Source organism: Macadamia integrifolia, chromosome 1 (assembly GCF_013358625.1).
Source record: "Macadamia integrifolia cultivar HAES 741 chromosome 1, SCU_Mint_v3, whole genome shotgun sequence".
Lineage (NCBI taxonomy): Eukaryota > Viridiplantae > Streptophyta > Magnoliopsida > Proteales > Proteaceae > Macadamia > Macadamia integrifolia.
The window spans coordinates 30,631,793-30,703,881 of NC_056557.1; the positions used below are offsets into that span (position 1 = coordinate 30,631,793).

The 72,089-nt window shown below is 41.3% G+C and overlaps 1 protein-coding gene and 2 long non-coding RNA genes across 3 annotated transcripts; 2 read left to right on the forward strand and 1 right to left on the reverse strand.

Annotated features, from left to right (window-relative positions):
- Positions 1-16,100: 16,100 nt before the first annotated feature.
- On the forward strand, positions 16,101-19,206 carry LOC122083991. The gene is made up of 2 exons (XR_006141791.1): positions 16,101-16,401; positions 18,958-19,206. It is a non-coding gene; the product is annotated as an uncharacterized LOC122083991 (long non-coding RNA).
- Positions 19,207-23,160: 3,954 nt separating this feature from the next.
- Positions 23,161-24,290, forward strand: LOC122077218. The gene is made up of 2 exons (XR_006139744.1): positions 23,161-23,292; positions 24,068-24,290. It is a non-coding gene; the product is annotated as an uncharacterized LOC122077218 (long non-coding RNA).
- A 1,328-nt stretch (positions 24,291-25,618) lies between these two features.
- On the reverse strand, positions 25,619-59,811 carry LOC122083826 (protein farnesyltransferase/geranylgeranyltransferase type-1 subunit alpha). Its single transcript, XM_042651738.1, has 5 exons — positions 59,447-59,811; positions 58,650-58,759; positions 53,329-53,452; positions 26,937-27,032; positions 25,619-26,281 (listed from the first exon to the last, which is right to left on the reverse strand). Exons 1-5 carry the CDS (start codon positions 59,675-59,677, stop codon positions 25,844-25,846), a joined length of 999 nt encoding a protein of 332 aa, XP_042507672.1. The 5' UTR covers positions 59,678-59,811; the 3' UTR covers positions 25,619-25,843.
- Between the last annotated feature and the right edge of the window lie 12,278 nt (positions 59,812-72,089).

A 72,089-nucleotide genomic window follows, 5' to 3' on the forward strand; every position in this document is an offset into this window, starting at 1 on the left:
CGGTATTCTCTAAGGTGGGGAGTGATCCTCTAGAACCGGATCAATGGATCCAAGAATTGGAAAAGATATTTGAGGTGCTTGAGTGCACAGATGCCCAGAAGCTCATTTGTGCTGGGTTACAACTCAAGAAAGAGGCAAATTCTTGGTGGCAAGCTTCCAAGCCTATATTGATGGCTGCTCATCCAGAACCTACTTGGGAGCAGTTTAAGGAATTGTTCTTGGATAACCATTATCCGCGCAGTTTCAGAGATCGGAAGGAGACTGAATTCATGGCCTTAACTCAAGGAGGTAAGACTGTCCTTGAGTATCAGCAACAGTTCAAAAGTTTATTCCATTTTGCCCCAAGGCATATGCGAACAGCTGAAGAGAAGGCAGCAAGGTTCCTAAAAGGCCTAAAAGCATCTATTGGGTCGGTGCTGAAAGTCTTGGATTTGACCGAATATGGCCAGATTGTACAGAAGGCCAAAACAATGGAAGATAAGCAAAAGGGTGAACAGTCCCTCACTCCTGGACTGTGGAAGAGATCAAATCCATTCCCAGATGTGGGAAATTCCTCCAAGGCATACCGTGGATCATATAGTTCGGGGCCTATGTATAGGCAGCCCTATAGGCCATCTGGCTACCCTTCTAGGCCAGTTGGTGGTTCGGGTTCTACTTCCTTTCGCCCGAACACTAGTGTGGCACCTACAGCTTCAAGGCCACCTCGACCTCCATTGGCAACGGGTCAAGTGCAGAGGGGCCCCGCTCCAGTTACGACGTCTCAGATTCGTTGTTTCAACTGCCATTCCTATGGGCATTATGCGAAAGATTGTCGGGCCCGACTAGCCTTGCCCTCCAGTCAGCCCTCTGCGTATCGACCTCCCTTACCTCGAGGCAGTCAACCGCAGGGAAGGATGTATGCCCTATCAGCCGAGGAAGCTGAGGCTAGTACAGAAGTTGTAGCAGGTACATTTTAAATTAAGAAGTTCATTATGATTTATATTGATGACCTGCTGAAATTAGTATACATTGTTATACTAGGTATCCTACCCATATCGGGCATTCCAGCCTATGTCTTATTTGATTCAGGAGCTACTCATTCGTTCGCATCTAAGAGATTTGTAGGGAAACTTGGGATGTCACCCAGGATCCTAAACCATGGAATGATTGTTAGTATGCCTACTGGTAAAATTGCACAGTTGAAGGAAGTGTATGGGCCGTGCCCAGTGGAGATTAGTGGGAAGAACTTTGATGCAGAACTCATTAAATTCAATATACAGAATTTTGATGTTATATTGGGTATGGATTGGTTGTCGGCTCATCGAGCTAATGTGATCTGTGCGGAAAGGCTGATTAAGGTAACAGATGTCGAAGGGAAAGAGTGGGTATACCGAGCAGATACAATGAAAAGGGCGAGGAAGGTTCTTGTCTCCACCCTCCAAGCGGTAAAGTTGCTAGAAAGTGGATGTCAAGGTTTCATAGCCTCGGTACTCGATGTTGATGCAAGAGTTACACCTCTAGAAGAAGTAAAGGTGGTTAAAGAGTTTCCCGATGTTTTCCCAGATGATCTGATGCATTTACCACCTGATAGGGAGTTGGAGTTTGCCATAGACTTGACTCCTGGAGCAGCTCCAGTATCAAAGGCTCCATATAGGATGGCACCAGCTGAATTGAAGGAGTTGCAGATGCAGTTGCAGGAACTATTAAAAAAGGGGTTTATTCGCCCAAGTGTTTCACCTTGGGGTGCCCCGGTGTTGTTTGTCAAGAAGAAGGATGGTAGTTTGCGTATGTGCATAGATTACCGGGAGTTGAATAAGCTGACCATTAAGAACCGGTATCCATTGCCACGCATTGAGGATTTATTTGATCAGTTGCAGGGAGCCAGAGTATTTTCAAAGATAGACCTTCGGTCCGGCTATTATCAGCTCAAGATAAAGAGTAGTGATATACCCAAAACAGCATTTAGGACTCGATACGGCCATTATGAGTTCCTAGTGTTGTCCTTCGGGTTAACCAATGCACCGGCAGCATTTATGGATCTAATGAATCGAGTATTCCAGGATGTGCTCGACAAATGGGTAATTGTTTTTATTGACGATATCTTGATCTACTCCAAGACCGAAGAGGAGCACACTCAACACTTGAGAATGGTGTTACAGAGGTTGAGAGATCAACAGTTGTTTGCCAAGTACAGCAAGTGTGAATTCTGGCTTGAACAAGTTGGATTCCTGGGGCACGTAGTGTCTAAAGCTGGAATCGAAGTAGATCCTGCTAAGGTAAAAGCAGTAGTGGAATGGGAAAGTCCCAAGAATGTTACTGAAATTAGAAGTTCCTGGGTTTGGCTGGATATTACCGGCGTTTCATCGAAAATTTTGCTCCGATCTCTGCACCAATGACCAAGTTGACTAAAAAGGGTGTGAAATTTGACTGGGCGGAGGAATGTGAGAAGAGCTTCCAGGAATTGAAAGAAAAGTTGGTGACTGCCCCTGTGCTGACTATTCCTGAAGGCACAGGTGGGATGACGGTCTATACCGATGCTTCCAAAGTTGGGTTGGGTTGTGTTCTCATGCAACGTGGGAAGGTAATAGCATATGCATCTCGACAACTAAGGGAATATGAGAAGAATTACCCCACTCATGACTTGGAACTAGCGGCAGTCATTTTTGCCCTTAAGATTTGGCGACACTATTTGTATGGAGAGAGGTGTGAGATATACAGCGACCACAAGAGCCTGAAATACTTCTTCACCCAGAAGGATTTGAATATGAGACAGAGAAGATGGCTTGAACTCATGAAGGATTATGACTGCGATATTCAGTATCATCCCGGCAAGGCTAATGTGGTGGCAGATGCATTGAGTCGGAAGACACAGACTGTGTCGCTTTCATGCTTAGCAGTAAGCTCACCACTTGTGCAAGAGGCGATGCAAATGGAAGAGACCCTCTTGTATGAAGGGGCAACCCTAGAGCTTGAACCTCAACCAGAAAGCCTTAAATGGTTGACGGTATCTTTATCGGCTCTACAAGTGCAACCGGCAATTAGGCAAGAGGTGATAATGAAGCAACCTTTGGATCCTGAATTGCAGCGGATCAGAGTTAAGGTTCAAGACCAAACAATGAACGACCCAGATTTTACTTTAGCCAGTGATGGGGCATTGATGTTTCGAGACAGATTGTGTGTACCCGATGATTTGGATATACAGGATAAATCGTGAGAGAAGCACACAGCTCCGAGTACTCACTTCATCCAGGAAGTACCAAAATGTACAAAGACCTCAAACAGAGTTACTGGTGGCCAAGCATGAAAGTCACCATAGCCTTGTATGTGGCGACTTGTCTTACCTGCCAGAAGGTGAAAGCTGAGAGGCATCGACCTTATGGTACCCTTCAGCCACTCCCGGTACCAGAATGGAAGTGGGAAAGGATTACAATGGACTTCGTCACCGGACTACCAGGTACACCTAAGGGAATGGATGCGATATGGGTGATTGTGGATCGGCTTACCAAGACTGCTCATTTCATTCCTATCAAGACCACGTTCTCCATGGCCAAATTAGCACAACTTTACATGGACAACATAGTGCGTCTACATGGAGTGCCAGTGAGCATTGTTTCAGATAGGGACCCAAGGTTCACTTCCAGATTTTGGAAAAGCTTACAGCGTGCCTTGGGATCACAGCTGAATTTGAGTACAGCTTTTCACCCACAGACGGACGGTCAGTCGGAGCGAACCATACAGATATTAGAAGACATGCTCAGGGCATGTGCAATGGAGATGAGTGGCAGCTGGGAAGAATATATACCTCTTATGGAGTTTGCATATAATAATAGTTACCAAGCTACAATTGGGATGGCTCCATATAAGGCGTTATATGGCAGAAAATGCAGAACTCCTTTGTATTGGGATGAGGTAGGTGAACGTCGAATGTTAGGACCTGAGATGATCCAAATGACTTGTGACAAGGTCGACGTTATTAGAGAACGGATTAAAGCAGCTCAGTCCCGTCAAAAGAGCTATGCGNACAGCGTGCCTTGGGATCGCAACTGAACTTGAGTACAGCTTTTCACCCACAGACGGACGGTCAGTCGGAGCGAACCATACAGATATTAGAGGACATGCTCAGGGCATGTGCAATGGAGATGAGTGGCAGCTGGGAAGAATATATACCTCTTATGGAGTTTGCATATAATAATAGTTACCAAGCTACAATTGGGATGGCTCCATATGAGGCGTTATATGGCAGAAAATGCAGAACTCCTTTGTATTGGGATGAGGTAGGTGAACGTCGAATGTTAGGACCTGAGATGATCCAAATGACTTGTGACAAGGTCGACGTTATTAGAGAACGGATTAAAGCAGCTCAGTCCCGTCAAAAGAGCTATGCGGACACCCGCAGGAAGGGGGTTGAATTTCAGCCAGGAGAAAAGGTATTTCTCAAGATCTCTCCTACTAAAGGTTTGCAAAGGTTTCACAGAAAGGGGAAGTTGAGCCCAAGATACATGGGACCATTTGAGATCTTGTCCCGGGTTGGCTCAGTAGCCTACATGCTTGCCCTGCCACCTTCACTTGGAAATGTTCACAATGTATTCCATGTATCCATGCTGAAGAAGTACGTGCATGATCCATCTCATGTACTACCCGTGGAACCAGGGTACCTGGAAGCTGATATGACCTACACAGAGCAGCCAGCTGAAATTTTGGACCGGAAGGTGAAAACCCTTCGCAACCGCTCCATTTCCTATGTAAAGGTGCGATGGGCTGGTCATTCACTTGAAGAAGCATCTTGGGAGGTAGAAGAAGAAATGCGAGCCAAGTACCCTCATCTTTTTGATCATCCAGGTACGCAATTTCGAGGACGAAATTTTTCAGAAGGGGGGGGTAATGTAATATCCCGCTTCTTAAACCCGGTCTGATTTCGCGGTTGAACCGGTTTAACCATGCAGGAACCGAGCCAGAGGATGTTAGAGCGGGTTCCTTATGGGTTATGATGGCACGGGTGACCTTAAACACCGGCTGGCCTGACAAGTCCGAGCCAGTGCCAGAAGAGACGGGAGTGCCCAAACCGTGTACGTGCACCTACCATAAGGCTATGTACGGATAAAACAGGTATTATATCTATATTTTAAGCTATATACGTTGGCTACAATGTATGCCTGGGGTGGGGTTTGAGCCGAGGTCCGAGCCCGGTCAAAATCCCAAGTTTTGACTCTCGGGTGGGTATGACAGGTGGGTACCCCACCCACCTGAGTGACCCATCCATCACTATTCACTTAAGTAGGAATAGTATATAAAGCTTTATGACTTCTTTTCTTCCATTTATTACCCCCGTACGTTTGGTGAGAAAAGTAAAGAGAAAGAGAAAAAGGAAAGGGAAGAAGAAAGGAAGAGGAAGAAAGGGAGGATTTCAGTGGCGCCGAAGCTCGATCTTGCCATTCCGGTGCCGGGAGAGTAATCTTCAACTCGAGATCTACAGTTGGAGGTAAGAAAAGTTGGGTTTTATGAACATTCACCATACCCACGCTTTAAACCCTTGATTGGAGTATGGTTTCTCAAGATCTTGTAAACACCCTTTGAAATGATGAATCTAAGGTTTAATAGATGATTTATGTGTTGATCTTGAAGGATTTGAAGAGATATTGACAAGGTAGAAGGAGCATTGTGAGTTGGAAGTGATTTGGAGGGTTTGAAGTCATTCTTGAGCAAAGAAGGTAAGATGGTTTCCCTCACTTGAATCTAACTTAAATCTAAGCTAGAACCATCCTATAGGACTCTAAAGGTGTGAATAATGGGTTGAGAAAAGCCCTATTTGGGTCTCCAAGGAATGGAGGAAGTTGAGAAAAAAACTGGGGTTTTCCGCCAAAACCGGCGGGTAGGACCGGTGGGTAGACCACCCACCTGAGACACCCACCTGAGAGGACCAGAAGGGTTCTGGCCAAACTGGCGGGTAGGACCGGCGGGTCCTACCGGCGGGTCCATACCCGCCGGTCCCAAACCGGCGGGTAGGACCGGTGGGTAGACACCCACCTGAGTGACCCACCCGAGTGGCCAGAATGTGATTTTTAGGTCCGATCGAGCCCAAATCGGACGTGGGACCTTCTTTCGACGTTCTAAACACGATTTTGACGTCGGATTTCATTAATTTTGATTCTAAAATGGTGAAGTACTAACCCCGCTCAATTTTGTTAGGTTCACCAAATCATTCCCGATTCGCTCCGGATCTCGCCCGTACCGAACGGGAATCCTTGTACGCTACAGGTAAGTGGAGAGAGGACGTGTGGCCTTGTTTCAAGGCATTTGTTTGGCATTCATATAACTATATCTAATTTAGTCATGTCATCATTAATGCGCTATATAGATTAGTCATTTCACTCATTGATGTGCATATATGCTATGTTTACTTTTCAAATGCAATTTGAATGTGATGTTATATGTTGAATGTGTACATCATGTTGCATAATGCCTTGATAGACTAGATGCCGTGGTCGGCTTGGAAACGAATGCATTGGTGGCCCGTGGTATGGGACACGGAGGCACTATGCAGTCGTACTGCATATAGGAGCATGCGGTATTAGGATTCTCACCATCCCGTGCTACGACCCTTCCCAACAGGGGTTGAGGTGTTGGGTTGCCATTTGGGGGGAAGCAGGGGTCGCGGTTGTCGGACACTGTGGCGGTTAGGCATTACGCCCGGCGAGTCGTGTAGGACAGCTGGCAACCCCGGTGGTATTTCAAGAGGGCCAATCGTACTGCTTTTAAATTGCTGGAGTCAGCACTGTCATTTAATTTATTTACATTTCTGTTGAGAGCCGGTGGATGGCATTGTCTTTATTTTTCCGAGTACTCACGGTGGGCCTTCTCCAACAGCCCTATGGGCGTATCGCGGGAGGGAGTTCGCGGCTCGTACCCGGAGTATACGCGCACTGTGGTTGTAGTAGCACTAAAACCAAAGACTTAGTAATGATGATTAGGTGTATGTGATTTAAAATGACTTGCATGGCATGTAGTGCATATGATGTGTTGTGATGTGTGGACTGTTGTGTGTGGTCCACCTCTCTACTTGCTGAGCTAGTGAGCTCATTCCACGTGTGCACCCTTTTTCTTTAGATGATTTTGCAGGTCATTCATCTGAGGAGCATGGGGTGGGTCCCACAGTCGAGTTTCCTGAGGAGGACTGGTGGACCCCTGAGGAGTTTGAGCACGGCGTAGACTGCGCGTGTGAGAGCTGTGTTGCGGGGCAGCGGTTCTGAGGCCGAGCTGAGCTCCAGCCTTGATACCGATGCCGGGCTGCGTACTCTGATGTTTTTGATAATTTCCTGTATATAATTGATATTCAAACTTTATTCTTTTTGTGTATATATATCATGCCTTCGGGCCCAAATGTATATAATTATGGTATCGCCATTTGGGTATCAGGTATATGGGAATTATTACAGGTAAAACTTAGTCTTCCGCTGATTTGATGAGTTGATGTTAGTGTGTGTATGCTGTGGTGGAATACAGTGTCTGATGATCCTGGCAGGTTTAGGTTAACCGGTGTTAACTCGGTCACCGCTCCGGTTCAGTGCGAACGGGGTGTGACACATTGTGACCAGCCAGATCACCTAGCCCAAACATGCCCCCACCAAAGGCCGGGTGATGTACCTTATACCCTACCACCTAGGCCCTAGCAGGCTTACGTAGCCAATCGATTGGTCCAATCATCACAAGGCCAGAGACCGCAAGGAAGGGTATTTTCTATGACCATAGAGGATGTAGAAGCTACATTGGGAGTGGTGATAGGTACATTATTAATATCATTTTTACCTGCACATGTGTTATTTGACTCAGGAGCATCCCATTCATTTATGTCACTGACATTTGCAAAGAAGATGGGAATTCCACCCAAAAGCTTGACCCAGTGCATGGTAGTGAGTACACCCACAGGGAGTGTGGTGGGTTTGAACTACGTGTATGAGTTATGTCCGATGACCATAAATGGACATGACTTGAATGCACACTTGATCGAGTTGGATATAACCAATTTTGATGTGATTCTAAAATGGACTGGTTGTCCGTTTACAGAGCTAGTGTGCTATGTGTAGAAAAGGTGATAATTTTCAGACCCTATGATGAGGGAGAATTTACTTTTATGGGAGAAAATCTAAAGAAACACAAAAAGATCATTGTGTCAGCACTTCAGATGAAGAAGTTATTGGATCATGGGTGTCAAGGCTACTTGGCATCAATGATAGATACTGAGGTAGAGGTCAGACCATTGACTGAACTGGATGTCGTAAGGGAATTTCCTGACGTATTTCTGGATGATTTGATAGGATTGTCCCCGAACCGAGAGACAGAGTTTGTTATAGACCTACTCCCCAGCTAGGCACCAGTGTTAAATGCTCCTTACCACATGGCCCCCACAGAATTAAATGAATTATATGTGCAACTTCAAGACCTTCTGAAGAAAGGATTCATTAGACCTAGTGTGTCTCCTTGGGAGGCACCGGTACTATTCATCAAGAAGGAGGATGGAAGTATGAGGTCATGTATTGATTATCGGGAGCTTAACAAGCTTACCATCGAGAACTAGTACCCCTTGCCAAGGATTGATGATTTGTTCGATCAGCTACCAGGTGCTAAGGTATTATCCAAGATTGACCTTAGATCAGGCTACAACCAGCTGAGAATCAAGAATAGTGATGTCAGCAAAACAGCTTTTAGATCTCGATATGGACATTACTAGTTCTTGGTGATGACATTTGGACTGACCAATGCACTAGCTGCTTTCATGGACTTGATGAACCGAGTATTTCAAGATGTCTTAGACAAGTTTGTGATTGTGTTCATTAATGACATTTTGGTATACTCCAAGAGTGCAGAGGAACATGTTGTTCCCCCGAGGCTAGTGCTACAACATCTGAGAGAAAAGCAACTCTACGCCAAATTCAGCAAGTGTGAGTTTTGGTTTTCACAAGTGGCATTCCTAGGCCACATTATCTTAGATAAGGGTATAGAGGTTGACCCAAGTAAGGTGAAGGCAGTTCTAGAGTGGGACACCCCCAAGAATGTAGTAGACATTCGTAGTTTTCTGGGATTGGCTGAATACTATAGGAGGTTTATTAAGAACTTCTCCTACATTTTTGCACCAATGACCCGACTCATACGTAATGGTGTGAAATTTGAGTGGTCCGATACTTGTGAGAAGTGCTTCAAGGAGCTAAGGAAAAGGTTGGTATTAGCTCCAGTTTTGACTATTCCAATCGGTATAGGTGTTATGGTTGTGTATAGTGATGCCTCCAAGCTAGGGTTGGGTTGTGTGTTGATGCAGCATGGGAAGGTCATTGCCTATGCATCCTGCTAGTTGAAGGACTATGAGAAGAACTACCCCACCCATGACTTGGAATTGGAAGCAGTAATTTTTTCCTTGAAAATCTGGAGGCTTTACTTGTATGGTGAGAAGAGTGAGATATATAATGACCACAAGAGCCTCAAGTACTTCTTCACCTAAAAGGAGCTCAACATGAGATAGAGGTGTTGGTTGGAATTGATGAAGGATTATAACTGTACTATCCACTACTACCTAGGGATGGCCAATATGGTAGCCAATGCACTTAGCCAAAAATCTCAGTCACTAATTCTTGCATCCTTGACTACTAATGAGCATCTCCTAGAAGAGGCCAGGAAACTAGATTTGGAGCTATTGGTGGAAGGTGTCACCTTGTCATTCAGCATTGGTGGTACAGCCTAGTCTAGTGGATAGAATTACTGCAGCTCAGGGTACTGATGCAGAGTTACAGAAATTGATAGCTGACTGCAAGGAGGGAAACTAGAAGGACCTAGATTTCTCCATGACTGAAGGGGGGATCCTTAAATTCAAAGAAAGGTTGTGTGTGCCAAGTGATGGTGACTTAAGAGATATTATTTTAAAGGAGGCACACAGCTCCCCATACTTTATTCACCCCGGTAGCACTAAGATGTATAAGGACCTAAAGGCTTCCTACTGGTGGAAGGGATGAAGAATGATGTAGCCACACACGTTGCAAGGTGCCTCACATGCCAGCAAGTCAAGGCTGAAAGACAAAGGCCCCATGGTTTACTATAACCATTACCTATTCTGAAGAGGAAATGGGAGAATATTACCATAGACTTTGTCACAGGATTACCTCGCAACAGCAAGGGTATGGATGCCATTTGGATAGTTATGGACCGCTTGACCAAGGCAGCTTACTTTTTTTCAATTAAGTTCACTTTCTCCATTGACAAGGTGGCCAAGTTGTACATTAACAACATCATTCGGTTGCATAGTGTACCTGTCAGCATCATCTCCGATCAAGATCATAGATTCACTTCCAAGTTCTAGAGATGTGTACAGAAGGCTATGGGCACACAATTGGTTTGGTTTGATTGTACAGGGTATGAATTAGCTAGGGTTGATGCGGGTGCTCTATGGTATATGACAGCAAGGGTGACTTCAAATACGGGTGGTCAGACAAATTTGAACTAGTGCCCGATGTGGTTTGCACACCTAAGCCATGTCCTTGCACGTATCATTAGGCTATGTACGAGTAGGGAAGGTATGTTTTCATATTTGATGATGAGAACTTGGTTCACGACAAGTGGCAGGAGTGAAATACACGTTGAAAACCGATTCCCACCAAAATCTAGCAAGGTTGGCCATGTTTTGGCCAACAGGTGGGTGGTTACTGGTGGGTGTGGCCCTCCAGTACGACCCACCTGTAGGAAAAATGTGGGCCCCAGCAATCCCAATTGGGTGATCACTCGTGTTTTGGGTTCCCCATCATAGTGAAGTCATATATGCCTGGTATTACTAGCTACTTCACTTGGTATCGCAGTTTAATGCAATTCGGGCCATAGAGTTTCAAAACCAAATGCACCCTAGTAGATATTTATGATCGAAATTATAAATAGAATTTACTCCTCTCCCATTTATTATTTCAGTAAGGGTTGGTGGAGAGGAGTAAAGAAGAGGGAGAAGAAGAAGGAAGAGAAGGGAAGAAATTGTGGGGGAAAGTGCTTCTTCCTTGTTGTTGAAGTCATACCTTGCCACTTCACCCTTCAGAAAAGTGATTGGCTCCTTGAGTTCTACAATTTGAGGTAGGTAAGTGCCTTAATCCCTTGAATTTGATGAAACCCTCTTGTGTGGTCAAATCAAAGAGTTAAGAGGGACTCTAAGTTATTTCTTTGAAGGTTTTAAAGGAGGAGCAACCAAGATCTAAAAGCATTTTGGTGATATTTTGAGTTGAGGGAAGGATCCTAGGTTTGGGATTTTCTTGAGCTAAAGGTATGATTTGTTCCCAAAATTTTGATTTGAAATTAGATCTATGTTGTGTTCATGTGGATGAAGTCTTAAATGTGTGGAAAATGTGATGGAAACAACCCCCTTGGGTTCGCAAAAGGTGGGGTGAAGAAGGAAAGTAGGACAACAGAACCCGTTGGACACTATTGGGTAGCACCGGCGGGTAACCAGACCCACCAATGTGACCCCCTAGCCTTACCTGGGCTTTGGAGCTTACCGATGGGTAGGACCGGTGGGAATGTAGCACCCATCAGTCTTGATTAAGCCCCAGGGTCCTACCGAAGGGTAGGACTGTCAAGTACCCAGACCCGCTGGTAGCACCCGTCGGTATGGTCTGGGTGCTGTCTGTATGGGTAGCTTTCACAGGTGGGTCCTCTTACCCACCTGTATAACCCACCTATGGTCCAATGGACTCCGTTCGAGCTAGAACTCATTGACAGCCTCCTTTGTGTTATTAAACACGTTGTGACCATGTCTTTCATCGCTTTTATGCTCTTGAAATGGACGTATTCTAAGCTTCCTTTCTGTGCTAGGTTTTTGTGATCCTCGTCTTCACACTTAGGATCTCACTCGTACTGTGTATGCATGTTCTTGAACGTGAATAGGTAAGTGGGGAGAGGACATTGATTTTATTTTGGAGTGTTTATCACATCATTTTCATTTATAAATCATCTTGCCATTTATTAATGCCATCTTCATGCATATTCCTTGTCTACTGCAGGATGCATTTATGAATCGTTATGTTGTATCTTTGAATTTCTAAATACTCAATACTTACTTTGAATTATAAGCATGGATTATTTCAATTATTGGATATTGATGATTGTTGGATAAATGATGAACTGCTAGATTAGATGCCGTAGTTTGCTTGGAAACGAATGCATTAGTGCATCGTGGAATGGGACATGGAAGCACTATGTAGTCATAATATCTCATATAGATGCATTGGGTTTAAGTTGACATTCCCTCATGCTACAATCCTTCCCAATAGGGGTTTAAGTGTTGGATAATCACTGAGGGGAAGCGTCAATCAGGGACCACCATGGTGGTTAGAGGGCCGAGGGTATTGGATTTATTGTCTACTATGATTTGGCCACGATTTACTTTTATCCTGTGGTTCGACCATGATTTACTTTTCTACTGTGATTCGGCTATGAATTACGTTTTCAAGTACTCATGGTCGGCCCTCACCGACAACCCTATGAGTGTATCGCAGGATGGAGAATGTGACTCGTACTCGGGGCATACATGCACTGTGATTGTGAGTAGCACGTAACCTATGACTTAGCATTGTTGCCTAGGTGAATAGGCCTAAAATTAATTACATGCATATAGGAACATTTGAAATGTGACTGCTTGTTTGTATCTTTCTTTTCATTTACTGAGCTAGTGAGCTCACCCCTTGTGTACACACCTTTTTGGATGATTTTGTAGGTTTCTCTTTAGCAGAGCAATAGCCGGGGCCCACTGACAAGTTTCTAGTAGGATATTGGTGGGTTTCGGAGGGTTTTAGGCACAGTGCTGGGTGCACGTGCGAGGGCTGCATTGCGGGTTAACAGCAGCGATTTCAATCATCACCTTCTTAATTCTTTTGATGCATTCCCATTTTTGTGCTCTAGATAGTTAAATTTTTATTTCTTGTGTAATTATCATGCCTGCGGGCCCACATGTATATATACTATGTAAAACAATTTGGGTATCAAGAGTAAGTGGAGAATTTACAAGTATATGTGACAAGTTTTTTACTGAATTATTTAATTATATTTTCATGTCTAGTGTTGCATGTTGTGTTGTGGTTTACTATATCAGATGATCCTGGTGAGTCTTGGGTTACCCGAAGGTAACCCGGTCACCAGTCCGGTTCCATGGGAACGAGCCATAACACTAGGACCCAACCAAACAGGCCCTATTAAGAACTTACTATATAAGTGGAAATAAGGACTCATTTCCTCATTTCTCACTTGTACAAACGTGGGAGAGGGAAAGCAGAGGAGAAAAAGGAAGAGGAAGGAAGAAGAAGAAGAGGAAGAGGGAGTTTGGAGCTCACCTTGGTGCTGGTTGCCCACCTAGTTGCCGGAATCTCTCTCTCTTCATTTTGACCTAGGTTAGGGTGTTTATGGATGTGAGCCTTGACCTCCACACACCCTAAGCTTGGGGAGTGCTTGTTTCACCTCCCCGGTGCGATTGTCGAGCCCAAAGCAAGTCCGGTGAGCTCCGACAAAACTTGTGACCAAATGACCATTTAGGGTTTCGATCATTCGAGTGATGTATCTCCCAAATGGCCCGATGGAATCAGTATTTCTTTAGCTTAAAATGATGCTAGGAAGACCCCCTACAAACTCCACAGAGCAAACTCCAGTGATCGGACCTGAGCCGAAAAGCCCTAATTGATATGGGCACTTACTGTATTTCCACCAAAAACAGCCCCAGGTGTTTCCGGTGGGTTGTTTCCAATGAACAGGAGGCACTTATGAGCTCTCTATTTCCTCCACCGGATTCATCATCAGATTCACATTTAATGAATCCGGTGACCTATACTGTCCAGGTTGGACAGTGTCAGACTCCTCGAGGGGTAAACCCTATGGTTTCTCCCCGATGTTCCCGACATGCAATAACACCCAATTGCCTTTGTGTCTAGGACAGAGATGCGCTATCTCGAGGTCAGAATTGAATTGAACACTCGGTGGCCATACTTGGAACCCGATCCGTTTGAACTTAAACAAGGTGAGGGATGGTTGACTTATATTTTGGGATTGTTTAATCATTATAGAATTGCTCGCATGTGTAGGATTTTCACATGATTATTAAAAATTGCTTAAATATTGAAAATGTTCTATAACATATTATATTTTGATGGAGATGATATGAAATGTATGTTATGAGACGGAATCCGGTGAGGCTGAGGTGGTTCCGATACCGTGATTGTCGTATGTTTGTTGCATTCATGCATTGATTATGTGCATTAGATTAGATGTAGTCACAGAATACACTTTGTGGCCGATGTGTTCCCAGTATCGTGTACTCCGGGACTGCACTTGAAAATGGAGACGCTTCATGGCCGATGGGAATCCCGGTGTTGCGTAGTCCATAGTCAATTGCTTTGTATGCTAGAATAGGTATATAATTGTGGGTTATACCTTATGGCTGATGGTATCCCATTATCGTGTACCCCAGGACTATACTTACAAATGGACCCACTTCGTGGTCGATGGTGATCCCTGTGTTGTATGGTCCATACTAATTGTATCATTATAAAAGGCATGTAGAATATTGCGGTTAGGTGACATTCCCCATGCTACATCCCCTTGCTGACATGGGGTAAGGTGTTGGACAACCCAATGGTGGTATATTCAATGAACCTTCCTGGAATGCCACACCCACGGTACGATACGATTGTTGCTAGAGGCGAAAACTAGTCCGGTGTGCCCGATGGTGATCTTAGTGCCGTGACTACCAGGAAAGGCTTATCAGGGATTTACTGGGTGGCCGACGGATGCATCCCAGGCCCGATAGGCTCCTAATCATGGCTAGGGTTTGTATCACTGTGTAGTCGATGGCGGTTCCGAGACCAGGGATACAACCTAATGTGTTGTAGTAGCATTATCTGACTTAGTTGTATTATTAGGTGGTTTAATAATCAAATGAACTGCATCATTCGCATCATGGACTATGTATTTAATTTTTACATTCATGTCATCATGGAATATTATATATTTGAATGCTTGTACATGATTGTGCATGAACCCCACCCCTCACTGAGCAAATTGGAAGTTCACCCCACGTATATACCCTCTTTTTAGATGATGTAGGTATAGTCATGCCTATGGCTTGTGACTCTCTATCCTCCGACCCAAGTAAGGAGTGAGCGACTGGTGGATGTCGGAAGGAGGGGAGCATGACCAGTATTGTGCTTGCGACTATTATGCATACGCAGCACCATGAGATGCCTGGCGTATTTTTGGATATTCTGATACTGAATTATGAATGGTATATTTGGGGCTTATTATTTATAAGTCATGGATAATTATAATAGAATAACTTGGCTATTTATATGATATCACTAGATATTCCCCATCTTAAAGTTATGATTCCGCTATTATCCTTTGATTCCGCTGCTATTGGTTGGTTTTTATTGTGAGATTGTTTATGTCAAGATACTGCTATCAAAGATCCTAGTAGGTTTATAAGATGGGTACGCATCTTACTCACACCACTGGTATTCCTAATGGTAAGTTAGGTTTATTGGAAGTGGGGTGTGACAATGTTGGTGGACTTCACTTTTGTTATTTCAGTTAATCCTTTCGAAGTAAATCTTTATGAAAAGTGTAGTAAGTAATAATGTAACCTATGGTTGTTTTTAGACATGGAAATTGTATAATGTAATTATCATTTTAGTACATCACCAGCGATATTTGTATGATTTATTAGTATACTCTGATTTTAGTTGTGGTCTTGATGGCATGTGTGAAATTAAGATATTGCATCTGTGATCCTGGGTATAGTAGGCTGATTGGGTTTGGAATTCAGTGCCGTGTACCTTGGCCTAAATTAAGGCAGGTTGTGACAGGTTGGGCTGGCAGAATGTAGGAAAATTTGGGTTTTCTATGTGGGGCCCACATCCCTACACCCTTGAGCTTCACAATTACCCAATGTGTAAGGGTCCTAATACTGACAAAACCCAACCTAATAGGTCAGTATTTGGTGGAGTACATTTATGGGAAATAAATTTTAAATAGTTTTATATTTAGAAATTAGTTTTAAGAATCGATTTGATAAATTAGGTAGTTCAGCCAAATTGTCTAGGTATATATGTATTTAGGGCGGCTGTTTGAACAGAAAAGGAAATAAGAAGGGGAAAAGAAGAAAGAAAGAAAGAGGAAGAGGAGGAGAAGCAGAGTGGAAGGAGAAGAGAAGGAGCTGCTGTCCCTGCTCCTACGGCCCTGCTCCTACTGCATGCGGCTATTGATGTTGCTAACCCTGTTGTAGCTACTGTCCAAGGGTTTAGTGACTACGAGTGCAGCTGATCAAGGCCGAGGATGGTGCACTGAATAACAGGTTGCTGTACATGGTGCTAAAAAAGGGGGCTGCTGCTACATACTTGCTGCTATACCTGCAAAATTAAGGTTAGAAATTTTTCTCTAATGGCTGAATAGTAGATAAATTGCAAATTAGAAGTGTTTTCAGCCATATTCCCAAGCATGCAGCCACCCAAAACTGGGAAACCTTGGGCTGCATGCCTGGAAACTAGACTAATTCAGCTGCAGAGATGGAATTGATGCTATATACTTGATGTACATGTAATTTCAGTAGTGTACATACCCTTAATTGTCTCTACAGCCTCCCAGAAATTGGGTTCAGACCTTGCATGCAGGGGAGTTTTATCCCAGAATGGAACTCAGTAACCTAAATTTGGTTCCTGCTAATGGGGTAAGCATAGGGTATATGTAAATATTCTGTAGAATTTATCTTTGCTTGAATTGTGTAATGGGTAGTGTTCAGACCTATAGCTCATTTTTTCAGTCACCCACAATCTAGATTTAAGCTCTGCATGTTGGGAAACTAGTTCCCAGAGCTAGGACCACCATCCCAGAGAAGAAATTGGAGAAATAAAGTGTGTTCAGGGACCTAAACCCATCTTTGACCCATCTCTGGGAACCCTAAAAATTGGGGATTTTGGTATGCATTCTTAGAATTATGTAATTGAAGTTGAGGTGGGTGAATGCATGCAATTAAATTCATATTTGGAGTATGTTATAGAACCTTGCTGTATTTTGCTAGCTAATTGAGAAGAAATTGTCCAATTTTTCTCTGATTCATATGAATCTTCTCAACTGAGCTCAATTGGAGCTGAAGCATGGTAAATCCATGATTCTTACAGCCCCTTAGTAGGATGATATGTCTATGTAGGTTGTTAAATTTAGAGTTGAATTATTATAATTTTCACTCTCCAAGTATGATTTCCTAATTAAAATATTATGGGAGCTTAATTGGGGGCTGGGTAGTGGGAAATATTCATTGTACCATGTCCTACCAGCTATAGTTAAAAGGGAAATGCGAAGGGAAATATTCAACCCTCAGCCCAGCAACTCAAAGTTGTTTAAAATTTAGTAGTCTATGGAATTGGCTGGGTTGAGTTATAGCTCACTGAATTTTGGGGAGTTTAGGGACTGTAGAGTGACCCTAGAGACATAAATAAAGTCTCCTCATGCTGCCATGGACACTGGCCTTCAGCCATATGCAGCCCAAGCCAAGGAGACCTACAGAACAACTTGTAGTATAGCAGAAAATGCTGCTGAAACCAACCCATCGATTGGGCCAAGCGGCCAGCTGGTTGCTGCCTAACCACCCCCCGGTTGGGTATTTTTAAGGTTGAATAGCCTCTGTTCTTGTTGAATTGTGCCCCTGCCCCTTGTGGGTTATGTTCCCTACCTTTTTACCCAAATTAACCCTATGGGTAGGGGTAATTCAAGGGATTTTTCGAGACTTTAAATTAGGTTAATACACGGGATGTTAGGAGTTATTTTTGATTCAGCAGTGAATTGTAATTAGTCATATTAGGTTGTTATATATGTTTAACAATATGAAACAGCATTGGTTAGGAACCTAAACAATCGGGCGAGGATAAGAAGTTGATTGTAGGAATCTATCGTACTTTTGATTTGGGTCACAAGGTGAGTGGGTGCTTAACCTTATTTTACAGAGTTTTTTTGTATTATTTTCTATTTTTGCAAGAATCATGTGTACGAATGATTTGTTATAGTGTTGTTATGTATGTTGTTTGCTATTATTATATGCTAACTTGTAAATATGATATGATGAGGTTGTGGAATGATTTTTGGACTGCGTAGGTAAGTGAGGTAAGTTATGTTGATATGTGTTTGTGATCTGTGAATATGGACTATGGTTTTGTGGATGATGTCTATAGTTGTAACTGTTGTATCGACGGTCTAGGGAACAGTGTGGCCAAGGGGGGGATCCGGTACCATGGGCCCAAAGGTCAGTGGTATAGTTATGACAGTGGCTTTGATGGTTTAGGGCACGGTGTGGCCGAGGTGCGTGCCGATACTGTGGGCCTAGAGGTTAGAGGATGTGTGTATGTATGGTGTGAGATATATAGTGATGCTATACACATGCATGTAGATTGCATCTGGTTAGGATTCACAGACCCTGATGCTACACCCCTTGCCAGTAGGGGTTAGGTACTGGCTATTCCTAGGGGATTGTATGTTTGTGATGCAGCATGGACGATGATGGGTTTTCCCGGCCATGGCTGCCCCACAGTATGGGTGACCGAGGGGATTTTTGGGACCGTGACTATTCTACAGCTCGGGTGACCGATGGGTTTTCCGAGACCATGGCTATAGGGTGGGGTTACTAATTAGGGGTTTGCGGGGTGACTGATGGATTTTTTGGGACCTACAGGCCCCTGACTCGCAATGAGCTTGGATCGTTGGCTAATCGATGGGTTTTTCAGTACCAGGGATACCACCTATGTTGCAGTAGCACTGATACCCTATCTTGGACTTAGTAATTGTTTACTAGGTATTGTGTGCAAAAATCGAATCATGAGCATCATCTAGTTTGCTTGCGCATACATTACATCATTTGTTTGCGTGTGGTTGCATGTACACCCCTCACTAGGCTTGTAAAGCTCACCCCTCGTTGACTACTCTTTTTAGATGGTGGAACCAGTGCTAAGGCACGATTGGACTTCAACAGCGGTTATGAGGCTTGTGTCTACGAGACACCGAGTTGCTAATGGATTTCACTACTGTTAATTTAGATATTTCTTTTGACATAAATATTTATGAAACGTGTAGTAAGTAATATTGTAACCTACTGTTGTTTACAGACATGAAATTTGTATAATATAAATTATCATTTTAGTACATCACCAGTCGGAAATGTATGATTTTATTACTCGACTCTGATTTTAGTTGTGATCTTGGTGGCATCTGTAAATTAAGGTACTGCATCTGTGATCCTGGAGGGTTAGGCTAACTGGATGTAGTGTCACACCCTACCCCAAATATGGCTAAGGTATATGGCGCTGGATTCCCAACCCAGTCATCCTACCAATACTTAGGATCACAAATGCAGTGTAGTAACCAAACCTACCCTTCAAATCATCTATCGAATTAGAGTACGCATATAGGATCAATAGGAAGCATAAGTAAGTGTGGTGACCAACTACCATGATATCGGATATTATAATAATTACAAGCCCACAGAGAATAAAACCACAGGTATTTAATAATACAAATCTTACCACAGGGATTTAATAATACAAATCTTATAACCATTGGTAATATAATACAAGAACAATAACAACAAAGATTGTCCCACTATAAAGTGTCTCGTAGACAAGGCTTCTCAACCACACTAGTCATCAGTTTGTTTCAGCTCCGATTCTGGCATCTAAAAACAAATATCAACAAGGGGTGAGCTATACGGCCCAGTGAGGGGTGAGCGTGCAAGCACACACATACAGATCATGAAGGCTAGCACAACTCTTAGTATCAACCACATATCCAGATGCAACAATCCACATGGATTCATTTATTAATATACTTTCCACCCTATTTACTAAGTCTCAATATATGTGGGTATAAGTTCTATAAGTGACGTAGGTGGTATCTCCTACCCTGTATGTTAGGCCTCAGAGATACAAGTTAGTTGCAAGCAGGAGTCATCCAGTCTCGGAAAGTAACCTCGATCCCCCCAGCTAACCCCAAAATAGTAACCTCTGACAGATATGGTCCTGGAATCCCACACTGTCATCAATCACCCATATTGTGAAACAGTCATGTCTACAATACGTTGTACCATGTTGTGCCCTCTCAAGATATAGTACGTTGTATCTGGGCGTAGTAGTCCTCCATGACCTACCACCGAGTGGGATTAGCCAATACCTTACCCCCTATTGGCAAAGGGTTATAGCACTAGGGATGTGAGCCTAACCATATGCATCTACATGCATCCATAACAACCACAACATCCACACAATCATTAGTGGTCATAGATGTAAGACTGACCTTTGAGCCCATGGTACCGAAAAGAACCTTGACCATACTATGCCACAGACCTTTAATATTACACCCACCTCCACACACTATCACGCCATCCATCCACAAATCTCGATCACATTTTAAGTCAGTAAAACATGCATCATGTGAAATTATATAATTTTACATAAAATAACTCCATAACACAAAGATCATCACATTCCACATGTGCATGCAGACATAAAATATATACGAAACACTGTAAAATAAGTCAAACACCCACTCACTTGATTTCCCAAATCTAATGTTCTTTTGCTGAATTCCCGATCACGTGTATCCTTACCAGGTATATTTCAGGTTCCTAATTGATAAATTTACATTACGTTAAATTTTACTTTTAATCAGCATTTACACATCTTGCTTATCAATTTCAATTGGATTCCAATACCAGAACCCATAGTCAGTTGATACAAGCACACTGACCCCAGGTCATTATTCCTTTACAACTAGCCAAACTAATATTCCAGTCCAGCTCCCGATAACTGTGTAGATCCTTTATTCAACCTACATAGCCATTAAGCCCCTTCTTGGTCTATTGGGATAGACCCATAGGTACTTGACCCACAATTACCTAGTTTGATATGCCTACACTGCCCTTGGTGCATGAATGTACTTGAAATACTAACATTTCACAACCCAATATACCTACGGCATTTCTTTCCCCCTTTCGGTCATAGATCTTGCCCTCACATTGCTTAACCATTACTGGGCAAGTTGGGATATACATGCATAATCCACAGGTCACAACCACCAAAGTCCTTTAACAACCCTATTCTGTCAGGGCCAAACCGGATGCCGGTTCCCCTGGCAAAATAGGCCATTTGCAGGCTACCAGCTCTACCTCTCCTGGAAGAACTATGCCAGGTAGTTTTCATCAACTGTAGTGCATCCTACCCAATCTAAATACATTTCCTACACTCTTCTGGTCAATTTCCCAATGCAAATTGGGTCTCTATGCACTATATAAAACCAATTGGATCTCAATTTAACATAATCCACTCTCTAGGTATGACTACTGATTTTGCTGCCTATCCCTGGGAAAAACTAGAATCATGTGTGCTCAATTCTCACCACCAATTTCACTTGATTTCATTCCGTTAAGAGAAGCCCTATGCTTTAGGGTTTATGAGACAGTCCAATAGCCATTCGGGTTCCAGTTTGGGTTTCATATTTAGGGCTTTTGCTGTGGGAGACTGCATTAGGTCCCCACATAATATTCCCTACCTTCAATTTCATTTCACACTACCCTTACCCCTAACCGATTCCTTCCTTTAAATTCATAAGTAGGGTTAGTGTTTTACCTTCACAATAAGTCTTGGGTGTGCAGACAGGCTCTACCACCAACTGTGTAGCCTAGGTTTCAGTTCCTTGATTGTGGCAGCAGCACAGCAAAACATGTGTGTATGCACCAACAGCAACCATAGCACCACCAGCAACACCTACATGCACACAACAGCAATAAGGCAGCAACAGCTCCCCCTTCCCTTCTTTCTTCTTCTTCCTCTTCCTTACTTCCTTTTTCTCTTCTCTTCTCTGTTCTTTGTATTCACAGCAACAAAAGAAAGTGAGAAATAGCCGACCCTCCCTTATTTATATAGCTCTACTTGGCAAAGTACTTTTCATAAAACTCGTTTTCTTACTGATTTAAACTTAAATAACTCCATATAGAAATTAGGGTTTAAAATGAAACCAATTGCAATAGGACCGTTAATCATGCCCTAATATATGATAGGAATAGGTAAAATAATCCTACAAAGTAGTGGGGCCCACAGAAAAAAATACAATTTTTTGGGCATTCTGCTGCTGCAACCAGCTAGCCGGTTAGCCAAGGCTATCCCACCGGTTGTCTTTTGTGGGCTTCCCTGCTGAGCTACCGTCTGCCCAAGATATTCCACCTCATGTGGAACCTTTCCCACACATGTAAGCCACCTACATCTATTACCCATTCACCTCTCTTGCCTGTCTCCCCTTCCACACAACTGTACCTACCTATACATAGTTGTTCAGCTATGCATCTACACTTTCTGCTTCTACTTTTGCATTTCTATCATCCTCAACAAATTCCACCCCTAGAATTGAGGGGTTTTAAATCCAGGGTATTACCATTTACCTCCTCCAAAAAAATTTCGTCCTCAAAATTTTTGAGGATGATGACTTCCAAAACCTTCTTTAATTCCTATTGTAAAGCCCTACTCTTTAAACCTGGTTTATTGACTGGTTGGTTCAGTTTGGTCTTACAGGGTCCGAACCAGAACGAGTTGATGCTGGTGCCTTATGGTACATAACGGCAAGAGTGACGTCAAATGCGGGGTGGCCGGATAAAATTGGGTTGGTACCTGAAGTAATTCGCATGCCCAAGCCATGCCCTTGCACATATCACAAGGCTATATATGAATAGGAAAGGTGCGTTATCATATTTGAATGATAAAAACTTAGTCTACAACATGTGACAAGAGTAAGATACGTGTTAAGATTTCATTTTCCTCAAAAATACAGCAAGGTTGGCTTGTTTAGCCAACTGGTGGGTGTCACTGATAGGTGTGAGGCCCACCAGTGTGATCTACCTGTATGGGTAACGTGGACCCCAGCATGCCCAGCTTGGGTGAGCACGTGTATTTTGGACTCATCGTCGAAATAAGATTTTGTATGCCCGATGATGTTGGCTACTTCGCCTGGAAACGCGATTTAATGTGTTTTTGTCCATAATTGGGCAAAACCAAATGGACCTTAGAAGATAGTTATTGGTAGAGGTATAAATAGCATTTATGCCTTTCTCTCTCTCCTATTTATGATTTTCAAAAAAGGTTGGTGAGAAAAGTAAATAGGAGGGAGAAAGGAAGAAGAAGAAGAAGAAGAGAAGGGAGAAGGCTTTCCCCTTGGATTCCGTAGCCATATTTTACCTTTTCATTGCCGGAATAGTCATCGGTGCCTTGGGATCTATGTTTTGAGGTAAGTAACACCCTAACCCGATGGATTGTGATGAAACCCTCATGTGTATGGTCAAATCAAAGTAATAATGGAACCCTTGTATGATTTCATTAAAGAATCTTGGAAGGGAAACAAAGATTTGGGAGTTATTGAAGTGGTATTTTAGTTTGGGAAGAAGATTCCAAGATTTAGGGTTTTTCAAGCTAAGGTATGATTTCCTTCCCCAAATCTTGATGATGGCTTAGATCCATGGAACAATCAAGTAGATGAGGCTTAGAATGTGTGGGAAATGAAGTGGGAACCACCCTATTGGGTTTCCAAGACGTAGAATAAAGAAAGGAAGGAAAACAACAAAACGCACAGAATACCAACGAGTAGGACCGGCGGGTGCCACACCTACCAGTGTGACCCCCCAGTCTTGCTTGGGCTTCTGGCCCAACCAGCGGGTGCCACACCTACCAGTGTGACCCACTGGTCTTCTCTGGGTCAACCACCCAGTAAGATCGGCGGGTGCCAGACCCATCGGTGTGACTTACCAGTCTCGCCAGTGCTTCTGGTTCTACCAATGGGTAGAACTGACGGGTGCCTGACCTACCAGTATGACCCATCAATCTGGATAGTTTGCATGGGTGGGTTCTCCTACCCACCTATATGACCCATCTATAGTCCAAATGAGCTCCAATGGATCTCAAACTCACCAACAACCTTGTTTACACTATTAAATGCATCATCACTATATCTTACGTCATTTACAGTCCCAAATTGGACGTATTCCTAAACTCCTATTCTGTGCTAGGTTTCAAGACACTTGTCTTCACTTTGGATCTTACCCATACCGCTAGTGCAGATTCTTCTACAAGAATAAGTAAGTGGGGAGAGGACTTTGATCTTATTTTCAAAATATTTTTGGCATCCTATGCATTCATATACTATATTGACATTCCGATTGTCATTCCTATGCATATGCTTGATGTACGAATGATGAATTTAGAATTGAACATGTTGTATCTTAAATTCTATATGCTTTTTACTTTCTTGGAATCTTGAGAATGGGTTTATCATATGATGGAATATGGTGATGATTTGCCGAATATGTGTGGGATTTCTAGAATAAATGCCATAGTCATCTTGGAAATGAATGCATTGGTACATCGTAGAATGGGACGATGATTCCAAAAACTTAAATACCAAATTTCAGAGCTAATTAACAACTAATAATGATGTTATAAATAAAAATAGAGGTCTGAAATTTGGGGCAAGTAGTAATGACTCAATGTTGATCGGTTTGGGGGTTTTACATGGAAGTTTACCCTTGAGGAAGCGTAAACTTGTCATTTAAAAAATAGCAACTACATCACATCATCACTTAATGTTTTTTTCTCTAACGGAATGGATTTAAACGTAATTTGGTTTGCAAATGAGACGTTTGTTTACAAATGAGGGAAAACATTAGATTTTTTTAGAAAACTAGGGTAACATATAATATAAGATTTCAGGGTGGTACAAGATTTTTTTTTATTTTTTTATTAAATAAGAAGAGATCCTCCCATTTCATATACTACCCAAAAAATGTGCTACTCATTATTACAAGTTCACTTTTAAAAATTTTGAAAATATATATCTTTTTATTTCTACATTAAATAATTTTGTAAAATAAAAAAGAGAATCAAAAGAAGATTACAACCACAACGACTCATGTCACCATTTTAGAGACAACAAGATGCACTTTTCATTAAAAAGGTTTTCACGAAATGAACATTTCTAAGTTTTTAAATCTATTGATATTGGTATGCAAGGATACCATTGAATCACAAACAGTGGCCAGTGGTCCTGTATCCCCAAAAGTAGTGGCTTCACAATGGCGGCGATCAGCCACATGACAACCTTGTATTCCTTGAGGAGGTTCTACCCCATCGAAACATTCTTAACTTTAACTTTAGCTGGCCCTGACCAATAAACTCACAGTTTTACTTGGTAGACCGGGAATGCCCGACTGATCAATTTGTCCGATAAATTACTTGGGGCTCACATCACCTGTTTCACCTGGTTGGACCAGCACCAACAGTGATCACCAGATTGAATCCTTCCATTGAATAAACTCAAAATCGAAGGACTCATGCACAAAATTGAATGCTAAATTACTCTCTCAACAATGAAAACATTATAGACAATATGGTAGTAACTCCTGTTCTTACAGTCCATGAATCCACTAACCAGCAAGGAAGCCCTAACTAGACATATCCAGACTATGGTTTTGTTTCTCTTCCAACGCCCACCAAAGTTTCCTTCTAACTCCTTGGTTGCAGGCACAGAAATAAAAGAAAGGAAAGTAAAATCAAATCAAAACTAAAAAGAAATAAAAAATTATGTAATTAACTCCAAAACATTCCAAATCTGGTGATTAAATTTTACTACATTTCACAACCAAACTCATTGGATTCAAGGAAAAGAAAGACTGTATGACTATCATATTCAGTAAGAGTTTTAAGATAAATCGTATGATTACAGAAATTTTCATTTTCTTTTCTAAACTGACTTCACTTCCCTTACCTTCAATTCAATTTTCATAATCTCAAATAGTTATGGCATGAGATGGAAGATTCGCCTTGCGCCAGGCCCAATAGTTTGACCTCATTGGATCTAGAGTTTCCAACACAGAACAAACTTTAATTGCTAAGCTTGAATCGGTTGAATCTGAATTTGAATTGGTCAGACCTTCAACTACCCTTTTCAACTCTTCGCTTGGCTGGAGACCATGGCATAGTATATCCAACAGCAGGTTCAAAGCAAAAATGTTGCCTCGAATACTTAGAACCTTCAGACAGAGAGAAGATACTTGAGGTTCACTGACCACTAATTCAGTGTCGCCTTTGTATAAGCCTCGAAGGTATCTCCATGGACTTTCATTATCAGGGTTCGATAGAATGACTTCAATAGTGTATCTTACTTCAGATTCTCTCATGGCTGTCAAGCCTCCCAAAAGAGGAGATCTTGTTATGATAAAATATCTCTGTTAAAAAACAGCAATCAGGCTATGCTTACAAAAATGTGTTCAAATGTGTTAAACTGATTTTGTTTACAACGATCTCCAAACACAGGATTAAATCTTCTACCCATTGGTTTTTCAACATTTCAATAGTTCATCAAAAATTATGTCATCACTATGATGATAACAGTAATTAAACTCATTAATAAAATTTTAGCATTTGCAACACATTCATGATGAGCTTTTTCCAGAATGACAGACAACGAAATGAAATGATTTCAGTTTTGATGGGGTTGCCTAACATCACCAAGATGACGAACCAGAACATCCATCTCTAATAGACCTAGATCTATAACAATGCACAATGTACATGTCGCACATATGCAGGTAAGTGAACCTCTTTTTAGTAGAGAGCCTAGAATTTTCATGCTGAAAATGGGTCCGACAAGATTACATAGTTTTGACTCTTTTACGAAGTGCTGATCGTGTTTTTATTATGATCAACACTAAGCAGGCAAGAATCAAACAGATGAAATCGACATGTTTTAAACAGCTTAAGCAATGTGCAAATCAGGTGCTGGGAAAACTGAACAAAACTGTGCACTGGCCACAAATACTACTTTGCCCTTGGTACACTTTTTACAATCTATCAAGCAGGTGCCTCACATTTCTTCCATACCTGATTCCACACAGAATTGTTATAAACGTCTTCTTCGAGGAGTTGTTGACAATAATCAAGCTCATCTTCCCACCCACCTAAGGCTTGAAGAACCCACTGCATGCAACACTACCTTGTTAGTCTGCAGTTCCACCTTAATGTAATTGAAGCTAAGATCCATGGATTCCCATAGCTAAAGAAACACTTCTTCTACTCTCAAGTAAATTGTACAAAGAACCTGATATGGTTGAGTCAATGAAATTGTTTTACATCTCATCAATCAAATCTTCTACAAATGAAAGTCATCTACACTGTTCCATAGAATCAACAATATCAACAATAATACTGATTATAATATAATGAAAATATAATGAAAATGCCGTAAGAGTAAGAATAAGAACAAGAATAATAACAATGCTGACAATAATACACCTGGCCATGCATGTAAAAACAGTCTTTGGAATTTCAGACCACTGAAATTAGTTGAACAGTGCCTTATATTCTAATTTTTATTTCTATTTCCATGCAGATCTTTAAAAAAAATGCAATATACTGGATTGTTCAGAGAATTCAGTCAAATAATTTTGGTCAAAATAAAACAAAGTGTAACTGATTGGCCATTAATCAGTAAAAATGCAGTGTATTATAAAGTATCGATACAATACACACCAATACGCACCGATACATACCAATACTTAAGATACGTATCTACAAAACCCATTTCACTTTCGAAACAGAGCATGTTCTTCTCATTGGCAGTACTTGAGTTTCCAAGATTTGAAGCAAAACTGCAGAATCGATCTCCATTTCATTTCTTGGGCTTGGGGCTTGGAATAATTAATAGAAAACGATTCAAAATCTACAATCAAACTAATGTTTAAAGGATTAAAGCATAAAAAGTCATCCATTAAAGCTAAACATAGCACAAAATAGGTAAGTTGAAAAAACTCGAATTTTGTTCACAAATAAGATTCGTGTTCAGGTCCTTAGCAAATCTCCTTTTCCTACTCTGGAGCAATCCTATGCTTTGGTCCATACTGAGAGCCACCGTTCTGCCATGCTTCATTCTACCACTACAAATCGATTTGCCATACAGATTGCCTCCAATCCTACTCCTACTTCTGATGGGATTATACACACATGTGATAGCTCCAAGGAGATTGTCAAGTGCAAACACTGAAACAAGCCATGACACACTAAGGCCTATGTTGGAAGCTTCATGGTAAACCTACAGATTTTGAGGCCAAGTGCGGTTGTGGTAAATCCAAGAACAAAGCAAATCATATTGAGATAGTTACCACCTCTACAAATACTGGTCTTTCTCAGGAAGAATTCAGGCTCTCTATCGATTGCTAAAGGCTTCCTCTGCTTCCACTACATTGTCATCTACACCTGCCTCTGCACCTTCAGGTTCCAACTTTGCTTATTCAAGTATTCCTTTCGGTGGTCATTATGCATCGGTAGTCTCAAGTCCCTGGATCATTGACTCCAATGCCACTGATCATATGATTGGATCCTCCAGACTCTTTCACAAGTATTCCCCTTCCTTAAGAGAAGACAAAGTCCGGGTAGCCAATGGGTCCCTTTCTTCTGTATCTGGAAAGGAATCTATTTTTTCTGCTGTCCACCTCTTACTTTATCTTTTGTTTTGCATAAACCTAATTTTACTACAAATCTTCTCTATTAGTAGTCTTACAAGAGATTTGGACTGTAAAGTAACTTTCTTTCCATCCCATTGTGTCTTTCAGGATCTGGTGACAAAGAGGACAATTGGATGTGGTAAGGTACATGGTGGTCTTTATTTGCTTAAAGATGGTTCTCCCGCTACTACTGCATTATCTTCTCAAGTTTATGAACTCAACTCAGCTTCCTCTGACCTTCATCATGTTAGGGATATGCCCACACTCCTATAGTTGGTTTTGATGATAACAAACATATGAATATATTTCACAATTTGTCTTCAAGTATTGTCTTGTAGAGACTTCATATCAAAGATCGAATTTGATGAATGAAAGGAAGATATAAAGATTGAAGTCATCAAATGAGGTGTATCAACAAGTTGGTCTCAATGCTTGAAGAAGATATCAGAAGAATTCAAGCTTCAAGATGTCAAGACATTGAAGCTCAAAGACATGAAATTTCAAACAAGAAGAAGTGCCAAGGGTGGAAGTGACGATAAAGACTTCAAGGTTCAAGTGGAGAAGAAGACCTCTAGGATAGAATGGTTATTTATATGTAATCTGTAAAGTTCCATATATATATATATATATATACGTGCACGCACCTCATGCATTGCATAACACCATGCTAGAATGACCTTAGGACATACTTTGACCAAGTATGAAAGTCCCTAAGTGGTTAGGAACATATTAGGAAAAATATGTTGTAGTGAAATTCTGTGAAAACCACATTGTCCTGACTCAAGGACATTTTGGGTAATCTTAAAGTCGGTATCAAGAGATGGACCCTTCATGAAAGTTGTACGAAATCGAGTCACGATTCCAACGCAACTAGTTTCGTGTCAATCCGAGGTCAGACAGAAAAATTATGGTCAAAACACTGATGACTGGTCAGTATGACAGCATTCTGTCAAAACAGAGTCTGTCATGTTGGCGGTCAATCGGCTGAAGCCCCGGTCGACCGGCACTATCCGAGACCATAGCCGGTCGACCGGCTGGAAGTCCCAATCGACCAGTGACTACCTGGAAGTGCCCCAACGGCTATATTTTTCTCCAACGGCTCCTTCTGGTCGATCGGCTATCAATGGTGGTCGACCGATGGACCCAGAATATGACTGTTAGAGCCTGATTTGCTGCCTGAAATGCTCTCCTAAGCTCACCTATAAATACCTCTAATGCTACTCATTAATTAAGAATTAATCCTAACTTTGGAGGAGCATTATTTAAGCATTAGAAGTGAGAATTGGTCTACACCATCTCTTGAGTTCAAGTTCTTCATTTTACATTCAAGAGGAACTCAAGACCATCTCCAAGTCTTCATCTATTCATCTACTTCTTGGCATTTGTATTGCAAGCATTAAGAAGACTTCAAAGGTGCATTCTATCATCATTGCATATTTCATTCGCACCACACCGAAGGTAATCCTCTATTGTTCCACTTATCTTATTTCTCTGTTTTTACATTAAGTCTAGACTGTACATAGGCTTTTGTAAAGGATTCTCTTATCCTTAAAAGAGTGTAAGGTGCTTCTCTACCATAAAGGAGATTGTAAGGTGCCTCTCTACTTGTAAAGGAGATTGTAAAGGCACCTCTCTGCCTATAAAGGAGATTTGTAAATATACTCTTATCTGTAAAATGATTACAAAGGTTTTCTTCCCTACTTACTGTAGTGAAAGGGAGAACTAGTGGAATACCTAACAAGAGGATTCTTTTATGGAGTGGACCAGACTCGGATTGAGTCGAACCACTATAAATCTTGGTGTTGTGTGATTGTGTTTATTTTACTTATTCTACAACATTTTAATTTGCAATCACACTTGGGGATATTATTTCGAAAAGAAAATTTTCACTAGCATAACCTATTCACCCCCCCTCTAGGTTATTTCACATCAATGGCATTGTCGATAACGGAGTCTTCCACCCGGCACTTTATCTCATGTTTTTCTTTAGTTAGTTAAACAATGTAACAAGGATGAGTTCATTTGTGAGGCTTGTGTTTTAGCTAAACAAACTCATTCTTTTTCTTTTATAAGTAAATATGATGTATTGAGGAAAAAGAAAACGAAAATACTAACAAGCCTAAGAGGAGGATGAGGGCACCAAACAAGCAAGGACATATCCTGACAAACAAAAGCAAAGGAAACCACTAAATACATCTGAAATAGACCTTCTTGTTTTCCTTGATCAAATCTAACAGCTCCTGAGGAAATTCAGGCGGGAATAATGTAACCTCTCCATCCTCAATATCCAAGGTTGCTAAGGAATCAACCGGTTTATTGATCTCTCTCCAAACATGTATGATCTCTTTTCAGGTCAACTGGTTAAGCAAAGGTTATCTACAACTTTTCAGGACTTGAACACTCCAAGGTCCTTGAGTTCTTCCATTTAGGATATCCACTGCCAACTTGGAATCAGATTTGCTGGAAATATTGTGCAACCCTTTGTCAAGACAAATAGAGACTCCCTTCCAGATCGCCAAAAGTTCCATGCTAAGAACTGAACGATCTTCCCCCAACCTACAAATGCCAAAATAAGTTCCATGCTAAGAACTAAAATACAAGCCTCACAAACAAAGTCGTTCTAATTATTTTCCTTTAAATAACAGAAGTGTTTCTCCCTTTCATTTGGTTCATATTGATGTGTGGGGTCCTGCTTGCCAGGCTTCTATTTCTAGCCATCAATGGTTTGTTACCTTCATTGATTTCCATAGTAGGACTACATGGGTGTATATGATGTGACATAAAAGTGAAGTCTTCCAGTATTTTCAGCTCTTCCATAAAATGGCTCAGACTCAGTACAATGCAACAGTTAAAATTCTCCGCAGGGATAATGGAAGAGAATACTCGAAGGATCAGTTCCAAACTTATCTAGCTGACCATGGGATTCTTCACTAGACCAATTGCGTCGATGCCCCCTGCTCAGAAAGGGGTGTTGAAAAGAAGAATTGACACCTGCTGGAAGTGGCAAGGGCCCTCATGTTTGCATGTCATGTTCCCTCTCATTATTGAAGTGATGTTGTCCTTACTGTTGCCTATCTTATCAATCGCATGCCGACTTGCATTTTGGATTCCTATACTCCAATTGATGTTCTGTAAGGATCTTCCTCTTTTATTGTTCCTCCTAAGATCTTCGGTTGTGTGTGTTATGCTCCAAAATCATCATTCTACTGGGAAGTTGGAACTCTGCGGACTCAAATGTATCTTTATGGGTTACTTAGCCACTCAAAAAGGCTACAAGTGCTATCATCCTATAACACGGCATAACTTGGTGACTATGGACAATGTTTTTTACGAGTCCCTATCTTACTACTCATTTCCACCTCTTTAGGGGGAGTCCAGTAGCATGGATCGTGAAGATGTTTCGATTTTTGCTCCACCTCTGAATTTTGCTCCTAACGAAGCATAGATTCAGGCTTAGGGGAAGACTCCAGGTCAAGTTCAGGGGGAGATCGGTCTAGATGTGGTTCCAGTTCAGAACCAAAAAAAAATTGATGATCCCAATCTTCAAGTCTATCAAAGGAGTCGAAGCAAAGGCAAGCAAATTGAGACCATAACCATTACAACACCATTACCTGAATCTTCTTCTGAGTTACCTATTCCTCTTCGTAAAGGTACTAGGACTTGTACCCAACACCCCATATCTCATATTGTCTCTTATAATTCCCCTTCTCCTTCCTAACATATATCTATGCCTTCTCTTTCTTTTGTTCTACCCCATAGAAGTGGCAGGAGGCTTTTGCAGAAACAAAATGGAAAGCAACTATGATGGAAGAAATGAAAGCCTTGAAAAAATATGATACATGGGATCTAGTGGTTCTTCCTCTAGACAAGAGACCAGTTGGCTATAAATGAGTCTTCGTGGTCAAGCAGATGATGGATGGTACATTAGATATAAAGCAAGGGTTGTGGCTAAAGGGTTCACTCAAACTTATGGGATCGACTAAGAGGAGACCTTTGCCCCCATTTGCAAAACTAAACATTGTTCGAGTTCTATTATGAGTATTATCATGTGTTGTTAATCTGGGATGGGGTCTACAACAGCTTGATGTCAAGAACGCTTTTCTTCATGGAGAATTTAAGGAGGTATATATAGATATTCCTCCAAGTTTTTCATGTGACAAGACTCATCGCAAAGTCTGCAAACTGAAGCGTGCACTTTATGGGCTGAAGCAGTCTTCTTGGGCTTGGTTTGGCAGGTTTCATAAGGCTATGATTTCTGTAGGTATAAGCAAAGTAATGCCAATCATACCTTATTTATTAAAAGATCTGGCGATGAAGTCACTTTCCTCATAGTCTATGTTGATGATATTGTAGTGACTGGAAATGATGATGATGAGATCTTCCGTCTCAAGAGTTTCCTGGGATGAGAATTTGAAATAAAGGATCAAGGAAAACTAAAGTATTTTCTTGGGATTGAAGTTTCTCGGTCTTCAAAAAGCATCTTTCTCTCTCAAAAGAAGTATGTCTGACGTAGATCGAGCATGTAAGAGAGGGGGCCTGCTGGTTCCTTCGAACCAGGTCGAATGTTGGACCAGCCAGCCCCCGCCTTGGCCCCATCAAGCCAGCCCCAAAACCAGAAAACATTGTTCACGAGTTACTGTTCACGTGAACAGTAACCCCTACAGTTTTGTCCCCAAGTGAAGCTTTTAATAGTCCAGCCACTTGTCCTCTTAATGTGGAAGAAATAAGGTTCATGAAGGAGTCTAGTAGTCTCATCGATTTCAGAAAAGTAGCTTAAGATTTTGTTCCCTTTTTTAGCTTTGACTTAATTTCCAAGTTAATTATATTTGTTAGTAGATATTAGGCTAGTTAGTAGTTTCTATATTTATATTCGCTTGTTTAACAAGTAGTTGACTTTAGGAAGATATAGCTTAGTTTCTATTTCTATGTTAGTTTCTAATTTGGTTACTTTCCAATTTGTAAGCTGAACTCACTCATATATAAGGGGAGCTGTTGTAATCAATTTTAGTGAATGAAGATTTGTTTATGAATAGATGGCCTAGGATGATTTGCTATGGGATTCAATTGGGTGAGATGCCCAAACCAATCCCTTCTTATCCCCCCCCCCTTTCTCAACCTTCCCTCGAATTCCTTTTCTTCTTTGTTTTTCCTTTAGTTTTGAGTGTTGTAAGATCATTATTAGACTAACAAACACATCAGCAAGATTGAAGATCAGAAGCAAGCCTTGCAGCCAAAATCGAGCCAAACATGTTAGGGTTTTGAAGTACCATTTGAGTCCTATCTTCCAGCCAGGAGTTCAGCTTCAGACCCTTTTTTGAGGGTTGTTTAGGTACATCAAAAGGGGAACTCGACCAGAGTTTGTAGGCCATTCAAGACCTGTTAATGTAGGACTAAATTGGACACCCAATTAGATCCAAAACTGCAGGAACTTTTAGACCAAAGAACCACAAAAAACCAGCAGCAACTTATAGCAGAAAATCAGACTTCAACAACAAACCAGAATTGACAATCGATCTCAATGAACAGTAACATAGAATAGAAATAATTCAACAGCAGTCTTAGGACTATAACCAGAAATTTTAATAACAATATAAGACCTCCAATAGGTTCAGATCAACAGTAACAGTCCAGAATTTCACAGCAACACAGAGCAGAAATCAGAACCTAAATCTGGGCAGATTTGACAATCGGCCAGAACTAAGTGAGTGGTCACTTCAGCAAGATCCAGTTGCCAGATTGATCCCAAAATTGGGTCAATCCCCCCTCTGGATATGATCAACCTTCGATCAGAATATGGGATTGATCAGGTGCTCAGATCAACAACAGTGAAGCCGACAGAGAGAAAACAGAGAAAACCAACCCAGAAATCTGCAGAGAAGTTAGATCACTTACCTGAACTGCTGGAGAAGAAAATCCAATAAGAAAACCAGATAATAAAAGACCCAGACTTCTTGCCGCAGAGTGTCGATCGGATCACACACCAATCCCTAACCCTTAATCAAACACAAAGGTACAACCATGGAGAAAACCCAGTGGCAGCAGCATGAAGCCTTTTTTTGTTTTAATTGTCAAAATCGTGGCCCATAAAAGAGCCCTCTCCTTTATTTATAATGATGGGGAAGGTTTACAAATAATAGCAACTCAGAGTTACCAAATCTGAGTTACTAAAAACTACTTATATGAAGTTACTAAAACTGGAAAATTGTAAACTAAGAAATTAGAAACTAGTAATGACTTGAATTTGAAATTAGTAACTAATGTTAAAACTGAAAATAGAAAGTAAATTAGGAACATGACTAATATCCCCATCAGCAGCCTCAAACCGTGGGCTATCTTGGACCAGGACCAGGACCAGATATGGTCGACCCAGTCAGCCACTTGGGTCGACCTTAGTCTTGGGTCTTCTCTTGTAGACCTTTGTCGATGCTGCATCAACTCTCCTCGACTTAAAAACATTCAACTCCGACGAATGGATAAGGGACATGTAGCGCTTATACAAGTTGGGATCAAGCCTCTTGAAATCATCAACATGAATCCAAGTACAATCACTACGGGGATGGCCTTTCCACTTGACAAGAAAAGTGTGATAACCAGTGCTACGGCGGGAGGTCTTGTAATTATCATCCAAGACATCTTCAATAACTTTAGAAGTAGGTGGCTTCAGTTGGGGTAACCTTAGCATTTGCTCCGTGTCTCCATCATCGGACTGGTGCCCAACATAAAGGTGAAGATCAGCCACATTAAACACGTTGCTTATGGTCATGTCATCAGGCAACTCAAGCACATAAGCATTAGGTCCTATACGTTTCAGCACCTTATAGGGACCCATCTTCCGAGGATGTAACTTGGTATTGACACCCGTCTGAAACCGTTCAGGATTTACTCGAATCATCACCATGTCCTCAGGTTTGAACTCCACATGACGCCGATGAAGATCAGCAGAAGCCTTATACACAAGGATTAAAGTATCGGTATCGGTCACCGTATCGGTCGGTCAAAATTAAGATACGTATCGGAGGGTATCGTATCGTATCGGAGATACACTAAGATACGTTAAAGATACACACATAAATGGATAAGAAACATTTTTTTAAACACTTTTGCATAAAGAATTTGTTAAAAAAAGCTATTGATAACATGTATTATGCATAAACACTAAATTGAGGGTATCGTACTAAGAATTCAAGGTCTGTAGTTGTCCCATAAATGTAAAATCCTTGTTCCCAACCTTGATTTCCACTTTAGTTAGAGAGAAATATGGCTGACAGCAACTTTGGAACAAAAACCGTTCAAAAAATAGTTTTTTTTTCCTGAAAAATTACCCATATTGGCCATTATATGACCGTAGCGCCGATACGTATCGATACGTACTGATATATATCGATACTCACCGATACGTGCTGATATATACCGATACGTACCGATTGATACATACCGATACTCACCGATACGTACCAATACATACCGAAACGTACATTTTACCTCAATTCTATATTTTTCATAGAGTCATATCGAGGCATGTCGTATCGTATCGATGTGTATTAGTGGTGTATTGATGCATATCGGTATGTATTGTAGGATATATATCGATACGAAATGATTTAAAAAATTCAATGTATCGTATCGGTGTGTATCGTATCGACCGACTAAATTTAAGATACGTATCGGAGGGTATCGTATCGGTATCGGAGATACTTAAAACCATGCTTATACACCTCACTGTTCAAGGCAATACGTCGTCGAACGTTGGCATGCACCTCAGTAATATGACGCAAGAACTCATCAGCCTCAATACTAACTTGAGCTTGGGGTGGAAGTGACATAAGATCAATAGGCCGCTTAGGTTGAACTCTAAGCAAGATCTCAAAAGGAGTACGACCCGTTGTCCTATTCACTGAGCCATTGTAGGCAAAGTCTGCAATGTCAAGAATAGAAGGCCATGTCTTCTCATAGTCCCGAACCAAACACCTCAACAAGTTTCCCAAGCTACGGTTCACCACCTCTGTCTGTCCATCTCTGTCTATGGATGGAATGCAGTTGAAAAGTTCAGCTTTGTATTTGTCTTCAACTACAATGTCTTCCAAAAATAACTCATGAACTTAACATCACGATCAGACACAATACTAGTTGGCAGCCCATGTAGTCGCACTACTTCCTTGAAGAATAGCTTTGCAAACCTGATAAGCATTAAAAGTCTTTCGACAAGGTATGAAATGAGCCTTCTTAGAGAAACGATCTACAACCACTATAATGGAATCATATCACTCTCTAGTAGGCGTAGTCCAAGAAAAAAATCCATGCTAACATCAAGCCACGGTGCACGAGGAACAGGTAGTGGAGAGTATAAACCTGTGTTCTGTTTTCTCCCTTCTGCCAACTGACATACACGGCATCTCTTAATCACATGATCGACATCCTTTGCTACGCAGGGCCAATAATATCGATCAGTCACCTGTGCAAGAGTTTTATCTTTCCCAAAATGTCCTCCTAATCCTCCTCCATATAACTCCCATACGATGTGATGACGTAGGGAAGAGTTTGGGATACAAAGCCGTGTGCCAAAGAACAAGTACCCATCATGAATAGAGTACTTTAGGTGCTGTCCAACCTGTTGTAACTCCATAAAAACAGTGCTGAAATCAGAATCAGATGTGTGTACTCACCTCGTATCTGATCAATGCTAATAACATGTGCTGAAAATTTGTTAAGTGTGAGCACTTTCCGGCCAAGTGCATCAGCCACTGTATTCTCTTTTCCCGCCTTGTACTTCATAGCAAATACAAACTCCTGTAAGTAAGCTACCCATTTGGCATGCCTGTGGCTAATCGACTTCTGTGAGTGAAGGTGCTTCAAAGCCTCATGATCAGTGTATAAAATGAACTCCTTACCAATGAGGTAGTGTCTCCAATGGCGTAGCACTTGAACGACGGCATACAACTTCAGGTCATATGTCGAATAGCATTTCTTGGCCTCATTCAATTTCTCGCTATAGAAAACGATGGGGTGTCCTTGCATTATCACTCCTCCTAGCCCAACATGTGAAGCATTTGTAGCTACCTCAAATACTCTATCAAAATCTGGTAGGCGTAGGATGGGTGCCTCTGTCATCTTCCTCTTCACAAGAGCGAAGGCTTTGGCTGTTACAGCTGTCCATTCGAACTTCCCTTTACTCAACTTCATACATTCAGTGATGAGTGCCATAGCTGCACTGAAATTCCGAATAAACCTCCTGTAAAAGGAAGCCAACCTATGGAAACTACGGACTTCTGCTAGTGTCTTAGGTGTGGGCCAATCAATGATGCTCTTGATCTTCTCTGGATCAGCTTCAACCCCCTTTGATGACACTATAAATCCAAGGAATACAACCTTGGGCAGCATGAAGGAACACTTCTTAAGGTGAATGTATAACTTCTCAGCTCGAAGTACTCTCAAAACTTGCCTCAAGTGATCCATATGTTCTTGGTTTTTACTGTATATCAGAATATCATCAAAATAAACAACTAAAAAACGACCAATGAAAGGACGAAGGACCTATGTCATAACCCTCATAAAGGTGCTAGGTGCATTCATCAGACCGAAAGACATGACTTTCCACTTATATTTGCCATCCTTGGTCTTAAAGGCGGTCTTCCACTCATCCCCAGAAAAGATGTGAATCTGATGATAGCCACTTCTTAGATCTAACTTGGAAAAGACCTTCGCCCCGGACAACATATCCAATAAATCATCTAGTCGTGGTATAGGGAACCTATATTTGACTGTTATCTTGTTGATAGCACGGCTGTCCACACACATACGTCAAGAACTATCCTTCTTCGGCGTGAGTAAAACTGGTACTGCACAAGGACTTAAGCTCTCCTCAATGCAGCCCTTCTGTAATAACCCATCTACTTGTCGTTTCAACTTGGCATGCTCAGTAGGACTAAGTCTATAAGCGGGAAGGTTGGGTAAAACAGAACCAGGTACCAAATCAATAACATGCTACATGTCTCGCATGGGAGGTAGCTCATCTGGGAGATCATCAGGGACTAAGTCAGAAAAATCAAATATGAGCTCTCAGATAGGTGCGCTATGTGTTACCTCAGGTTGGGGAGTGACTTCCCTAGTAAAAAGAGCCATAACCATTCCAGTCTCATGACTTGTGCGACAGAACTATTTGCGGGGAAAAGCTAGCAACTCCTTTGTGGGCATAACTACTACCTTCTTCTCATTGTTAATGTCCTTCTAATTTGACCTTAGGGATCTCTTTCACCGTATTTCAGCCGGCACATTTACTGGATAGAAAGTCGTAGGAACACCCTTCCATTGAAAGTACACAAATTTTTCTTCCCTCCAACTATAGCATCATTGTCATACATCCAGGGACGACCAAGCAAGACATCTGTGAGTTTCATTGGGATCACATCACACCAAACTTTCTCTTCATACCGGTAAAGTTTTAGAGGAATTGAGCACCTCTTGTTTACCTCCATGGTATTACCATTCAGCAAGGATACCTTATAAGGCTGAGGGTGAGGATCTGATTTTAAGATTGCTTTCTTCACAAAGGCTTCAGAAACAACGTTGACACAAGTACACAACTGCCACTATCAATGATAATCTGACAAGTATGCTCACCTTATTTCATACGGCTATAGAATATGCAGTTACGTCGCCAATCCTCTCCTTTGGTTTCAGCCACCAATATACGAGTAACAATGTTTATTCCATGAGTGACATCCTCATTAGTGTCTTCCATGTCATAATCATATCCACCATAGGGGTAAAGAGCTGATTCATCCTCCTCATTGGAATCTTCAACCTCAGCTATTGCATTAACCCTTTGCTCATGTGGGCAAGACTTAGCAAAATGTCCTACCTTTTGGCAATGGAAACATTGTACCATATTACTACCTGTCATAGGTGTCTTTCCTTCGTGATTAGCCCATGGAGGAAAAGTGGACTTTGAGGGTGCTGAGCTACTAGGTTTAGTTGCTGGAAAATTTTTCTTGACCTCCCCAGCTTGAAAACCAAACCTTCTAACTGGCTGTGCTATAAGCTCCTCTACTCGTAAGGCCTTGTCAAAGCAATCCCTCACTGAATACACATCAACCACTCCGATTCCTCTGTTGATTTCAACTCGCAATCCCAGTCGAAACCGAGATAACATTTGCCTTTCACTCTCCCTTATGCCTGTACGAGAATAAAGTGCGTCAAATCTGTTCATGTACTCCACAAGTCATAGACCATTGACGAAGAGAGTTCAGCTGGTCTTGTATGCGAACTCTGAAGTTGCGGGACAAGTATTTATCTGATAGCTCAAGCTTCATCTCCTCCCAACTAGTAGGTTCTCTACCACGGTCTCCCATCAAACTCCTTCAGATCGAGCTTGACCTTATTTGAATCTCCAGAGTACCTCTGATATGTAGGACATTCTGTCTCAAAGTAACCCCTTACATGTTCTTCAAAAGTAGGTTATACTACAGGAACCCTCTGTGGTGGTCTTATTAGATTAGGGTTTGCTCTCTTGTTAGCCAACTGAGCAGCCACATTCAATGGGGCTTCCACTTCGGGTGTTATTTGTGATTCACCAGTAGGCTGTTGTGGTGGGGTCTCGACAGCCAACAACCTTGTATTCAATTCAGCCTTCAACTCATTCAACTTAACTTCCTGTTCAGCCCTCATATTTTGTAGCATCTCCATAACAGAGGCTAGGGTGGGGGTGTTGTTCTCAGCCATGCTCTGATACCACTTAATGTAGGACTAAATTGGACACCCAATTAGACCCAAAACTTCAGGAACTTTTAGACCAAAGAATAACCAAAAACCAGCAGCAACTTATAGCAGAAAATCAGACTTCAACAACAAACCAGAATTGACAATCGATCTCAATGAACAGTAACACAGAATCGAAATAATTCAGCAATAGTCTTAGGACTAAAACCAAAAATTTTAATAACAATATAAGACCTCCAATAGGTTCAGATCAACAGATGCTAACAATCCAGAATTTCATAGCAACACAGAGCAGTTGCCAGAACCTAAATCTGGGCAGATTTGACAATCGGCCAGAACTGAGTGGTCACTTCAGCAAGATCCAGTTGCCACATTGATCCCAAAATTGGGTCGATCACCCCTCTGGATATGATCAACCTTCGATCAGAATATGGGATTGATCAGGTGGTCAGATATCCAACAATAGTGAAGCCGACAGGGAGAAAACCAACACAGAAATCTGTAGAGAAGTTAGATCACTTACCTGAACTTCTGAAGAAGAGAATCCAATAAGAAAACCAGATAACAAAAGACCAAACCGGACTTTTCACCACAGAGTGTCGATCGGATCACACACCAATCCCTAACCCTTAGTCAAACACAAAGGTACAGCCATGGAGAAAACCCAGCGGCAGCAGCATGAAGCCTTTTTTTTTTTAATTGTCAAAATCGTGGCCCATAAAAGATCTCCCTCTTTTATTTATAATGACGGGGAAGGTTTACACATAATAGCAACTCAAAGTTACTAAATCTGAGTCACTAAAAACTACTTATATGAAGTTACTAAAACTGAAAATTTGTAAATTAAGAAATTAGAAACTAGTAATGAACTGAACTTTAAATTAGAAACTAATTTTAAGACTGAAAATAGAAAGTAAATTAGGAACTAATAAGTGACTAATATCCCCATCAGCAGCCCCAAATTGTGGGTTGTCTTGGACCAGGACCAGATATGGTCGACCCAGTCAGCCACTTGGGTCGACCTTGGTCTTGGGTCTTCTCTTGTAGACCTTTATCGGAGCTGCATCACCTGTACCAGCTGCTACTACAGAATCTCCATAAGGTTTCCTTTTTCATTCCTCGAGCATAACTTCCCAACCAGCCGTTAGTTGAGGCAAAACTTTTGAAGGATAGTTTTGTTGTAACCCGGCAGTCACTGAGAGGGGGATGAATCAGTGAGTCTAATTCCGATCCCCAAAAACCTGTCCGATATCTGGCCAAGAAAAACCTGATATACCTGTCCCTGTTTGCACACAGTCGTATGCACACTCAGCCTCTCATAGGCACTTCCAAGTGCGCACACCCATTCCACATTCCACGCACTTCAATATAAAATGCAAACAACAAGCACCCACAACATAGGGTTTTTACGAGGTTCGGCAATTTGCCTACATCCCCGGAGTAGTGCCTGTAAAGGCTTCGTACCTACTCAATACACTACTTTTGACTGCACCCACAATCGGGAGCACCCACACCCAATTTTCTCAAGCCGAAGCTGAGATGGCACTCGCAATGCCGGTACAATGTGTAGCACCCACTCCCAATGCTTAGCACCCACTAAGCACTCACTAAATAATACAATTAAATTGGGCTTATATCAATGCCCTACAGTCAAGCTCTGCCTACCATATACATCCACAACTAGCTAGCATGCTTACAGTTCATCCACAACTAACCTAGCATGTATACATTCATCCACAACTAACCCTAACATACATACATGCATATAATGTATATCAAAGGATAGAGAATCTCACAACCGATTGCCTGGGATGACTGGAAACTTGTACTGACAAGTTTGGTGCTTACAGCTTCTCTCTCCTTGGCTTCTTGCTCTTCAAAGCAAACACATCCTTGCTTTCTTCTCTTCTTCCTTGGTTTTGAGTTAAGGTACCATTAACACACTTCAACCACCTCTTTTACCTCTTTTAATGGCCTAAGAACATTTATCATCAAGCATTCATGTTCATTCAAGGACCAACAAAGAGGGGGAAGCTTCTCTTGCCAAAACCGTAGCCTTCCTTTACTCAAAACTCTTTTTTTTTTTTTTTTTTTTTTGCTTCCATGGTGTAGGGCTTGAAAAAACAAAGAAGCTGCAACTTGGTTCACCCAAATCCGAGTTAAAATGAGGGAGATATGACCATTTGAAGTTGGAGCAATGAGATAGCCTGAAATGGAATCTTCGTAGGAGTGGCGCAGGCTACACCAGCGGCGCACGCAACAAGGGAGCAAATCTAGCCATAGATCTCATCAAGGAGAATCTCTTAATCTAGACCGTCCGATTAAAATAACGAATAGTAAATCTCAACCACAAGATTTGAATAAGATAGTCAACTAATGACGTCATGCTGACGTCAGCGGTCAGCATGCACTTTTTATTGTCGATCTTTGATTGGTTGCTTTTCCGGATTTTAAGGGAGCTTGTCTCCCACTCACAAAAGTGAAAGGCTTATCGACCATTGGATCCGAATCCTTCATGATGGCTTTAATCAGATCTCATGAGATCCTTAAGATCGGAATCTTTTTTTATACCTTCTATGCACACGCAAAACACCACAACATACCTTGATAAGGTGTAGCACCAGTGCATCAAGGATTATGCACCTAACCAATCAAATCCTACGCGCAAGCATCTATCTCGTCCATGTCAGCGCAAAATCTCAGCAACCTTTGGATGGGCATCAAGCCTACGTGGTCGAATCTGGACCATCCATTTCACTTCCCTTTACTCCTCTTTATTACAAGCCCCTGCCTCCATATATTTCAGTGCTTAAAGACCCCCTGCAACTCAGACCTTCAAAATCTTGAAATTACACAAAAGCCCTTCAAATTTCAAAAATAAATTCCAAAAAATCCACCCAACACCGAGAGCAACTGATGGATTTTCGGTTTGGATTTTCGAACCGGCTTTACGGAAACACTTATAACTTTTTCATACAATATCCGATCGAGATGAAACGAAATGCATTGGAACCGTAACTGGACGCTCTATGACTTTCTAGAAGACTCAATCATCTAACTCATCCATGTAAAAAGACCAAAATGCCCCTAGACCTTTCCGATGATGTATCTTCTCATACGGAATCGGAACGCGATGAAATCAGAACCGTTGGAAAGATTGGATTTTTGTCGTATTGTTACATAGAGAACACTTTAAAAAATTCATCTTCAATGCCGAAACTGCCCTCGACTGCCACAAATACCGTAACTTCTTCATACGGTATCGGAATGCGACAAAATCAGATGCCCTAGACTAGATAAATTACAATCTATATTTTTTATGAAGAAATGATCATTCAAAAATGTCATTTTCACTGCCGAAAATGCCCCCGATAGTAAATAGGCCAATTTTGCCAATTTTGACCCAGAAACCCGCATCACATACTAAGGATGTATCAAACCATTCCATGCATACCAAGGAGTTCTGTTATCGCATCGATGACACTAAACATTGTCATGTCATCATTTTCATCCACGTCACCCAAACTGGCCATGTCATCATCGCCACGTGGCCGAATTGCCAACAAGGACAACCATAAAACAACAAGTTTGGCATCACAAAGGAACCGTTGATTCAAATTTGAGGTTCATCAGAGGTTGCAATCACAAGATATTGAAAGTTGCCGAAAGTTTCCTTTTTCTTGCAACCAGCATATCTCCCAGCTTGGTCATCAGAAATTGATCGAACTTTGGGGGTTTGTTGGAGCATACAAGAGCTCCATTCGATCCAAACAGTAGGGGCTCATCAGAACCCTAGTTTTTTTGAGTTCTCGAATTTCTCCCTATTCAGCCAGAATTTCAGATCCTGCCTGGGATTAAGTCCTATGTGATCTAGTCTTACATCAATGTCCTTGATCTTCTATCTGAGACTGGTTTGTTGGGCCGCCATCCTTATAACACACCTCTGGAAGCTAATACTCAACTCAAGGGTAAAGAAAATGAACCAGTTGATAAGGGCCACTATCAGCGGTTGGTGGGAAAATTGATTTATCTCTCACACACACGGCCAAAAATCGCCATTGCAGTGAGTATGGTAAGTTAATTCATGCATGATCCTTATTCCACTCATATGGAGGTTCTTCGAATTCTTCAATATTTGAAGTCAGCTACTAGAAAAGGGAAACTTCTATCTCCTCATGATCATCTTCGAGTTGAGGCCTACACAGATGTTGATTGGGGTGGATCTCCTGATAGGAAATCTACTTTAGGGTATGTAACATTTGTAGGCGGTAACCTTGTCACGTGGCGCAGCAAGAAGCAAAATGTAATGGCAAGATCTAGTGCTGAAGCAGAGTTTCAAGCTATGGCACAAGGAATCTACGAATTACTATGGCTCAGAAGCTTACTCCAAGACCTTGGTGTTCCTTTTCGTATTCCAATAGTGTTATACTATGATAACAAAGCAGCAATTAGCATTGCCCCATAACCCAGTACAGCACAATCGTACCAAGTATGTGGAGATTGACAAACACTTCATCAAGGAGAAATTAGAAAGTGGACTGATTTGTATACCCTTTGTGAAGTCAAGAGTTCAGTTGGATGATGTCTTCACTAAGGGGTTGGGTGGAAAGGTTTTTCATCCTAATTTGTTTAAGTTGGGCATGTGTGACATCTATGCTCCAACTTTAGAGGGAGTCTTGAATTATGTGTTGCATGCCGCAAGGGCATACCAAGCAATTCCCCCCTCTAGCCGACTCATTAATTAGAGTCAATTATGAGGGGTATATTTGATTATTTCTAACTCTCTCCTATTTTCTTTTGTTATAAATAAAGGGCTTGTGATCTCATAACCATCTAAGCATTCAGACCTAATTCTTATTGATAACAAAAAGATGTGATCCATAGTTATCAAGGCTTCTAAGTGACCCAAGGCGTTTGAGGGAGTCTAGAAACAAGGTGAACTAAGCGCTCGCCTAGGCGACGCTTTCACAACTATGATATGATCAGGAATCACCAACTGGTTTGCAAGGGTAGAATCACCACTAGCTAAAACTATGATATGATCAAGAATCAAACTAAGCCTAAAACTCCTTCAGCCAATAGCTTACCTTGGAAGAAGTCTACTACTACTAAACTTGTTTACTCAAGCTGCTACTGAGAGGGGGGTGAATCAATGACAAGGGTCTTTCACAACTTTTCCCGCCAATAGGAGGAATCTCACATGTGCTGACATTCACCACATCCACAAAACCACAAACCATAGAAAGCATACAAAAGATAATATACATGGTTCGCCAATATAGATCCACAGTGCAAATGACTGCTTGAGCTACAACCCAAATCCGGATGCAGTATAATGCACATTAGCGGCATCCACCGCAAGAAGCACCGACTTCCATTTTATGTGGCACCCACCACAAAGGAGCTACAACCCCTTATTTATATAGCTACAACTGCAAGGGAGCACAGCTTGAGTTACAAACCCTTATTTATATAGCTACAACTACAAGGGAGCACCTACCCCCAACTTTATGTGGCACCAACCCAAAGGAACTACAACTCCTCTACCCACCCACTTGCTAGCTTCAATGATTACAATCAAATGGCATATGAAATTGAATAGTGTAAGCTCAAAAAACTGATTGAGGCTTTTAACAAACACCTTGCCTACAGTATGCGAATGTATACAAAGATATTACCTACTACAAAGATGTGTCTCCTTGTCTTCTCCAACCATAGTTGTCAAGGCATCGCCAGCGTCCAGGCGGTTTGCTTGGGGCCTAGGTGATAATCGCCTTATTGCACTGCATGTCACCTAGTGTTTTGGCACTTATTTATGCCAGCCAAATATCATTTACTTAAGATATTATTCATAAATAAGAAAATACCCACTATTTGAATCCAATAAAAATACGTTAAAAACCAAATTCCAAAAGGATAAAAAGTCAACTCCCCGTCCAAGAACAAAAATTGGATTTTGGTTATAAGGGCAATTTTCAACTTTTAAATGCTGGGTTTTTCTCAATTATGAAAATTTATAAATCCTATCAAGTTAAAATAAAACCAAAAGTCCAGTAAAATAATCTTCCGTTTTATATTCATAAAATTATTTTCATTCAGGCGATTTTAACAGCATTCGCACACTTTAAAATAAGTTTGACCGGAACATAACTCTGTTATTACAACTCAGATTTAAGTAATCTTAGACTTGTAGGAAAGTTGGTTTTATGTTATACCTAATACAAAAAGTCTTATGTAAAAATAAAATCATTTGACCAGTCAAACTTATTATAGAACAAGAGTTTTTCTCTAAATGTTGATTTTTTATGACTTAATGTGACTTAGTGTTGATTTTTTATGATTTGATATGGTTAAATGATGATTTTTAATGACTTGATCTGGATTAATGTTGATTTTTTATGATACATGGTATATGTAGCTTACTAAATAATGTCAGAAAATAAGAAAAATAAAAAATAACAATTAGTCGCCTTGTTCGCCTTAAGGCAGGCGCCTTCTCACCTAAGCGCTTAGACAACCCTCCAACGCCTTGATTCGCCTTGGCAACGTGACAACTATGCTCATGACTAAGAAGGTCGAAACAGTGGAAGAGGTGACACATCCTACGCCAATCAAGGACTTGCTAACTGATTTCTCAAATTTGGTGCCCAAAGAACTACCAGATGAACTACCACCTATGCAAGGCATACCACATGTTATTAACCTTGTGCATGGGTCAGTATTACCAAATCTTCCCACTTATCGTCTCAGCCCAACCGAGCATGCCAAGCTCAAGAGACAAGTGGATGAATTTTTATGTAAGGGTTTTTCCATAGAAAGTATGAGCCTATGTGCCGTACCATCCCTATTGACACCCAAAAAGGGAGGATCGTGGTGTATGTGTATTGATAGCCATGCCATCAGTAAGATCACAGTAAAATACAAGTTTCCCATTCCACGTTTGAACAATATGTTAGACATGCTAACGGGAGCCACTATCTTTTCAAAGATTGACTTGAAAAGTGGGTATCACCAAGTACGAATCCACCTTGGGGATTAATGGAAGACAACATTTAAGACAAAGGGTGGGTTGTACGAATGGAAGGTTATGCCTTTAGGGCTTACAAATGCACCTAGCACCTTTATGTAAGTGATGACTCATGTGTTACGCCCATTTATTAGTAAGTTCCTTGTGGTATACTTTGACGACATATTAATACACAGTAAAGCACAAGATGAACACCTTGAATATTTGAGGTGTGTGATGAAGGTGCTATGGGAAGAGAAGCTCTACATCAATTTCAAGAAGTGTTCTTTCATGTTACTGATGTAGATTCCCATCATGGGCTACAATAGCACAGGAGGAAGAAGCAGCCACCGCACCAGAATTAGTTGCTTTTAAACCAGCCTTTGGGCTGAGTTCGACCCACCCCGGTCCAGCATAGGAAACCCTTTAATTCCCTGCTTTAGTAGTTGTTTACACTTTTAGAAAGTCCCTAGTAGTTGCTATTTTGTTTCTTAAATTAGAAGATAGAGGTAGTTTCTATTCTGCATTAGTTTTTAATTTGAGTTAAGATTCTATTTTGTAATTTCAGACCTCTATATAAAGAAAGCCTGTGATAGACACAAATCAGAATTGAATTAATGAAATTTGCTGCAGTTATTGTTTGCTCCCTCTCCTGAGAAAGGAAGACAAACAGCTGGGATAGTTGTGGGTGAGATACTGAGGCTGAGATAGCCATTCCCACCCACATCTATCTTGCTTCATGACTTCTTTTCTATTCTTTTCTAATTTCTGTTATTACTTACTGTAAGGGGAGTGTGTGTGTGGATTAAACTAAGCTTACTTGAAGACTTACAAGGATTGAAGCTTGGGATGAATCAGTTCAGTATCTCAAGATCCACCGCAGGTTTTAGGGCTTCAAAACTCAAATCAGCCGGGCCCCTTTCTCATCTTCTGTCCAGCAGATTTGAAGACCCTTTGGAGGGTTCAAAGACCACCTCAAGGGGACCACTCAACCAGGGTTTCAACCCCTGCTGCCCAGCCAAAACCGAACCGCAGGGTTTCTCCCCGCAATGGCCGAAACCTAGATTTTTCTGGGAATGTGTTAGTTGCAGCTGGGTTCTGTTGCTGAGTTGTTGTCTGCTGCTGTGAGTAATTTTTCTGAATTGATCCTGGATACTTCTAGACAGGTTTTGTCATCCTAACTTCTCCGCTGAAGTTTTCCTTCTCTGGTTCTATTTCTGGTTTCTGTGAAAACTGGTTTTGAGTGCTCAGAATTACTTTGGTTTAGGCTATTTAAATATTGGGAGTGTGTTTACCTAGTGTGAACCCACTTCTACATTAGTTACCTAAGGTTCTGTTCCTTGGATTCATTGTCTCATCTCAAGGTGTAGAAGGCGATCCCGAGAAGATTAAGAGCGTGGTAGATTGGCTTATTTCTATAACTTTGACCAAGGTTCGAAGTTTCCACGGCCTTGCCTCGTTTTATAGATGGTTTATACGGAATTTCAGCTATTATGGCACCTATCACGGAGTGCACGAAAGGAGGGAAAGCGCCATTCCAATGGACCTCTCTGCCACTAAAGCATTCAACTTGATCAAACAGAAGATGACGGAAGCCCCGGTGCTTAGGCTACCTAATTTTGATCTCATGTTTGAAGTGGCTACCGATGCATCCCATGTTGGGATAGTAGGAGTCCTTATGCAAGCTGGTCATTCGATTGCTTTTTACAATGAAAAGTTAAATGATGCAAAAAGAAGGTATTCCACTTATGATTTGGAACTTTATGCCGTCATCCAAATTCTTAAGTATTGGAGACAATATTTGATTGGCAAGGAGTTCATACTTTATTCGGATCATGAAGTACTCAAGTACTTGCACTCCCAAAAGTCCATAGCAATCGACATGCTAAGTGGAATTCTTATTTGCAAGAATTTGTATTTGCCCTCAGGTACGAAGCTGGAAAAGAGAACCAAATAGCTGATGCGTTTAGTCGAAAGGTGCAAACGATGAATATCTTTACCATCCAAAGCACAGGATTGTACACATAAAAGATGAGTATGCCAATGATTCTGAATTTTCTTAAATGTTCCAAAAATTACAGCAAGGCGGTCGAAAGGACAAGTATGTCATCCATGATGGGTACTTATTTTTGGGCACACGTCTTTGTATTCCAAACACCTCTTTGAGGCATCACTTGGTTTGAGAACTACATGGGAGAGGAATGGGTGAACACTTAGGCAAGGATAAGACATATTCTATGGTAGGGGATTTATACTATTGGTCTCATTTGCAAAGGGATGTTCAGCATGTCATCCAACGATGTCATACTTGTCGACTTGCTAAAGGAGAAAAGAAGAATGCAGGTTTGTACACACCACTACCCATTCCACATGCACCTTGGCTAAACGTAAGCATAGACTTTGTCCTAGGCTTGCCACTTACACTGAAGAGGTATAACTCTATTTGTTGTTATGGATCGTTTTTCCAAAATGGCACATTTCATCCTATGCAGGAGACACTTGATGCAAGTCATCTATCGAAGCTCTTCTTCAAAGAGATAGTGTGCATATGTGGTTTGTCACAGTCTCCTGTGTCTGATAGAGATGTGAAATTTATGAATTACTTTTGAAGACCCTTTGGAGGGATCAAGGGCCACCCCAACGAGGCCACTTGACCAGAGTTTCAGCCCTTGCTGGGCTGTCAAACTCCAACCGCACGATTTCTCCCTGTTTCTAGCCAAAACCCAACTTTGCCTAGTATTGCTAGCTGTTGTTGGAGTGTTGTTGTTGAACTGTTTTCCTGCTGCTGTAAGGAATTTTCAGCATTTTTTCTGATTATTTCTGGACAGGTTTGACATTTGACCATCCAAAACTTCCCTACTGAAGACTATCCTTTCGGTCCTATTTTCTGGTTTCTATTAAGACTGATTTTGTTAGGGTTCAAATTGGTTTCGGCTATTTAACTATTGGGAGTTTGTTACCTAGTGTAGACCTACTTCTACTTTTGGAAGACTCTTTGGCTGAAGACCAACACGAAGTTGAAGTTCTCTACGGCATTCCATCCCCAAACTAACGGTCAGACAAAAGTTGTGAATATGAGCCTTGGCAATTTGCTTCATTGCCGCATTCGTGATTCTGAGAAGACTTGGCCTTCTATTCTTGACATAGTTAAGTTTGCATCCAACAGTTTCGTGAACCAGACCACCGGTCGGCGGTCGCACACCATTTGAGATTGTTCTTGGTCTTCAACCTTAATGACCGGTTGACATGATACCATTGCCACCACATACTCGTATTAGTGTTGAAGCAGATGAGTTCCTTAGGCATATTACGGAGGTACACGCTGATGATCAATGTTGCATTGCCGTTAACAACAATGGTTATCACGCAACCGTTAATTGGCATCACCGTTATGTGGAGTTTCAACCTAATTATATGGTTATGGTTCAAATTCCACCTAAGGGTTTTCCTCTCGGTATCATGCACAAGCTCCATCCTCAAAATATAGGTCTTTATAAGGTCTTGAAGTGTATTGGTCCCAATGCCTACATGTTGCAATTGCTACCTACTATGAAGATCCCCATTGTCTTTAATATTGCTATCTTACACTTTATAGGAGCCACCATTCCGATGATGGAGATACCAAGCATACATTGAGGCTTCCCCAATTTGAGACCCATACGGATGATGTTATTTAAAATGTTCTTGACAACAAGTTCACTAATGGTCGTGGTGGTAAGGGTTACTATTCGTTCCTCGTCAAGTGGAAAGGACGACCTCAGAAGGACAACACTTGGATTCACGCTAATGATTTTCAATGTCTTGATACAAACTTCTACGAGCGGTATATGTCCATCATCCATTCTTCGAAGACGAATGATTTTAAGAAGGGGGGAGTTGATGTAGAATCTCATCATGGATTACATTACCACAGGAAGAAGAAGAGGCACAGTAAGCCATCGAACCAGCCTTTGGGCTGCGTTCGAACCATTACTTGTGTCCCCTATGCTAGCCCATCGGCAGAAAAAGTAGCCCCCTTTATTTTCCCTGTTTTAGCAGTTATTTACAGCTTCTAGAAGACCTTCAAGTTGCTCCATCGATCAGCATCTACAGCAGGCCAGAATTTCCTATTTCTGTGTCATGCGATTTTCTACAGCTGTAATGTTTTGTGTTTGCTTTTTGACTGGACAAAGGTGTTGTTACAATGGAGGAGATACCTTCTACAAAGTCCCTAGCAGCTTTCCTCTTAAGTTAGAGGTTAGAGTTAGTTTCTATTTTGCATTACTTTCTATTTTTGTATTAGTTTCTAATTTGAGTTTAAGCTTCTATTTTGTAATTTTCAGACCTCTATATAAAGAGAGGCTGTTGTAGACATAATTGACAATTGAATGAATGAAAGTAACTGCAGCCATTGCTTGCTCCCTCTCCTAAGAAAGGAAGACAAATAGCTGAAATAATTGCGGTGAGATGCCCAAGCCGAGATAGCCATTATCCCACCCATAACTATCCATCTTCTTCTCCTTTTCTCTGCTTTCTTAGTTTCTCTTTATTTGTGCTTGTGAGAGAGAGAGACTTGTGAGTGTTTTGAAGCATCGATTGAAGGTACAGCAGCATCCATAGTTGCAGAATAGGGAACAGCCCCAAATCAGCTATCAATTTCTCAAAAGTTGCGGTTTTGAGGATAATCGACAGGGCCTGTTTCTCAACTTCTGTCCAGCACTTTTGAAGACCTTTTGGAGGGATCAAGGGCCACCCCAAGAAGGCCACTCGACCAGAGTTTCAGCCCCTGCTGGGCTGTCAAACTCCAACCGCATGATTTCTCCCTGTTTCTGGCCAAAACCCAGCTTTGCCTGGGATTGCTAGCTGTTGTTGGAGTGTTGTAGCTGAACTGTAATTCTGCTGCTGTAAGAAATTTTCAGCATTATTTCTGGTCATTTCTGGACAGGTCTGATCATCCAAAACTCCCCCACTGAAGAATATCCTTTTGGTCCTATTTTCTGGTTTCTATTTGATTTTTTGAGGGTCCAGATTTGAATTGTTTTGGGCTATTTAACTATTGGGAGTTTGTATACCTAGCGTAAACCTATTTCTACATTAACCCCCCGCCTAGGCGACCAATGCGCCTGGATGCCTAGGTGTTGACCAGACAACTATGAAGCATGTTGTGACTTAGTACCTAAAATGTTAGATCGATTGGACCTCCTAAGGAAGAGATCTCTCATTTTGAAGCATGTTCTCCCTTCAGCTGGACTGTGTCGTGAGGTCGAAGAAGATATGTTCTCCTAATTCATCCTAAGGGCAATAATAATTAAATTCCCAAAAAGACCCTGTTTCTTTGAGTTTGTTTCTATTTTATTCCATTTCTATCTTAAATTCTAGAATAATTCTCTTCCCTTTAGAGTTAATTCCTGATCTAGCCCCCTATTCTATTACCTACTCTTAAGGACTTGACTTTCTCAAAATTACAGAATTACCATTACTTTTAATTTTTAAGCAGTTTCTCACTTGGCTGAGCCCAAAGCGACCTACTGTCAGGGTTCTGAACCCCAGGTTGCATCACAAGCTATCCTAATCTATGTAGCAACAACCAGAGTGTACTCTTCGGTCATCAATCAGCAGGAGTGACATAAAATATTCATATGAAAAATGGTTTAATAATCCTTGACCAATAGGAGCAACCCAGGAATACATGACACACTGAAGGAATCTGCCCATTCACCCATTCTAATGCAAGCAATTTTCATCAATCAGCATGAGTGACATAAAATATTCATATGAAGTATGGTTTAATAATCCTCGACCAATGGGAGCAACCTAGGAATGCATGACACACTGAAGGAATCTGCCCATTCACCGGTTCTAATGCAAGCAATTTTCATTTAATATATTTTATTGTGGTAAGGCATGGCAAGCACTATGGAAACAAGGTCTCTGAATCGCACATACTCCCTGCCATACAATGATCAATAGGAACCTAATACACAAAAAAAAAAAAAAAAAAAAAAATGAACTTAAAAGTTTATTCTTCAGTTATGTAGTATGACATATATGTCAGGAATCACTTAATGCATACCTGCCTATGAGACCAGGCATGATAATTTTTGGCATCAAGTGAAAGTATTTTCCTCGTGAACTTGAGCTCCATGCTTCTAGCTTCTTCTGTTCCCAATTTCTCTGCAACCCACCGCCTATGATGCCTACAGAAATCTAATCATAGAAGGTTAACACATCTATTATATGCTCTTTTTATTGCGACCAAAGATTACTTCGTAATTTACTGCAGATTGGCAGCTATCTTATTAACCAGTTCAAAGAGAACAATTGACTGGAGGAAAAAAAGTTGCTTAATGATCCCAAAGATGCCAATATAGGGGGATTGGAAATTCTTGGATTATCTTATTTGAATGAGTCTGCACCATATGCTGCATCAGGAGTTACCTGCTACTTGAATTATCTCGATTTACAAGGAAAATAGGTGCACGACAGTTCACAGAGCAAATAAGATAATTAGAATAAGATATTCGCTGGCTAATTGTTTCCCCCATTATGTAGCCTTTAGGTGCCCTTAACTTCTCCACCTTTGGGTGCAGTCAAGCTTGAACTTCAAATGCTGCTCCAGAGGCAACCCAGACATCACAGATTGGGGTGTCTGTTGACGTTCTACCAGGTTCTTTCATTTCTGTATTCAGGACCAACTGAAGTGAGGTCTTCAGCAATGTCGGAGCTCTATCTCTCATTCAGGGACTCAGATCTGCCCACCATTTGGGATTTCACAAATTGATGGAGGAAAAAAATTGAATCCTGTCATTGGATGGATAAGCGAATGTTGTCCGCATGTCCTTATGTCTCAGCCCTCATATTACTGTCACAGATAACAAATCATCGACCCCTACCTAGCCTGAACATTTCATTGCAATAGGGGTCACAATCATCTATAATAAAGCAGATTCAATTGCAAAGGGCTCACAAAGGCATCACGACACAGGAACAGTATGCCTCTACAATAGTTCTCCGATGAATGTCCTCCTCCCCCCCCCCTCTCAAAAAAAAAAAAAGACAATCTTTCATCCTTTACTTACTTTTTAACCCTTATAACTTAAAAACCTTTTCAGGTGCATTTTTTAGAGCATTCTTCCTGTAGCAGTACACTATTCTCCCTCAGTTTACCACCCATTAGAAATAAACCCTATGTAATGTAAGGCAGGTTCACCCTAAGGCAAACAACCCCAATAATATAACTCCTAATGAATAGTCAAGTATGGTTCCCAGTTCTCAGGACCCAAAAAGCTTCACAGAGAGGGTAATAGGCCTGAATTAGGAGTAACAAAAAATAAGAGTTTTAGAACTTCCACACCTGGCCAAATGAGGTCTGTAATGAGGTTAGAAGAACCCCCCAAGCTGATCCTCAGATGGCCTGGAACAGGGCAGCAACACATTCAGCACCGTAGCTGAATTAGAGTTTCAGCAGAGAAGGAGAGAGAACCCTGCGGCTTCCTCAAAAGGGATCCAACAGCCCTGAATTCTTGGTTGAAGGTGACCCCTGATGTCCTCAATAAAACCCTAGAAGGGTTTTGGCAACAGCCTGCTGGATGGAGAGAGATTGTAGAAATCAATAGGGAGGGAAATCCCTGACAACAAGCTGAATTAATTTCTGATCCTTAGGCAGGTCTTCAACTGATCTTCCAATGCTGGTTCAGGTCTTCAAATAAACTTGAATCACACACAAAACACTATCTTACGGTTGCAGCAAAGGAGAAAATAAAGAAAACGAAAAAGAAAAAGAAACGATAGAGGGGTTGAGAAGGGTGGAAGAAGAATTAGGAATGGGTATCTCACCTCTCAGATTTTGGGTATCACACCCCTCAATGGGTTAGGCATCTTACCTCTCAATAGCAGCTGTTAAGCCAAGAGTTTGCACTCAATAATTTCATTAATCAAAGTCTAACTATTACAATAGGTGGTGCCTCCTTTTATAGGCTTACAAAGCTGAAATCTAAAATAGGAAACTAAAAGCTGTAAATAAACTTCCTAACTTGAACTCTAACTTGCTAACCAAGTAGGAGTAATTTAGAAATTAAAACTGAACTCAAAAAGGAAAACTAACCTAGTCACAAATAGGAAACTAATTGACTAACCAAAGAGGAAACTAAATTTAACACAAGATAGAAACTATTTCTAGTGTAGTTCGATGGTTGCTGTAGCTCCCTTCTTGAGACTGCTCTCCACCAAATATGGACAGTTGTAGGAATCTTTTGGAAGATCTTTTTGTAACCAAAACGTGCAAGTATGCTGATCGATGGGAAGGAGTTGGACTGCAAGCCAAAAATGGTAACCAAATACTCGCCCAAATCTCTCTGAAGAAGCTGCTGTTAAATGGGGCAAATCAGGAGAAGATCTGGGCTAGATATGGCCTGGTTCGATGGCTAGTCTGGCCCCAAATAACAGGCCTAAAAGGGGTCCCCATAGTTGGTTCGTTCCCCCCCCCCTCCTGCCTTTACCTGCATCACTATGTACCCATGATCCAGGCAGACCAATAAGAATGGAACTGGTTGACCTCTTCTTAGGATATATGGTCCTTGGGCTAATTATTTGGCTTAACATCGTAAAGAGCCTGCCTAGAAGTTCTACAAGATTTTCTATAGGTTTCCAAATTTGAATCATGCTAAGAATAGGAAGGTAAGACTTAGAATCGTTTATAAATATCAGTTCAGTCCAGCTTCATGATAAATAGTTTTGAGAACTATTGAATGAAGAATCTGGTCTGCTGGTTGGGCAATTTGGCATTGGGTCAAGTGAGAATTGTGGTAGATCCCCAGGGTCATGGCATGATTGATATAGTGCTCTATATGCTGTTGTTATTCTTCAATCCTATCTTCTTCAGTTCTAATTTCTGTCATAAATAAATCAGTATATTAGCTTGATATACATCCTTGGTATACCCTGTTTTTGAGTGTTTTCCTCTAGTAAAGTTTTGAAATATCTCTCTCTTCTAGCTCTGATCAGTTCACTTCCAAACTTTACAGTTTGTGCTCTACTATATTCTTCATTGATACTGGTCACAACATCATAGTTTTTCAATCCATATATTCATATTCCATAACCCTGCCCTGTTTTCCTTTACTAGTCAAACCAGTACAATCACACCCTGCTAGATAAGGAAGATTTCAGTGAAACTTTGAAGATCACTAGCTGTCATTTAAGGAAAACCCAACCTGAATTCTACAGCCATCTGATTAATATTTTTGGGGTTATCAGTTTTCTCCCTCTAGTGTCATACAGCCCTATCCTGTTCTGACCCTTGTGACCAGCAAGTCCTCTTCTTAAGTTGCTGAATTATGGTTCTTCCAGCCCTTGTTATGCATCAACCCATGCATGCTACCATTGTGATTCTGCTTTATTTCCCAACAAAGTGAGGCACCAATCTCCAACCACATTTCAGCCACACCATTATTACACCCTTTTCCCCACCCCTGAGATCCAGTTTTCACCTTGGTTAATTAGACTTTCTAAATGCACATCTGATTCCCACTGCTAAAAAAATGTGAGTCTTTACTATGCAGGCACATTAGATCCAGCCTGTGGATGGTGGGCCCACAGATGGAGAATAGGAATAACAAGTGAAGATTCCAGTTCGTAGGCTGAACCATCTCAGATCTGATTCTAAATTTTTTTTTGGTGCACATGATTCTAATTTAATGGTTCAGATTAAGAAAATATTTAAGATGATCCACATAAATTGTTTGATGGGTATGAGAGAGAAAGAGAGAGAATTTGAAAGATCCCGGTCTAATCGAAAGGATATAAATTAGACAAATCGGTGAAGACGAAAGAGGAAAATAAGATAGAGATTGAGAAAAGAGAAATAGGAAAGAAGATATCAAAGAACAAGAAAAAGAAAGAGAAGGTGAGGAGAGAGAAAAGAAGCCAATTTAGGAAACAGCCATGACCAGCCAATTTTCATTCATTCAACTCAAATTTCAGAAGGGGGGGTTTTGGTTACATTTAACTAGAAAAAAAAAATCCCAAAGAAATTCAATTACCTATCTTATGAGGACTCTAGACAGCTAGATTCCAAGCTAAGGACTCCAACATTGAAACCAATTTAGACTACCATTCCTAAATTGCAGCTCGTGTATGGCCTATGTGGGCTCAATTTCTAAAATGAAATAAAGACAATTCAAAAACTCCATGGGAACTATTACAAGACCCTTCCAACAGTTAAATGGACTCCAAACTTCTAATAAAAAAATAAAACTATAATTTTTCCCCTATTAAAATGAGAAAAATACAATTCTACATTAATACCCCCTGGTTAAAAGAAATCAGATCTAACTGATTAGAATGAATCCATGTCACCCAATTTGGATCTTGGTTTGCATTACTCCGTTGAGCTGATCTGAAGATATCATTGATATTTGCATAACGGTCTTGTGGGAAACAGCCACCCACATCATTTCACAATGGGTCCATCTTTCCTCATCAAAACAAACATGTGATACTAACTGTCTGTTGCAGTAAGACACCTCATCCATGCCCTGCATGTCCTCAATCTCGTCTCAGGGTTTCTGCAAAATTTGGGCAAACGAATTCTTCCAAATATCTTTTTTTTTTGGTAAGGGAATTCTTCCAAATATCAACTCCTACTACCAGATACCCTTTTTGGATTTCCAAAAGAAGTTTTGCAAACTATTTCTCTTGCATATTCACTCACTATCAGATCACAGCCCAAGGTGTATAAAGTTTGATGTGAAGATGCCCAAATATATTCAAGATATCTGCATTGGAACCCATCCTAAACAAATCTTGCATTCACCAATATTTTCAGCATGTTCCACCTTATAATTATTGGGAAAATCACAAGATTCCGTTCCTCATGCTCATGTTACAGCAATTCATTTCTCAAATGCAACTGGAGTTTATCATGTTCCAGCATGTGGTCTGCAAATAATCAAGTTTCAAAGTGTGCTTTGCCAGTATAAACGATGAAACCAACTGCACCTCACACTAAAGTGAGTATTGATAGGCAGACATCAAAATGGAGTCTCTTCCTCCACTGGTCATCTGCATGCATACTCATGCTATGACCATAATAAGGTGTCCAAAGAAGAAAAAAAATACTCCAAAGCTCTGCAGATTTCTATGAATAGCCCAGGCAAAATCTGAGATAATGGGGATATATATGTGTCATGACTGAGATTATGAATGGACATGATATTTGTTTATGGGATTTCATCAAGAAGATAGGCATTGCCCATCCACAATCTCAGTAGACAGATCAGTGATAGTTACTTGGTTCCTGTAAAATTCTATTCCTTTTTTAGGAATCAATCTCTCTTAGCTATATGTTTCCTAAGAAATAAACCATAGATGGGATAGGAAGTTACAGTGACTCACCATATCTGATAGTTTTTCGGGTTACTCTTGGCAATGTTTTCAATGAAAACCAATTCATCGTGAAGGTCAGCATTAAGTGTCTCAAGTATAAGACGCCTGAAGTGCCAAACCTAGAGAAAAGAAAGAAGAGGATATACGAGTCAGCAGTAAGAAAGCATGGAACAATGCATGACAATCCTGTAGCAATCAATGGGAGGGGGGGAGAGAGAGAGACGCTGGTGTGAAATCCTTCCTAGGATATACAAACAATAGGAGCTAAAAGAGCTAGGGCAGGCCAAAAATGACCATAAGAGAAGTTGTGAAGAATGACATGCAGAGTCTAGGAATTGTCCCAAGTATGACCTCTGATAGAGATGGCAGGAGGGCAAGGATCCATGTAGCTAAACCCATTTAGCTGAGATTTTCCTCTTCTGGTGGTGCTGGGCTTCTTTTCTTTTACTTTCATTTAGCTGAGTTTGTTGTTCTTTCACAGAAATCTAAGGACACTGTTCGATCTCCCCCCAAGGAATCTCAGCTTTTCGGAACTTATAACCATCTGGACCAACCCAAGCACATGAAGAGAAATAGATCTCTATAACCAAAAGGCAATCCAACCTGCAAGGCTTCCAAATAGTCATGCAAATTCTAGCGGGTCATTAGCCTCTTTTTTTCTTTTTAATCCCAGAAAAGTTATCCCAATAAGAAGAAGAAGAAACAAAAACACTTTTGGGGTGTATGCATCAAGAACAGGTAAAATGAGGGGAGGAAAATGTTAATATTCTACTCGATCAGTTCTCTTAGTTGATTCAGCGGGTTACCGTGTAATTCCCGGCGTTCATGGCGATGGCCTCCCGAGTGAGAGACAAAGATCGAGGGGTTCTCTCGTCAGCAAGATAAACAGCTCGGAAGTAATCCATGGTTTCCCTGAAATCTTCATGGTAAGCAATGGATACAACTGGGTTGGGGCCGTCGTCCTGAGGAACTGGCTTGATATCAGACCATTCTGGTCTCTGGGTGAATGGAATCCTCTCATCTTCATCCGAATCCATAGAGGCTGATCAGAAGCGATCTGGGTTTTCGATAGGTTTGGTTGGGATCTCCTTCGAGGGGTTTAGATAAGATTTCGAGAAAATAAAATCAATGTTACTCCATGTATGTACTAGGTGGTAGCCTGGTAGGGTGTCTAGGGGGGCGTTTGGCATGCAATCAAGGATTATTTATTTATTCTGGATCATAATCCGATTGGGTATCAAGACCTCCAGAAAACATATTTCTTAAAAATTGTGTAGGGATATACGTGTGTGCCAGCAATGCCCACTGAGCCGCACTTATTCCAATGCAAGTCTACAATTACTACCTCATAACTACTATTATTTAAAAAAAGGGAGAGGGATAGGTATGCTAGCAGAGTACCTGGGAATTAGGTATGCTAGCGCTTGTTGACCATTAGATAAAACATAAGTAATCTCATCCATTAGATGAACGTTGTCTAACATAACCTGCCCACCACTGGCACTCTACCATATCTCTTCTTCTACTTCTCCACATCTGGCTCCATCTACCTCTCCATCTCCAACTCTGACTTTGACTCTGGCTCTCTCCCTTCGTCATCTGCTTCACAGATTAACTACAACCCACCTCAACGTGTCCTTCTCCCTCTCCTGCACCCACCCCTAATCCATCGTTCACCCCAACCCTCTCCCCTCCCAATTCACCGAGCAGCTGACCAATGGCAGGCGACTAACGAGCAACGACCATAGAGACCTCGACCAACGATGAGCTACCAGCGTATTATGGGCAATTTTGCTACCGACGTTATCTCCAACAATAGAAACTCTGCTCAAATCAGCATACTCGTTCAACCACGCTTCAAGGTCGTCTCCCTTGGAATGAGAAGCAACCAATTGAAGAGCAACCCACGAATCGTCGTAGGTGATGGGTAGAAGGTTTTCAAGGGCTCTCCTATAGTGGACAAACACTGCGAGTATGTAAGCCTCGGCCACTAAAGATGATACGAAACTGTCTTACATAGGGGAAAAGGGGTATCGATACAAAAGGCTTCTTCACCTAGGATATAGATGAGGAGTGGAAGTTTCCGATCAAAATGGTGGGTGATCTTCACTCCTCTGATTTTTTTTTTTTTAAAGTACCATCCTTTGAAATTGAGAGGAGAAAAAGGAAAAAAGGTCAGTGATCTTGGGGATGAAAAGCCGTGCGGAGACGTTGGTTTCGGAGGAGTGGAAGTTTTCGGTCAAAAGGGTTGGTGATCTTAACTCCTTTGATTGTTTTTTTTTTTTAAAGTAAGACCATCCTTTGAAATTGAGAGGAGAAAAAGGAAAAAGGGTCCGTGATCTTGGGGATGAAAAGATGTGTGGAGATGCCGATTTTGGGTTGAATGACGATGTCCTTGGAGGATACAACGGTTTGGGGGTCGAGTGTAAGGCGAGAACGGTTTCAGTTCCTACGAGCGTCTCGATGTGGCCGTCCTTGTAGATCATAAAGGGAGTGACATCAAAGGCCACTTCGATATATATATATATATATAGAGAGAGAGAGATTATTATTCGTTCAACCACGCTTCAAGGCATTCTCCCTTGGAATGAGAAGCAACCCATTAAAGAGCAGCATAACACAGTTGCAAGTTGTAGGGGCGGGGAGAGAGAAAGAGAGGGAGAGAAAAGGTGTAGCAGTGGTGGAGTGAGAGTTTTGATTTGTTACCTCCATCCAACGGTTACAATTAGGATGAACAAATCCAACGGCTAATAACCCACTAGCATTCCTAATTCCTAGGTACTACACTAGCATTCATGCCCTTTTCCCTTAAAAAAATTAATAATAAAATAAATTATTTTGAAGAAAGGGGGACGGAGAGAGTTGAACCATTGACCTTCCGTGAACTTATGCTACAGCTCAACCACCAAAAAACCTGACCTTTTAATGAGTTAGATGCACAACATAGGGTTTGGACATGCATCTTATTTATTGTATCTTTAGATTGCAATCTCAAAGATTTGGATTCATATTGTGTTTGGATGTTGTGTTACCACTTCCCACTTTAGTTTTAACTATTTAATTCTTTTTTTTTTTCCTTAACAATTTTTATGTTTAGATTGAAAATGATTTTTTTATAAATAGGTCATAAATAAAAACATAAATGACGCCAAAGATAAGACACAATGTCACACCCCGTTCCACACAGAACCGGACCGATGATCGAGTTATCCCTTATTAACCCAAAACTTGCCAGGACCACATGACACAGTAACCACAGCACAACATACACACACTAAGTCAAATAAAATTTGTATTTCAGCAGAAGTCTTACATGTACATATCTGTAAATACCCCAATACTCTTGATACCCAAATTGTATTGCATAACATAATTACATGTGGGCCCGTAGACATGATATATACACAAAAAATACAATTTAAACATCTAGAGCACAAAAAGGGTAACATTCCTAAAATAATCAAAAAGAGTCCTTATATGATATCAGTGTTGCTGACTCGCAACACAGCTTTCGCACAGGCACTCGGCCCCATGACCAAGATCTTTAGCCACCAATCCTCGACTGAAAATTCCAGGGTGGGTCCCGGCACTAGCTCTCCGATCGGATAACTTGCACGATCAACTAAAAATGGTGTGCACGTGGGATGAGCTCACTAGCCCAGTAAGTGAAAAGAAAGACCACACAAGTATGCGCAATACAAATGAACCTATATGCATATAGTTCATTTTATTATCTTAGTCCACCTAGACAATAATTGCAAGTCATAGGTTATGTGCTACTCACAACCATAGTGTGTGTATGCCCCGGGTCTGAGTCGCAAGCCCCATCCTGTGATACTCCCATAGGATTGCTGGAGAAGGTTAGCCATTGGTACTGGAAAGTAAAATGCTCACCCAGAGTGACAATAAAGTAAATTGCTCACCCAAAGCGACATTAAAGTAAATTGCTCACCCAAAGCGACATTAAAGTAAATTGCTCACCCAGAGTGACATTAAATTTAAAAGCAGTATGATTGGCCCTTTATTATATCACTGAAGTTGCCGACAGGAAATATCCAACACCTAAACCCCTGCTGGGAATGGTCGTAGCACAGGTATGTGTCAATCTTAACCACATGCTCCTATGTGATATAATACACGGGCCATCAATGCATTCATGTCCAAGCTGACTATGGCATCTAGTCTAACAAGCATCATAATCAATAGTTAAAATCACCCATCTCACATCACGAAACAAGACCTAACATTTAACAATTAAAGATATTAACATGTTAAATCATAATTGAATTTCATAATGCACACATCAATGCATGCAATGGCATTCATGGATGACTAGTCTACAAAATAATAAATGATGACATGGCTAGTCTACAACTAGAATGACATGATGCAATGTCCTCTTCCCACTTATTTATTTGTGTACAATGATCACCCTTGGTACGAGGTAGATCCGGCGTGCAATGACTCGAGTTCTAGTACAACCTACCATAAAAGAGTTAGGTTTAGTATACCTCCACTTTAAGGTCATAACCAGTGAGGTTTGATGATTCCAATATGTTTAGAGTCACTAGAGTAGGCTACCTGATAAATTTGGGTCCAATCAGAATCTGAGAAGTTGGATTGGTAGGTCGATCGACGGGTAAAACACCCACCATTCCTTGCTCGCCTATGATCCAGGAACACTATCTGGACCAGCAGACCAAGAGTGGTGGGCAAGGCACCCACCAGCCCTTGCTCGCCTGTCAGACCAGTGGCCCTACTTAAACCGGCGAGCCAAGAGCGGCGGGCAAGGCACCCACCAGTCATTGCTCGCCTGTCAGACTAGCAGCCCTACTGCTAAGAGCGGTGGGCAAGGCACCCACCAGTCCTTGCTCACCAGTCAAGCCAACAGCCCACCCAGGACAGGCGGGTGCAGGATTGGTGGGTCCTGTCCATTTTCAGGCACCCACCACTCGCGAACGAGGTTTTGTTGCTCTCTCCCATCCTTCATCCCACCTTGGGGAAACCATCAAGGGTCTATTTGACCGCATTTTCTACAAATCTAAGACTCCAAATCATGATTCCAACCTAGATCTAAGGTCGATCCAAGGTCTTAAGCGTGGATCTTACCTCTTTACTCAAGAACACCTCAAACCCTTAAATCCTTCTCTTTAACTCAAGAGATCAACAAAAGCTTCACAAATCTTGTAAGTCTTCCTCTAAATCCTTCATAAACAACATATAGAACCTCTATTAAACCCTAGATTCATATTCTCAAAAGATAGTAGCAAGATCCAAAGGATTTCTACCCAAATCAAAGGATTTCACTTTAGGTTTCATAAAGGCTCAAGGAATATGGACCTTACTCACCTCAAGTCGTAAATCTCGAGATGAGGATCATAAATCCAGTGTCGGATTCAAGAGATCTGACCCCGGCAATGCACAATGATCATCTCCTTCTCCATTTTCTTCTTCCTTCCTCTCTCCTCTTTCTTCTTTTTCCCTCTCTTCTTTACTTTTCTCAACTACCGTGTAAAACAATAAATGAGGTGCAAGAGAGGTAATAAATGCTATTTATAGTGGGGTAAGAATATCTAGTGAGCAAATTGGTAGGTCACACTGGTGGGTCGATCCACCCATACCACCCACAAGTTGGCCAGAACTTAGCCTAAACATTGGGGTTTTCGATGGGGCTCGGCCCCGACACGTATTTTGCTCTCTGTAGACTATTTATATGCATACTCAACATAAAATACGGCTATGTACCTTTATTATGCGTACATGGCCTCATGATACGTGCAAGTGCACGGCTTCGGTACATGGACTACCTAGGCATTGACTCTAACTCATTTGGCCAACTTAAGTTCCAAGTCACCCTTGCCATTATGTTCCATAAGGTACTCGCCTCGACTCACTCAGGTTCAGGTCCTGCAAGACCAAATCGAACCAACCAAGAAATCAGATCGGGTTTAGAAAGTAGGGTATCACATTTACCTCCTTTTGAAAATTTCATCCTCGAAATTGGGGTACCTTGTTGTCTGAAAAGATGAGGAAACTTGGCTTGAATGTCATTCTTTTTCTCCCAAGATGCTTCTTCAAGTGAATGATTGGCCCACTGGACTTTCACAAAGGCGATGGAGGGATTGTGAAGAGTCTTTATCATACGGTCTAGAATTTCAACAGGTTGCTCTTCATAGATCATATCAGCTCCTAAATTTTCAAGTTCCATGGGCAGAACATGTAATATGGATCATGGATGTACTGCTTCAACATAGACACGTGGAACACATTGTGAACATTGCTAAGAGAAGGCGGAAAAGCCAACATATACGCTATGGAGCCAACTCGAGCTAAGATTTCAAATGGGCCAATATACCTCGGACTTAGCTTGCCCTTCCTGTTGAATCTATGCAACCCTTTGGTAGGAGAAATTTTGAGGAATACCTTCTCCCCTTCTTAAAATTCAATGTCCTTCCTACGGCTATCTACATAGCTCTTTCGGCGTGATAGACGTCGACCTTGTCACATGTCATTTGTATCATTTCTGGTCCAAGCATCTGTCGCTCACCTACTTCATCCCAATATAGGGGCGTTCTGCACTTTTTGCCATATAATGCCTCATATGGAGCCATCCCAATGGTAGTTTGATAGCTATTATTATAAGCAAACTCCATAAGAGGTAAGTATTCTTTCCAACTGCTACACATCTCCATTACACAGGCCTTGAGCATATCTTCTAGTATTTGTATAGTCATCTTTGACTGCCCATCGATCTATGGATGAAAGGCAGTACTCAAATGAACCTGTGTCCCTAAAGCTTGCTGGAGACTCTTCCAGAATCTAGATGTAAATCTTGGGTCTCTATCTGACACAATACTTGTCGGTACTCTATGTAAACGGATTATGTTTTCCATATAAAGTTGGGCTAACTTGTCTATGGAGTAATTGGTCCTGATCAGAATAACATGAGCGATCTTGGTAAGCCTGTCAATTACCACCCAAATTGCATCCATTCCTTTGGGTGTATGGGGTAGTCCTGTGACAAAATCTATGGTGATCTTATCCCACTTCCACTCCTGTATGGGGAGTGGTTGCAAGGTACCATATGGTCGATGCCTTTTTGCCTTAACCTTCTGACACACGAGACATTTTGCCACATACAAGGTAATAGTGATTTTCATTGCTAACCACCAATATCTTTGCTTAAGGTCCTTGTACATCTTTGTACTTCTAGGATGAAGTGAGTATTCAGAACTGTGTGCTTCCATCACGATCTTATCCTGTATCTCCATGTCATCAGGCACACATAGCCTATCTCGAAATAGTAATGCCTCATCATTGTCTATTGTGAAGTCAGGGTCATTCATTGTCTGCTCTTGAATCTGTAGCATGATCCTTTGCAGCTCAGGATCCAATGATTGTTTCGCTATCACCTCTTGTCTTATGGATGGACGTACCTGTAAGGCTGATAAGGATATAGTCAACTACTTAACATCATCTGGTTGATGCTCAAGCTCTAATGTTGCTCCCTTATATAGGAGAATTTCATCCATTAGCATTGCCTCTTGTATAAGCTGTGGACTGACAGCCAAGTACGAAAGTGAAACTATTTGGGCCTTCTGACTTAGAGTGTCAGCCACCACATTAGCCTTACCCAAGTGATATTGAATAACACAATCATAGTCTTTCATAAGCTTAAGCCATCTTCTCTGCCTCATATTTAAATCTCACTGGGTGAAGAAGTATTTAAGGCTTTTGTGATCACTATAGATCTCGCACTTCTCCCCATATAGGTAATGACGCCAGATCTTCAAGGCAAAGATGACTGCTGCCAGCACTAAATCATGAGTGGGATAATTCTTCTCATACTCCTTGAGTTACCTAGATGCATATGCTACCACCTTACCGTGTTGCATGAGAACACAGCCCAACCCTATCTTGGATGCATCAATATAGACTGTCATCCCACTTGTACCATTTGGAATGGTCAGTACAAGAGCTGACACTAACCTCTTTTTCAACTCTTAAAAGCTATTTTCACACTATTTTGATCATTCAAATTTTACATCTTTCCTGGTCAACTTAGTCATCGATGCCGAAATCTGAGAAAAGTTTTCAATAAAGCGCCGGTAGTAGCCTTCCAAGCCCAAGAAGCTTCTAATCTTTGTTACATTCTTGGGTGCTTCCCACTCAACTACAACTTTTACTTTGTCTGGATCCACCTCGATCCCATTCTCAGACATAACGTGTCCTAGGAATCCAACTTGCTTGAGCCAAAATTCACACTTGCTGAATTTGGCATGCAATTGCTATTCTTTTAATCTCTGTAACACCATTCTTAGATGTTTTGCATGTTCTTCTTCTGACTTCGAGTAAATCAAGATGTCGTCAATGAAAACGATAACCCACTTATCGAGGACATCGTGAAATACCCGATTCATTAAATCCATAAAAGAAGCCGGTGCATTGGTTAGTCCAAATGACAGCACTAAGAATTCATAATGACCATATCGGGTTCTAAAGGCTATCTTTGGTATATCACTGCCCTTTATCTTGAGCTGGTAATAACCTGATCTGAGATCAATCTTTGAAAACACCCTAGCACCTTGTAGTTGATCGAAGAGATCATCAATGCGTGGCAATGGATACCGATTCTTAATGGTCAACTTGTTTAGTTCCCTGTAATCGATGCACATACGTATAGACTACCATCCTTCTTCTTGACAAATAAGACTGGTGTACCCAAAGGTGAGACAGTTAGGCATATAAATCCCTTTTTCAACAAATCTTGCAACTATGCCTGTAGCTCTTTTAATTCAGCTGGTGCCATTCTATACGGAGCTTTAGACACTGGGGCAGCTCCAGGAATTAAGTCAATGGCAAACTCTAGCTCTCTGTCAGTGGAAGCTGAGTTAGATCATCTAGGAAAACATCAGGGAATTCCTTGACTACCTTTAATTCCTCTAGTGGCGTAACCTTTGCATCCACATCTAGTACTAATGCAAGATAGCCCTGACATCCATCTTCTAATAATTTCATTGCTTGCAAGGCAGATATAATAGTCTTTCTAGGTCGCCTTGACCTTTCAGCTTGATATAGAAGCTCTTCTCCTATATCATCCAACACTTTAACTTGATTTTCGGCACACATCACATTTGCTCGATGAGCCGACAACCAATCCATGCCCAGAATGACATCAAAATTTTGCATGTTGAATTTGATAAGCTGGGCATCTAGTTTCTTTTCGTTAATTTCAACTGAACACGGCCCACACACTTTTTTCAACTGTTTCACTATGCCGGTAGGCGTGCTAACAACTAGCTCGCATTCTAAGATCTTAAATGGCACATCAAGCTTTCTAGCAAATCACTTAGACACAAATGAATGTGAAGCTCCGGAATCGAATAAGACATATGTAGGTGTACCTGATACAGATAAGACACCTAGCATTACATTGCATATAAGTATAACAAGTGACTCAAATTTTTAACTACATGTCTGTTAATTAGAGTGTACCTTCAACTACTTCTATACTAGCTTCAGCCTTTTCAGCTGTTAGGGCATACATCCTACCCTAAGGTTGGTTTCCCTGAGTCAATGAAGGTCTATAAACAGGGGGCCGATTAGATGGGGCCACTGCTGGGTACTGGCAATCCTTGGCGAAGTGCTCGTACGAATGACAATTAAAGCATGGTTCAGCAGTGCCTGAACCAGGGCAGGAGCTCTCTATATTGTTCTTGGTGTAACTGATGAACGAGGGGGTCTCGGAGCCATAGGCACCACACTAGTGTTTGGGCAGAAAGATGTAGTGCTCGGCCCACTAACTGGTTGGAAGGGATAACCTAAAGTCCTATAGGGCTGTCTATAGGTGGGACCATAGGAGTATGACCCACGAAAACTCTTACTCAGGCCACCCAATCAGTATATGGGTTTACCCTCTTCCACAATCTCGATGCAAGGGATGAGTCTCCCTTCAGCCTATCTTCCATTGTCTTAGCCTTTTGCACAATCTGTGCATATTCAGTTAAATCTAACACCTCCAATACTGTACCATTGGATGTCCTTAGTCCTTTTAAAAATTTCTGGGCTTTTTCCTCAGATGTCCTCATATGGTGAGGAGCAAAATAGAACAAGCTTTCAAACTGTTGTTGATACTCCATAACAGTTTTACCTCCCTGAGTTAGCGCCATAAACTCCGCCTCCTTGTGGTCTGTAAAGCTTTTGGGATAGTAATTTGATAAGAACAATTCCTTGAATTGTTCCCAAGTAGGCTCTAGGTGAGTTGCCATCAATAAAGGCTTAGAAGTTTTTCACCAAGAATTAGCTTCATTTCTAAGTTGCAACCCAGCACATATAAGTTTCTGTGCCTCTGTGCACTCTACTATGTCAAATACTTTCTCTAACTCTTGGATCCACCGATTTGGCTCCAACGGGTCATTGCCCACCTTAGTGAAGATGGGTGGCATATACTTCTTAAAAGATTCCACCACCTTTGCCGTAGTAGTGGCTAGTGGATGATAAGATGGATAGTACGGATAGGGTGGAGGCATCATAAATGGCGGAGTGCCATATGGTGGAACTGAAGGGGTACCTCCTGGTTGATCTTGAGGTATAACCCCAGGTGGTGTTTCTCTAGACTGTACTCCCATACTTGACCCCACCGGAGGGTCTTGTGGAGTGACCACCCTAGGTGGCTGGCCCTGTAGAGTAGGGTTCAAATATTGTTGTATAGCAGCCATGAATGTTTGTTGTTGCTAAAGCAACTACTACTTGAAAGCCCCTTACAACTGATATATAAGTGTTGCCACATCACCAGGAGTGATGACATGTGGGGGACCTGGAATTCCGTCCACGGGTGGGTCACCTAGAACATGTTCCGGATCATGATCCACTTGTGGTGGTGGATATGAGGGTTGCCCCACGGGTCGAGGTCCACAAGGGATGGGTGGTCGACCACAAGAGGTGCTGCCAAAATTTTTAATAAATTAAAATCAGTGGGTTGATTCCATAAACCAATAGAATTCTTAAAGTAATAAAAATTTTGACAGCATAATGGCTCTATATTGAATTTCCAAAAAAAAAAAATTACAAGGTCACCTGATAATCACATATATAAACATAATCACAAAATAGGGTGACCCACTATCACCACTAAACCACAACAGAATAAGTCAAAATGATTAAAACAACCCAAAAGTTAAAAACATCCACAGAATACCATCCAAATTTCAAACCATAGAAATGTATCAAAATATACAACCCCAAAATATTGGAATAAGCATCATCAACTAAAAAAGAAGGAATGTAGAGGAAGAAGCTGCCACTCTGTCAATCATCATCATCATCCACGATGAAGGTTTCCCCGCCTGTGGGCCGTGAGGTGCACTCGAAGTGGCAGTCATAAATGTCAAACCTGTCATTTGTTATGGCGACTTCTTTCTTCACACGGAGGAAGTCAACAACAATCCCGTTAAAAACCCTATCCAAGTCTTAGGTGAAGAACTTGAAACTGGCCTCTAATCTTCCTAGTCGGTGCTGTACCGCCAAACCTTGGTTGACCCTCTCCTTTACACACTTAGACATCTTATTCTGCCCTTCCTTTAGGGTACCAATGTTGTCCATAAGCTTTCGAAAATCAAAAGCCCCACCTGAAGGTGGTGGAGCGGTAAAATGTGGATCAACATCCCTGGTCTCTAGGGGTTCCTCCCCTAAAATATCCTCCTTGTCGATCTCCTCCTCATCTGGATGGGGGAAATAATCCTCATCCTCCTCACTCACGTACTCAGCCTCCATGTTCACTGGCCCTTGCTCTTCTGCCTCCTGTGGTGCCTCCATTGGCACTGGCAACCCCATCCTCTTTAGATTTTCCTTAGTAAACTTATCCCCTGGGTACTTCCCTTCCTCACCTATCAAATCAACTTGGAAGTACTCAAAGACTTTGGTGAGTGACCTCCCATAAGGAAAATTATAGTCATTAGGATGAGTAGTGTGATATTCCATGGTCTTCATCATGACATATGGGAGGCGAAGGTGGGAAGCACCCCCTTCCAGGGCCACAGAGATGCAATATGCAGGGTAAGCTGTCATGAAGCTTACCTAGTTCCTGTGACCTGCCCTGGGAAGCAGGTTGAACTGAGCCAGTCGTGTGAAAACTTGGGTGGCCGCATTATAGGCAGTCTTAGACAATGGACGCTCCTTATGTCCACATATAGTCTCAAAGATTACCTCCTGCATCTTAATGCTCAAACCCAGACCCATAGCCTTGATCCTTGGAGGGTTATAAAAATAGGCACCTTCAGTTGATATACCCAAGATGACTGCCAATAGATCCACAGTTAGAACAATGTCTACTCCCTTCACCAAATTGGTGAGGGAGTACTGCCCATCCCTATAGGAAGCCTCCAGGTTGTAGTAGAAATACTGGATAGGGTCCTCGTAGCATAGACTATCAGGGTAGAGCATGGGCTCTCAACCCAAGGCCATGAACCTCTCCAACATTTGATAATCCATAAAGTCTGCGGGTCACCACTATCTTTTCCATCATAACCAGCCGCTCAAAAAATATGAACCAAGCAGCAGCTGCCTCCATACTATGAAATAAGCTTTCTTCATAGTTTATAGGATCAAAAGAGGGGTTACGTACGAGCCAAGCTAGTGATGAAGAAGAGCTAGGAGTAGCATTCCTCCCCCGAGAGGTAGTGGTCTTACTCCTTTTAGAGGAGGAGGCAGTCTCCTTACCTTTTCTAGAAGACATCCTGAAAACATAAAGTAGATGGGTAAGTAAAATGGATAGGGAATATGAAAGGAATGTGATAAGTAGTATTTTAAAAGGGGGGGGGGGTGAGATGAACCCTATGAAAAATGACATGAATGAGTGGTCTTCCTCTATCTAAATGCATGGATAGATACCAAAATGAAATGAAATTCACGGAATGAACTTGGAAGGAAATGAAAATTTGTGATAAAGACATGGATGAGAGTGAAAATCTACATAATACCCAAATGCAGTTGAATGGGAAACAAGGAGCATGATGATGATAAATGGTTACAATTGAATCAAAGAAAAGGGATGAAAATCCCTGAACATTTGATTGAAGACAATGGAGATTATGCATGGGTAAAAGTGGAGATAATCTTAAGAGAAAATTCATGTATCCCCACAATGAAATTATTCAAACTATTTTATGAGCCGTTGAGAGAGGATGGACAAAATGATATTTTCATTCATAAGAGAAAAGTAGAGAAATGAAGAAAAACCCTCAAATTTCCAAAGGATTATGACCATAGAGGGGTTATGTATATCAAAAGAAGGGAAACATGTTCACACACAAATGGAAATGATTACTTTACTAATGGGTGTGTGCAATGAGAGTGAATAATAACATTTGAATCATCAATTTGGGACAAAGAAAGAAAAATGAGAAGGGAAACCCTAAAACAGAGAATTTAGGGCAAGAAATTGAGATTTTC

Bases quoted from the DNA above. Each gene is read 5' to 3' on its own strand.
- LOC122083826 (XM_042651738.1), bottom strand. From the start codon at position 59,677: ATGGATTCGGATGAAGATGAGAGGATTCCATTCACCCAGAGACCAGAA. The intron at 53,453-58,649 runs GTGAGTCACTGT...AGATTTCTGTAG, and splicing joins CCGAAAAACTATCAGATATG to GCATCATAGGCGGTGGGTTG. The intron at 26,282-26,936 runs GTATGGAAGAAA...GTTTTTTAACAG, and splicing joins ACAATTCTGTGTGGAATCAG to AGATATTTTATCATAACAAG.